This window comes from Lissotriton helveticus, chromosome 3_2 (assembly GCF_964261635.1).
Source record: "Lissotriton helveticus chromosome 3_2, aLisHel1.1, whole genome shotgun sequence".
In the NCBI taxonomy this organism is placed as follows: domain Eukaryota; kingdom Metazoa; phylum Chordata; class Amphibia; order Caudata; family Salamandridae; genus Lissotriton; species Lissotriton helveticus.
Genome location: NC_136062.1, coordinates 420,037,285 through 420,109,373, shown reverse-complemented (window position 1 = coordinate 420,109,373; position 72,089 = coordinate 420,037,285).

Below are 72,089 nucleotides of genomic sequence, written 5' to 3'. Positions count from 1 at the left end.
AGGGTGAGATATTACTAGTACATGATTGTGAAAGTGATCTTGAACGTTTTCTTTCTAAAAGTTGCGGAAAAAGAAAATGACGGGATTTGCTTAGAAGAATTCCAAGTGTTATAAATGGCTCTTACAGGATTTGGCCTTGAGGAAATGTGCGGTAGAGAGCGAGAAGTCATTTATTGTATGTAACATATTTGTCAAAATGATGGAGCTTTTCTTTCAGAAAGTGGCGGGCAGAAAATAATAGCAGCACAACAGAGTATAAGCTGTTCATAGGACATCCTTCGACGTCATGGAAAGTAAGTTACTTTTGAGGAGTTCTAATTTCTGATTGGATATGTTATATGGGTTTTTTAAACACAATCATTTCGATTGTGTTTTTTTTCCCCGCTGTTATATGATGAATACCTTCAACTCACTGTTTTTAGTGAAATTTGATACATTCTGAGAACAGCAAAAATAAACTATTTAACATGTATAATATTTCTGTGCCTTTTTGTATTTATGATATTCATTTAGAACTGTGTAGGAGGCATGGAGAAACTGAGGCTTCTGTAAGTGTCAAGGGAGGTGAGTAATGTACATTGCTCTGTTGCATACAGTTCTCACCTTCTCCATACTCTTGGATATGCTAGAGTAAACCTGCACAATGACATACCTAAGCTGAGGAAATACAGGTGATGTGATTGTGAAATCAGCAAAAAAAATTGCACGTTTTTCAATTACATTACCTGTGTTTCCTAACATTATGAATCACATTGTGCAGATGAGGTTTAGGCCTGTCCAGGGATACAGAAGAGGTCTGGCCTTTGTTCAAGAGTGAAGTGGACATTACTCACTTCATTGGTAGGCGTGCACATGTATTATCACCTCTGTGCTCTTCAACAAGCTTAAATTTCATCTGCAACCCTGAGTAGGCCTCACCTCAAACAAAGCTCTAGATAGTCCACACCTTGTCGTCATCCTGAATCAATCATTTAAAGTGTTAGGGTCAGATTTATGATGGCCGTGCGCCTCTTTTGTGCTGCTGTTCCGTCACTTTTATAATGCAGCAGTGATTTACAAGATGTACTATGTTGCAAGATAGGCCTCACTTCATCTGCAACAAGATACCGTCAGTTTAAAATGTATATATTTAGGACTGTGTAGGGGGCATGGAGAAGCTGAAGCTTCTGTAAGTGTCAAAGTTGTTGCATACAATACTCACCTTTTGCGTAGTCTTTCATATGCTAGACTACATCTGTACAATGAGATACCTAAGCAAAGGAAAAACACAAGTGATGTGATTGTGGAATGAGCAAAAAAAATTGCACGTTTTTTAATTACATTACCTGTGTTTCATAACATTACGAATCACATTGTGTAGATGAGATTTAGGCCTGTTCAAGGAGATAGAGGAGGTCTGATGTTTGTTCAAGAGTGCATTGGACATGACTCACTTCGTTGGTAGGCCTGCTCATGTATTATCTCATCTGTACTCTTCAATAACTTAAATTTCATCTGTAAATCTGAGTTGGACTCACCTGAAACAAATCTGTGGATAGGCCACAACTTATCAGCATTTAGAAACAATCATTTAAAATGTTAGGGGTAGTTTTATGATGACCGTGCGCCTCTTTTGCGTCGCTGTTCTGTCACTTTTGTGACGCAGCAGCAGTGCAAAAGATGCACCATGTTGCAAGATAGGCCTCACTTCATCTTCAACAATATACCCTCAGTTTAAACTGTATACATTTAGGACTGTGTAGGGGGCATGGAGAAGCGGAGGCCTCTAACTTTATTTCTTTGTAAAATTGGATGATTGTCAATCTTTTCCCTTGTCTTTTTTAATTTTTAAATACATGTTTTAATATTTTTCAAATTTTTGTTCTTTCTTTCACTGATTGAAAGTATAAAAATAACAAGTGACTAAGTTAACGAAAATTATAAGGTAAATGTTTTGTACTCTTTACGATACGTTTCTATCACATTTAACTTCTATTAGTTCCACTGGTTCATTTCTTTAACCCTCAGTTTTCTGCCTTTGCTACTTACCTCATTCCTTTCTCTATTACTTACTTACTCTACTCCTTCCACTCCTTTTCTCAGTCCCTCTGTTCTCATAGTTACTCACTCTTGTTCACTCACTCCGTCTCTATTACTCTCACTGTCTCTGACTCATCACTCTTTCACTACTTCTTCATTATGCTTTCTCCCTGTAGTTCAAGCATACTAAGGGGCATATTATCAACACAGGTGTTGGACCCGGCCTCGTGGCGTGGTCCTACCCCTCCCGGGTGGCGGGCCCCGGACATCTTCTGCCTCCCCCGGGGTCGCCTTTCTAACATTGGTGGCAGCGGTGGGATCCGAGCCGACGCAGATCATACAGAGAGTAATTCACTCACTACCGAGAAAAACACACCGCGACCATGACTACTCAGGAAACCAGACAGACGGCGGAATTCCAGAAAGAAAAGATGGAAGATTACAGCCACAAGGAATTAAAACAATTCCGCAAGGACCTAGGCATCGCTACCACGGGCCTCAACACCAAAGAGGACTTTAAATCAGCCCTGCAAGCCTGGGCGGACGCCGATAACGCGCCACCCCAGAATGAAGACAACCCGGGCCCGAACGGACGCCCGGAGACCGACGCGACCCCAGCGGGGGAAAGACCCGCAAACCGAGACACGGGCCTCCCCCACGGAGACGCCCGAGAACGAGAGAGGAACCGGCTCCACGAGTTGTAGCTCGCCAGACTCCGACAAGAAGGAGAGATACAGCTGGCATAAAGGAAATTAGCCCTCGAGCAACTACGGCTGGAAGGAGACCTAGAGGAAAGGCGTAGACAACGAGACCTCAAAGAAAAGAAACTCGTGCTCGAGCATGAGCGCGGCCTCAAAGAACTGGAAATCAAGGCCAAAACAAACGAAACCGGCACCGCCGGGGGCAAGACCTCACCCCCGCCGGTGGACACGAAGGTGCACATACCCAAGGAAGTCGTCAAAGAATACTATAAGAACGACGACATCCAACAGTGGTTCAAAGCCTACGAGGTCGCCATGACCGCCCATCGAGTACCCCTCAAAGACTGGGGCGCCGGCTTATGGGGAAAGTTCATCAACGAGGGGAGAGACGCCCTGCTAGAGCTCCCCGACGCCGAGATGACCTCGTACGAGCACATGAAAACCGCTCTCCTCACTCGCTACGGACTCACCCCCGAAATGTACCGGCAGCGATTCCGAGACTGTAAAAAAATCCCCGGTACCACTTGGGTGGAGTACGTGAACTTTTATAGCAGAGCCTTCGAAGGGTGTATCAGAGGCTGCCAGGTCACCACCTACCAGCAGTTGGTCGACCTCATCCTATGGGAACATCTTTCCAATAACTGCTTCATCGAACTCCGGCAGCACCTCCTCGACAGCAAATTGACAGAGCCACGAAAACTTGCTGTCGAGGCGGATAGATGGGTGAGCACCCGAGTTCCCCGGAGTCCGATGGGAGACTACGGCCGGGGATCCCCGGGGAACCACTGACCACGAGGCGGCAGAGGAGGCCAGAGCAGGGGCCGAGACACCCCCACGGGGTCATCCCCTACCTCCCTGTCGCCATCCCTGGGTTGGAGGGGGGGCCCCCCAGCAAGACCCGGGCCCCGCCCGAATGTTACGTGCCACAGATGCCAGCGACAGGGCCATTATGCGAATGACCCTCTCTGCCCGATGAACCAGCGACCCGGCACCACCGGTCCCCCGAGCCGCCAGATCGCGGCCGCCTCCCTGAGTGCAGAGGGGGGCGAAGAAGAAGGCGACGACACCGAGCAGGCCGAGTGGGAGCCCGCCGCCATGATCTTAGCATGCCTGGGTGATCGAGACATGATCCCCCGAGACCCGATCCCAGGTAACACCCAGAAATACCATCAATGGGTCACCATCAATGAACGCCGGGCCGAAGCCCTCCGGGACACTGGAGCCAGCGTGACGGCGGTCCGCTGCCACTTGGTGACCTCCGAACAAATTCTTCCCAACGTCTTGTGCCCAGTACGGTCGGCGGACAACTCTGAGAGTTTGTGCCAGATGGCCCGCATCCCCTTCGAGTGGGGAGGGATGTCGGGCATGCTGAAAGTGACTGTCCGAGACGATTCCCCCGTGGACTGCCTCCTCGGGAACGACCTGGAAAGTTCCCTCTGGGCCGGCGTAGAGCGGAGAGAGCATCTGGGGATGCTAGGCCTTCCCGAGTGGGTCTGTGCGACCACCCGCTCCATGTCTGCCCGAGCATCCACCCCAACGGAGGAAGACCCGATCGAGGAGCCGGAGTGGCCCGCACCTCCACCGCCCGCCGTCCCCGAGGACGCCGACCCTGAACCCGGCCCCCAGGGGCCCAGCCATGAAGAAATCACCGAGCTCGGCCACCTTCCAGAACTAGCTCAGTGGCGCCAAGAAGGTGGCCCCACCCGCGAACAATTCCGACAAGAACAGAGCACCTGTCCCTCCCTCGAGGGAATTCGACGACAAGCCGCCACTCACGCCGCTGGAGACCCGGCGGGGTCCCACTGGATCTATTGGGACAACGACCTTCTCTACAGCGAGCAGAAGATCGCCGAACTAGGGGCCAGCCGGGTGCTGGTCGTTCCCCTCCGATTTAGAGACTTCCTCTTGAAATTAGCACATGATGTGCCCCTCGCCGGGCACCTGGGGCAGGACAAAACTTACAGCCGCCTGGTGACTCATTTCTACTGGCCGAAAATGCGCAACGATGTGCATAATCACTGCAGAACCTGCCCGACCTGTCAAGCCAGCGGAAAGAGCGGGGGAAAGTCAAAGCCCCGCTCCAGCCTTTTCCCGTGGTCACCACCCCCTTCGAGCGAGTGGGGATAGACATCGTGGGGCCCCTGGACCCCCGCACCTCTCAAGGGCACCGCTTCATCCTCGTTCTGGTGGACCATGCCACCCGCTATCCGGAAGCCATCCCCCTCCGAACCATCACGGCCCCAGTAGTAGGTCGAGCCCTAATGGGGATCTTCTCCAGAGTCGGCTTCCCCCGAGAAGTCGTGAGTGATCGGGGCACAAACTTTATCTCCAAGTATATGCGATCCCTGTGGCAACAGTGCGGGTCACCTATAAGTTCACCACCCCGTATCACCACCAAGGGAATGGACTTGTGGAGCGGTTTAACCGAACACTGAAGGGAATGATCAAGGGCCTAGAGGAGCCACTACGACGCAAATGGGATGTTCTGCTGCCTTGCCTCCTGTTTGCGTATCGCGAATTACCCCAGAAGTCCCTGGGGTTCAGCCCCTTCGAGCTATTGTATGGGCACCCGGTCCGAGGCCCCCTCAGCCTGGTCAAAGAAGGCTGGGAGACGGCTGTCCGAGGTGCTCCACCAGATGTCTACCAGTACCTCCTGACCCTCCGCAACCAAACTCAGAAGTTCCGGGAACTGGCCGAAGCCAACCTGGAGGCTAGTCAGGAGGAGATGAAACGCTGGTATGACCGGAACGCCTCGTCCATCGAATTCGAGCCGGGCCAGCAGGTCTGGGTCATGTCCCCGGTTGAACCTTGCGCCCTCCATGACCAATGGACGGGGCCCTTCAAGGTGGTGGAGCGCAAGAGCCCCGTCACTTACTTGGTGGACATGGAGTCCCCCAGGAACCCCCTCCGGCTTCTACACGCTAACCGGCTCAAGCCACACTTTGCCCGCACTGAACTAAGTCTGCTGTTAGCGACCGATAACGGAGCTGAAGACGACTCCGAACCTTTGCCAGATCTCATGAGCACCACTGAGAAGGACGGCTCCATCGAAGGGGTCATGCTCTCCTCCACCCTGACCCCCGAACAGCACCAGGACTGCCGGCAGCTGCTGGGGCAGTTTGCAGATCTGTTTTCCCTCACCCCTGGAGTCACCCGGTGGTGTGTCCACGATGTAGACACCGGAGACAGCCCGCCTGTAAGACACCGTGCTTTCCGAGTGCCCGACCGAGTACGGGCCTGCATCCAGTCCGAGGTGGCCAAGATGCTAGCGCTGGGGGTAGTCGAACCCTCCGACAGTCCGTGGGCCAGCCCAGTTGTCCTGGTCCCTAAAGCCACCGTACCCGGTACGCCCCCGGAGCTCCGGTTCTGTGTTGACTACCGGGGGCTGAATGCCGTCACCAGGACCGACGCCCATCCCATCCCCCGGGCGGATGAACTGATCGATCGCCTGGGGGCTGCGAAGTATCTCAGCACCTTCGACCTCACGGCCGGGTATTGGCAGATCGGCCTCACACCTGGAGCGCAAGAGCGATCAGCCTTCTCGACCCCTGATGGGCACTACCATTTCAAGGTGATGCCCTTCGGCATGGAAAACGCCCCGGCCACCTTCCAGAGACTCGTGAATAGAGTGCTGGCCGGGCTAGAAGAGTTCAGCGCCGCCTACCTAGACGACATTGCGGTGTACAGCCTCCACTGGGAGGCGCACCTGACCCACCTCCGGGAGGTCCTGACGGCCCTCCGTCGGGCCGGACTGACCATAAAGGCCAGCAAGTGCCAGATAGGACAAGGGTCCGTGACGTATCTGGGACACCAAGTAGGGAGCGGCCAGGTGGCTCCCCTCCAGCCAAAGATTGACGCTATCCAGGCCTGGGAGCCCCCGGTCACCCAGACCGCCGTCCGAGCCTTCCTGTGACTCACTGGATACTATTGGCGATTAATCAAAAACTATGGGAGCATTGTGGGGCCCCTCACAGAGCTGACCTCAAAGAGACTACCACAAAGGGTGCACTGGACCCCCGAGTGCCAGGTAGCCTTCGACACCCTAAAGACCGCTATGTGCACCGCTCCTGTGCTCCAAGCCCCCGACTACAGCCGGGAGTTTGTGGTCCAAACCGACGCCACGGAGCACGGCATTGGGGCGGTCCTCTCCCAAGTGAACCCTGAAGGGGCCGACCTCCCCGTTGCCTTCATCAGCCGGCGGCTGCTGGCCAGAGAGCAGCGATGGAGCACTATCGAGAGGGAAGCCTTCTCCGTCGTGTGGGCCCTAAAGAAGCTCCGGCCCTACCTCTTCGGCACCCACTTCCGGGTCCAGACCGACCACCGACCCCTACGGTGGTTGATGCAGATGCGGGGAGAAAACCCGAAACTGTTGCGATGGTCAATCTCCCTCCAAGGGATGGACTTCACTGTGGAGCATCGCCCCGGCAACGACCACACCAATGCTGACGGCCTGTCCCGATTCTTCCGCCTCGGCGAGGAGAATCCCCAAGAAGATGGGTGACTCTCCCCTGCCTTCAGCTGGGGGGGACGCGTGTTGGACCCGGCCTCGTGGCGTGGTCCTACCCCTCCCGCGTGGCGGGCCCCGGACGACATCGGCCCTCCACAGAGCCCCGGGCGGCCCCTTCCGCCCGATCCTGCACGCACCAACACTACCGGTCCGGTTACCACCACGGGCCACCGCACCGGCCTGGCTCCACCATGGGCCCATCACGTCCTGAGCACGAGGCCTCGCCCGACTCCATCTTGGGACCTCCACGTCACGAACACGTGGCCTCGGCCCCGGCCCAGGCCCCAGCGAAGCCCCGACATCGAGGCGCCCAGATCTACCCAGGTGGTCGAGTGGCCACTCGACAGATCCCAGAGGAAGGGGAGTTTCGATGGGCCTCCAACCGTCCCCAGACGCCTGGTATCGATCACCCCCGGCATCCCTGGGTGCTGGCTCCACCCCCCTGCTGGGTGTCTGGACACCATCTTCCCGGCCCCTCTGGCCCCCAGGCGCGAGGGTCCGGACATCAAAGGACTCCAGTCCTATATCTGGGCCAGCCCCGGAGTAGGACAGCAGTTGTATCCTGGACTGGAAGCCCTGCTGACGCTGTCACGGCCGACACCAGAAAAACTCCTTGCCTGTAACCTGAAGAGACCCTGAGAGCCTGCTGGCGCTGCCGCGGCTGAACCATCTTGAGAGCCTGCTGGCGCTGCCGCGGCTGAACCATCTTGAGAGCCTGCTGGCGCTGCCGCGGCTGAACCATCTTGAGAGCCTGCTGGCGCTGCCGCGGCCTCCTCACTGTTAAGACCACCTATCGAGACCTGCTGGCGCTGCCGCGGCTCGACCTCTCGGAACCCCCGGCTCGAGGATTGAGAGCTGTGCGCAGGGTATCCCTTCTTGTATCCATACCGAGACTGTCCCGCTACCCTGTCCCTTTTACGAGACTCTACAGATCCCTCGATCTGCCTACATATACCGCTGAGGCCCAGCAACCTTTATTCTTGATAAAGCCTAAGAACTTAACCTCTTGTGTGGTGTCCGTTTGTAGTGTTGTGGTTACCCTGCTGTACGATCCTAGGAGAGGACCCTCACCCAGGAGGCCTCTCGATAACGCTCGGCTAATTCTCGACGGAGGGGTGGACCTAGGGGTGGTCAGTCAGACATCTTCTGCCTCCCCCGGGGTCGCCTTTCTAACAACAGGCAATAAAATTATCGCTGCTTTTATCGACAGAAAACTGCCGCAAAAGCAGCTTTAGCGGCAGTTTTCTGCCGCAAAAGCGGATTTAGCGGCAGATTTCTGCCGATAAAAGCAGCGATAATTTTATCGCCTATGTTGATAATATGCCCCTATGTTATTTACATTTCTTTGCTGTTTCAATCATTCCTTTTCTGTTACTTCTTCTTTTCTGCTTTCTGTTTTTTCTCTATGTTATTCCACATGTTTTAATCCTATTTTGAACATTCACTCACATTCCCAAAAAACTCTTGTTTATTATTCTTCTCCTCTCCTTTTTTTCTTTCATTTCCTTATCTATTTTGTTTTTCACAATTATACCCTCTTCCATCTTTTCTTTGGTAAATAGATCTATTAAACAGTATCTCTGTGTTACTCCCTCTAGCTGTCTTTCTTTTAACATTACTCTCTGTTTCCTTCCATTATACTTACTCTTCTTCTTTTTTTTGTTTTTTTTGGTTCGCTCCCGGTTCGCGTACCGGCGAGCGAACCGGGAAGCGAACCAAAAGAAATAGAGGTTTCCAGAGTGCAAACATTCTAGCAATTTTTTTATAAAGGGGAGGTAGTTATGAAAAGAACTTTTTTTTAATTATTTTTGTTGTTTTATATTTTTTTTATTTTTTTCTGAACATTTTTTTACTTTTTTTGTATTTTTTGAACTGTTTTTTATTTTTTTTGGTTTTTTTGGGGGGGGGGAACGAAAACGATTCATTGTAAAGGGCTCAACAGGAGCAACAAAAAAAAAAAGATAATTTATTATCTGAATCGTTTTGTACAAACATGATTGTCAATTGCTAAGTTGATTAGATTGATGCTACTTTCTCTGTAGCAAATCAACTGACCGCAACGCACGCACACTTGTTTGACTGCCCCGAACCTCATCTGTATATTTGGGACCATGTCCCTCGCCTCTGGTCCCGTCACTTCCTGTACATTTGATCTACTGGCCACGGGAGGAGGGTTATCCTGCAGGTGACGTACCTGCGCAGTACTGTAGTTGATAGGGTGCCACCTGTCCATATGGCGATGCATTGTATAATTGCCATAACTGTATTTTTTATCTGTCCCTCTGGACAGATCTTTCTTGCAAATAAGGCAAGTTACATACCGGGCATTCACTTTTTTTTGGCCCCAAATATAATTTTCTTTGACATGAGACCTCCTGGGTTTCTCAGGCAAAAACTGCCTCTCTTGCTGCTCTTCCTCTTCTTCCTCTTCTTCCTCTTCTTCCTCCTCTTGCTGAATGATAACTTCAGCAGGTGGTCCTCTCTTCCTAGGAGGTGGTGGTGGTGGTGGGACTGCACTAGCTGAAGCTACAACACTTGCCATTGCTAAGTGATGAAAAAAGGTCTTCCTCTCACAAAGATGAAAGTCAGAGTGAGGAAACAAGGAGGGGTTTTCATCATTTGGGAAAAAAAATAGTTCTAAACCAATGAAAAGTGATTTTTTTAGGTCACATGACCTAGCATTACATCATTAGGAAACCAAAAGTGAAATGAACCAATACAAAGTGTTATTAACAAGTCACATGACCTGTTATGCTTACGTTACGCGCTCCGCGCGGCGGCCCGAATTGCTTCCGGAAGCTGCGCTTCGCGCCTCGCTTCGCGTACCGGAGCACTTCCGGGTGCGCTAACGCGACGCGTCAAATCACGCATTACGCAACAACGCGATTCGTCGCGCTTACGCGACGCGTCACGATGTTGTTTTCTAACGCGACAGTTGCGTAAACGGAACGTTTACTGGTTCGCGGACCGGGTCGCGGCAGCAATTTGAGCTAACGGAAAGCTAACCGGTTCGCGGACTGGGAGCCAAACAAAAAAAAATTTTTTTTTAAAAATGTATTAATAAACATATAAAATATATTTTTCCTTTAAAAGAATAATACATTTTACAGCTATTTGATATTTGCTATTAAAAAACCATTGAAATTCACTGAAAAAACCATAGGTTATAGACCATATATAGTTAGGAATTAGCATTTACAAAACCTTGAAAATTCACTGAAAAAACCATAGGTTATAGACCATATATAGTTAGGAATTAGCATTTACAAAAACTTTATTTTACTCACACAAAACCATTGAAATTCCATATATAGTTAGTTGCACTAACTATATATCGCGCACCCGCAATCCACTGCTGATGATGTCACATATTACATCATTCATGACATGGTCAGTGACATCACTGATGACATCTCAAATGACATCACTGATGACATCACTGATGACATCTCAAATGACATCACTGATGACATCACTGATGACATCTCAAATGACATCACTGATGACATCACTGATGACATCTCATTTGACATTACTGATCACATCACTGATGACATCATTCATGTGATGATACGATGAACCTCTTCAGACTCTAATATAACCTTAGATACACTCAGTGTAAACAGACACTCACAGACTGTCACTCATCCATGGAGTTACTCACACACCTACTCAGTCTTGCAAAGAATCAATCACACCTCCATTTCCTCAACTATATAGTTATACACACCTTACTTATTCAAACATATACTAACACATATTTACTCTCTTATACAATCCCTGATACAAGTTCACAATGATCCATACAGCCACTCACACATTCACTGGCTCTTATGCACAGTTATTTATATATGTCAACTCTCACATGTACTGTGTTTTACATATGTACTTACTTTGACATGTAGCACTGAGATATCCATTCACTCACCAATACACTCATGCACACAGTCAACCGCCCATACAGCTGTTTCCACATGCACTTTTGAACCCATACATCTAGTGAATCAACTGCTCACACATCTATGCACAGAGTCATACACCTCCCAACCACCCACACACACACTCAGTCTCTTTTTTTTTTTTTTTTTTATAAAGTATATTTTTATTGTGGAATTACGAACAAAACATCGAGAAAAGCAACCATTAGCACCCCCTCCATACAAGGTACCACATGTTTCCTGGAATGTACACAGCCCATCAGCCCACATCCCGGAGGCCGGGCGGCGCCAGTTCAATGTCCAACAAGGTTCCTAGTATGTTACGTAGGGATGACTGGTCACAAACATAATCCTGTTTCCGCATTTTATGTCCCCACAACAACAACTTTCCCCCCCCCCTAGACATCCCCCTGAGGGGACGTGCTTACCGTACAAGTCACACTGAAGCTGACTGAGTTTACAGAGCATAGTCCCGCCGATGTATCAGCGTGACGACTCACCCGGTTCATACTCTGGGTGCCTGCATCCCAACTCTAACGGGGCAATTCACGAACTCCTCAACTCCCTCCCCCCTCTAATTGCTGCTGATGTGGGTGGCGGTGATGTGTGTTGGACAAATGGACGCGTCAGCAAAAATGATTAAATGTTCGTGTTTCTAGTCTCCTGGAACTCAGTTTCCGAAGATCCCTCCTCTGTATCGTCCGTCAAATAATCACACAAGGCCTGCACAATCGTCTCCCAGGCCCTAGCTGCCTCTATGCCCCTCTCATTCCCCAATCTGGTGGCCTGCCGCATCCTCAGTACACTCTCGCATCTCGACCACTTCAACAGCTCATTCGTCCATCTCCCCATCACAGGTCCTTCCTTGGTTTTCCAACGCCACGTGATCTCCCTCTGTGCTAACATAAGCCCCAAATCAATGAACTTGCTCGTGATTTTCGTTTTCGCTGTGTGGGGAAACCATAGTAAGAGGCACGCCGCCATGTCAAATTCCACCTCCCTATCCTTGACCGCGTTCAGAAGGGCGCCCACCTCGGGCCAATACGTATCCAGCTTCGGGCAACCCCACATCATGTGGTCCAGTTCAACCTCCGGTGCCGAGCACCTCGGGCATGCCGCGTCCTGCACTTGGAAGTGCCGGCGGAGCTTCCCCGGGGTCAGATATGCTCTATGTAAAAGGAAGAAATGTATTTGTTGGAACCTAGCATTCCTGCTACCCTTCCACGTCCATTTCAGGATGTGGCCCCATTCTGCATCCGGAATAGGCTTGCCTACACTGTCCTCCCATCTGGCTTTCAACGCCGTGAGCGGTTCCAGCCCGTCGTGCAACATCCGTGATTTAAGACATGTCACCGCCTTGATCGTACCCGCGGCCATCATCACGTACTGACAGGCCATGGTCGTGTCCGGCTCCGCCAATCCCACCTTCCAGTGTTTCTGCATTGCAGCAGATATCGCCGCATGCAGGAGATAATCCCCATCTGGGAGGCCAAATTGCTCCAGAAGCACCGCAAACGGGGCCAACACTCCTTCCATAAACAGATCACCCACAACATGCAATCCCAACTCCTCCCATTCCGCCAGCGGAGACCAATCTCCCCCATGCGGCAGCGCCGTCAGCATCCCTATAGGGATCTCCGGGGCATATGGTCTCACTGCCCGCACCCGCCTCAGGCTCCTGTTCCAGTATAGCCGGAGGGTTTTTTCCTCTAGGGTGAGCTCCCTCAACGCCAACCTCTGCTGCATAACAATATAGGAAAGGACGTGTCTCTGGATACCCATCCCTCGGAGCCGATCAGGACCTCTAAACTCCCTGGCCACGTTCTGTGTCAGAACCTGAAGTTGGGCTGCCAGGTAGTATAGTTCAAAATCCGGCACCGCCATCCCCCCTCAAGTTTGGGTCGAATCATGGTGTATGAACTCAATAACCATCGACCGCAGGTCCTGAAAGATCCGCTGCGGGATCCAAATAGGCAGAGTTCTGAAGTAATACAGCAGTCGAGGGAGTGCCACCATTTTCAGCAACGCCACTCGCCCTTGCACCGACAAAGGGAGAGATGCCCAAAAGGACATACAGCCACGTAATGCCCTGATACACCGCCCGATATTTCCCTCCAGGAGGCTCGCCGCATCATGGTAGATCCGGACTCCCAGGTACGTAAAGCACCTGTCCGCCCAGAGCACATCTACTGTAAGAGGAGGGCGCTGGGCATCCGCTCGCAGCGGTAAGACACAGGTCTTATCTCAATTCACCCTAAGTCCCGACAATTCGCCGAAGGAGGAGAGCAGCCCCACGGCCCCACTTAAGGCCTCCTCCGTATCCTCCAAATACAGCAACAGGTCGTCGGCATACAATGAGATGTAGTGAGTACTCTCTCCGCAGCGGACTCCCATAAAGGAGTCCCCTGCCCTGGCCAGTGCCGCCAGCGGTTCCATCGCGAGAGCGAACAGAAGGGGAGAGAGCGAGCAACCCTGCCTAGTCCCTCTGCGTAACGGATAAGCGGATGATATGAGTGACCCCACTCGCACTCTAGCTGTGGCCAATGAATAGAGGACCTTCGTCCAGCACGCAAACCCCTCACCTAGTCCGAACCTCTCCAGTACCCCATCTAAGTAACACTATTCAAGGCTGTCAAAAGCCTTTTCAATATCCACCGACAAAACAGCCGACGCACCGTCCGATCCCAAGGCACCCTGCAGTATACCGATCAGCCTGCGTGTGTTAATGGCCGTGTTCCTAGTAGGGATGAACCCTGCTTGGTCATCATGCACCAACCTGGTCATATGAGGGAGCAGTCTGGTGGCCAAAATGCGGCTCAAGATCTTGTAGTCCACCGTTAGCATTGAGAGGGGTCTGTACGACGTCACCTCCAGCGCATCCCTACCTGGCTTCAGAAGCGGGACCACCAGCGCCTCCCTCATGGAAACGGGAAGGCTCCCCAGCGTCATCCCCTCCGAGTACACTGCCAGCAATCTGGGTGCCAGTACATCCACATACTTCGCATAAAACTCGATAGGCAGGCCATCCACCCCCGGCGTCTTATTCCTGGCCATCCGCTTAATAGCCCCTCGGATCTCCATTAGTGAGATCGGGCCGCCCAAATCCTTTGCTGGCTCCTCGTCTAGTACCGGGAGTTGCACCGCGCGTAAGTATTCACTTATGGTCGAAGGCCCCGCCTCCAGCTGAGTATCATAAAGGTCCGTATAGTACGACTGAAAACGCTCCAAAATGGCCATTTGAGAATGGACCACCTCCCCTGTGTCGGTTCTAATGCACATAATCGGGCCACTCTTCGGTACCGTGTCAGCCAGCCTCACCAGCAGGGTGCCCACCTTATCCCTCTCCGCATGGACTTTCATGAGGTACAGTTTATAATCATAACATCTCAGTCTCTCCGTCTCTCTCGCCACCACTTCCCTCGCTTCCACCAGTCGTCCCTGCAAATCCGGGCATTCAGGCCTACTCCGCTCAATCTCTCTCAACACACCTTCCGCTTTCTCTAAATCCGCCAGGACAGTCGTCCGGACATTCGAGAAGTTACCCATGCATACCCCCCGCACCACCACCTTCATCGCGTCCCACTACATCGATCTAGTGGCAGTCGAGCCCTCATTCGCTTCAAAATAAAGCGTTATACCCTGGCTAACCCTGTCCCCAAACACCGAGTCCTCTAGAGTGTCTGGCCGCAGCCTCCAGGTCGGGATCGCAGATCTCGCTCTCTGCCATCTGACCGCCATCAACAAGGGATTATGGTCCGAGATGGTCCTAGCAAGGTATTCAGTGTGTGTTACCATGGTAGCTATGGGGGCGCTACACAGTATGGAATCTATTCTGACATGTAGAGCGTGCAGTGTCGAGTGTCACACACTCAGTCTCCCATACAAATACTTGGGCAACCAATCAATAACCCATATAGTTAGTCATATAGCTACTGATCAACACATGCAGCAGTTTACAGAACAACAGACATAATGATTAAAACAGTTTAGTCACTAACCCATGCACTCAGTGAGACACATTTAATCACTCACTCATACAGTCAGTCATGCACCTACTAAATCCTTCATCCAGACACTTATACATCCACTCATTCTTCAATATGTAAGACATATTTTAGCTTTACAGAAACATACAGTCACTGGATGCTAATTCCTAACTATATATGGTCTATAACCTATGTTTTTTTCAGTGAATATATATATAGATACGTTACTCTTGATGGGAATAATGTCCTTTGGTTCTGGGGTGTGTTCAGGTGGTTGACGCCATGGCCGTCGTCGGGACCATGACTCGGTCGACTCGAGGGATCGAACAGACGTGCTTTCTGAATCAGAGAGTCTTTTGTCGATTTCCTATGATATCGTTCCTTTGAGTGTGTCTTGAATGGAGGATTTCTGAAACAGGTAGGCCGTGACGAGCTGCTCCTAGAGTCGGAGTTCTCTGTGGGATGTTTCTCCGGGTACCTTTCTCGAAGTGACTTCGGTGTCATCTTGTTGGAGAGGTTGTCTGATAACCGCATATTTATTTCTTGTGTTTGACCACTTGGTATTGTATCTCTGCCTCTCTCGTGTGATGATAATGGCCTCCTCTCAGTTTCTTCATTGTCTCGGATGTCGTGGATGCGTTCGTCATCCTCTTCCCGGTGTCTGAGTGGATCAGTCCGTCTTATCCGGTTTGCTTCTTCTTCCCGCTTGTTTTGTGCACTGACATCTGTGTTACGGGTGTGATCATGTACCGATTTCCAGTGTTGACGTGACTGGTCCAGTCTTCTATAGTTTGCCTTTCTTGCACATTTGTTGGGCAGGCTGTCATCTGGTCCATTGGTGCGATCTGTCCCACTTGACACTTCATCTGTTTCATAATCGCTTGCACCATATGTTGAATGACTCCTTGAGGTTGGATAACTCCTTGAGGTCGTGTCAGTGACGCTGTCGCACTCTTGGATCGTCCCGGTCTTTTGTATTGTTGACTCAGAGTACTTCATGTTACTTTGTCTCGCCCGTTGTCTTATCTCTGATCTGTCTTCACCCTCCCCGTTTCTGGTTTTGTTTATTTCTTGGGCTTTATTCACAGACTTTAGAGATGTCTCTTTCCTGGAATCTTGGTGTCTTGCACTTAGGTGCAATTCATTTGATAGTTCTCTTGCTTTGACCCGCTCTCCAATTACGGCCTTCCTGATTATTTCCTTTAGCGACAAATGCCCTCGAAGAATCTTGTGCTTTGTATTAGACCTTGAACAGCCTTCGATTACCCGGAGTCGAACTGCGTCCTCATTTGTAAATGTGTTGAAGTGGCAGCATTGTACCAGACTTTGCAGCCGGGTGATGAAGTTTGGCAATGATTCTCCCGGTTCCTGCCGTGCTGTGTTGAAGGCAATGCGTTCATGATCCACGTCGTCCTTTGCGTTGAAATGGGCACGTAGCGTCTCTTGGAGTCTTTCATAAGTCTCTGTGTCCTCTTCAGAAAATGTTCTGATTAAAAGTCGGCCCTCATGACCCACCAACTGGAGGAGTAGTATCTGGCATTTTCCATCTCTTCGCTCACCGGTGGCGTAAAAAAAATCATCCAGTGATTCCAGCCACCGGTTCCATTTAGGACCCAAGCTCTGGGTGTCACTCTGTGTCACTGGGGGTGGCACTTCAATGCAGGGATTGGATCGCTGTGTTGCTTTTCCCACCGCCATGAGAGAGGAAGATTTCAATCTGCTACAGTCACAGGACTGTTTCCTTTGCTTCCCGTGTTATCCAATGACTTGGTTGATGATAGACGGCTTCCTTGATATTTTTTCTACTCCTGCTACTGGATCATTTATTTTCTCAGCTTCTTTATATATATATATATACATATATATATATTTTTTTTTTGTAATTATTATTTCTCTTCACGCAGTGTTGAAAGTTTATTTTCGTATTTGTCTTTACTCGTGCTTGTTGTGCTTCCTTATTGCTTGCTTGTCGTTATTTACTGTTGCTTTCATTTAGGTATTGTATTTGCTTGCGCTTGTTTGTTGTTTTTGTTGCACTCGCCAGTGCTTGTTTGTTGGTTTCGTTGCACTCGCCAGTGCTTGTTTGCTATCTACGTTGCACTCGCCAGTGCTTGTTTGCTATGTCCGTTGCACTCGCAAGTGCTTGTTTGTTGTCTTCGTTGCACTCGCCAGTGCTTGTTTGTTATGTCCGTTGCACTCGCCAGTGCTTGTTTGCTGTCTTCGTTGCACTCGCCAGTGCTTGTTTGCTATTCAGGTCTTCTGCCTGACTTCAAAATGGCCGCCGTTGGTTCCTCGCAGTGGATTGGACAAATCTGCCTGACTCCAAGATGGCCGCGCGTGAATCTCGTGTTCAACGAGATTTCGGCCGTTTTTGTCTTTCTTTTCACCAGATTTACTCTATTGCTCAGCGCTTGCCGGTTTCAGCCACGATTTACAGTCTGAGTCACTCTTTCAGGTAGGGGAGTTTCTTCGCTTTTTTTCTTCGTGTTTCCTTCGGTTTTTTTGGTCACTTTTGCCGCCGAGGTGAGCTCTCGGTGGGCATAGTAGATAAAACGTTCAAGCCTCCACACGCGGGGCGAGCTTGGTTTTCTTTGCCGCCGGAGTGGGCTCCCGGTGGGCAGGCGCAGTGACACGATCCAACCCCCACACGTGGGGCGAGCTCTGGGGCTAGTCGATCGCTGCCATGTGTTATGTTATGTTATGTTAACTATTTGGTTAAGCGCAAACAGCTGCCCCAGCAACGAGGCGTCCCGGCGCTGAATAGCCACAGAAGCTATCCTAAGGAGGGAAAGGGAGGGGGAGGGAGTACTAGGAGGGGGGAACAGATAGGTCTTAATAGCCTTCCGGAAGGCAGACAGATTTTCCAAGGAACGAATGTTTGGCGGCACGGAGTTCCCGAGCTTAGCTACTAGAACCCTAAAGGAGCGGCCACCCAAACGGCAGAGCCTAGTACGGGGTACAGTCACTAGGTGCTGGCCTAATGAGCGCAAGTTGCGCTGTGGTGCATAAGGTGTAAAGAGCGGGCGCAAGAGTTCTGGGCATCCGGATTTGAGAATCTTGAAGGCCATAGTCAGGGTTTTGAATTGAATCCGAGATTCGATGGGCAGCCAATGTAGTTTCTGAATGGTAGCTCTGACTGAGCACCTACGGGGGAGACCCACCAAGGCTCTAGCCGCTGAGTTCTGTACTCGTTGAAATCAAGCTATCTCCGCTTTATTGGCGTCCAGGAGTAGAACACTAGCTTAGTCCAGTCGTGAAAGGATGATGGATTGAACAATGAGCTGGCGGATTTTTGAGTTAAAAAAAACGAGTATTGAGTTAAGGCTCCTCAGCAGGCCCACACAGGTAGCAGCCACTTTTTTCGTGTGGGTCTGGAAACTAAGCGAGGAGTCCATCCAGACGGCCAGATTTTTGACCAAGGATTTGGGTGACGGGATGGCGCCCAATATAGAGGGCCACCAGTGCTCATTCCAATAGCTGGTATTCCTCCCGAGGAGCAGCACCTCCGTTTTGCCAGCATTTAGCTGCAGGCAGTTGTCCGTCATCCACTGGGCTACTGCAGCCAGGCCATCCCTAAATTTCGAGGCCGAGATCGAAGGGCCTTCAGTGAGAGAGTGTGCACCTAGTTAGCCATCCTCACACACGTGTGTGTTCGAGATCCCACCTTCGTCGCCAGATGTAGTGTCTAGCGTCGTACAAATACACGCAGACACGGGTTGCAGGTGACAGCTCCTTAATTTCTCATGCTTCTTCCTCGTGGGCTAACGGCTAACTGCCGTTCCTAGCCCCCAGCTCCTCCCTTTCTGCCCGCCCTCGTCCCACCTCGGCTGGTCCTAGTGCCCTGCTACTGTGGTCACTGTGGACATCATCACACAGTGGTAAGTGTAATGTTTGATAATTCAACAAGTGCTACCAGTATTCCAACTAGCAGCCTATTTAATCACAACCTAACATCAGAGAATTATTCAAAACCCTGTAGAAGCTCATGAAGGCAGAGCAGTCTAAGTGGTGGGAGCACCGGTCCCTCACAAGATATCAGGAAGTGGGAAGGATGCCAACTGGGCTACGGATCATGCTTGCCCCCAGCTATTAGAACCCTGACCCTCGTATGTTAGCTGATTGGGCAGATTGCAATCTTGAGTCCTCGCACAGATTAGTGGAAATCCTTGTAAAATTCACTGAGAGCGATCGTGAAGCATTGCAAATTAGAAATCAATGCCTGAAATGCCGACATTAAGAAATTAGAAGTCACGACCTGTGACCAACAAATATCGAGAGGATATGATTGCACGTTTGCAGCGTGAGAAGGAGGTCATCAAAAAAAGAAAGGCATTCAAGTTCCAAAGAGATAAGTTGGACTACGAACACTGCCAAGTTTTCAGCTTTTCTAAGAAATATGATAATGTAAAAGCAATAAGAAAGGTGGATCCTCTTCCTATGTTACCACTGGTTGCAAGCAATAATGTACCAGCAGCCACGTCAGCCTCTGCCCTCAGTCCAGCAATTGACAGTGAATCTGACAATGAACAAATGTGGACTCAGCATTTGGGTGTTTCAAAAATTCTTCCAGGCCCAGGAGGTCGATAGCCTGCACCAGGGCAGTAGGCAGACACTGCGTCCCCGTGTTCCTGGTGCAAACACCAGCAACAATGCAACAAGAAGCGATGGGAGAGACGACAATGCAGCAACAAATGGAAAGCAAACCAACAGAAAACCCCAAAAACTATGGAAGAGCAAATAGAATTGCCAGGTAACAATAGTAACTCACAAACTGTTATCAATTTGACAAATGCATCTCTAACAGAAACTGCATATACTGTCTCTTGGATTATCCTTCAGTCCTAAACGTGACTCTAATTATGCACAATCTCGTATCAACATGTACAAATTTGTGCGCAAACTCAAACTGCGCAAATTTCATTTGCTGCAAGTGTCACCAAAGGTTAAACAAATTGAAGCATCAATAAATGAAAACACTAGCCTCTCCGTACTAACAGCTGGTGATGTGGGATTACTGTGAGACCTCCAACAATTGCAGCATGAAAATGACAGTGCTAAGCTAGCTGAAAGTCAAGATCTATCATTATATGGGGTTGCTACAGTGACTCATTTTAATCCCAAATCAACTTTTCGTCTGATCATGTTATGTGACAATATAGTTGTTTTTAATGACAAAGTATCACAGGAATTGAAATCACTATGCAGAAAACAAGCAGGCAAAAAAAAAACAGTATACAAAACAAGACAATGTATACTATCACTTGATGAAGAAGTTGCAAGCAAATGATAATATAATTATCCGCCAATCAGACAAAGATGACAATGTGACGTTGTGGCCACGGGAGCTGTACATGGACGAGGCAATGAAACAACTCAACGATAGGGGCTGCTCCAGGTGAAGCACCATGTTTGCTGTCAGGGCATCGTAGAATACTTTCTATACTAGTCTCCTGGCATGGAAAAGCGTAGGGTTGCTAACAACTGAAGAATTCAAGTTTCTTAAGAATGACCACCATGTGATGCCAGTAGTGTATTTTATACCAAAGATACACAAAGACATAGTTAAACGACCTGGAAGGCCAATAACATCAGCCTGTAATAGTCTAATGGAGAAGGCATTCAAATATGTAGATTTCTACTTACAGGAACATGTAAAGGGACTTCCTTCTTTCATTCAGGACACAGGTGACCTAATGAGAAAACTATCTGACATTGATTGGAATCCAGATTATTTGCTCATCTCGTTAGATGTCTCGCTCTTATATACGAGTATTTATCACAGGGATGGTTTGAAGGCAATAGAGCATCTATTAAATACAAGACCGTTTTGCTTTTTCCAGCAAAACCAAATGTTATTGGCTATGATCACTATGTGCCTTGAAAACTACTTCTTTTTCTAGAACCAGGTGTTCCAGCAGGTCAGGGCCGTGGCGATGGGGTCTTGTTTCTCCCCCAGCTATGACTGTCTGCACATGGCATTGTGGGAGAAACAAGTTCTCAGGCCCACGTATGGTGAAATATTATCTACCCATATAATAAGGTGGTACGGGTATATTGATGACTTGCTGATAATTTGGAAAAGCATCGAAGAAGGAGCTCTCCATTTTATTCAGCAGATCAGTGAAAACAATCTAAACTTAAACTTTGCAGGCCAGATCAGCAATGAGTCTATTTGCTTTCTTGATGTTGAAATCATCACCAAACACAACCAGTTACGTACAAGGTTGTATAGAAAACCCACGGCTGGGAATACCTTGCTACATGCCGCCACTCACCACCCGGCGTATCTGATCCTCAGCATCCCCTGTGGGGAAATGCTGGTGATTAGGAGGATTTGCAGCTCTGACCTTGATTGTCAAATCGCACAAAATGAGTGCTGTGAAAGGTTCTTGCTTAGGGACTATTCTCCAGGAGAGATTGACAAGCCATTGTCAAAGCAAACCAAAAGGGTTGATTACAGGCTCTGACCAGAAAATCCAACATTGATCAAAAAATGCTTTCGGAGTCAACACAACCGTCTAGTTTGATTCTCACTTACAGTATTCAACACAAAACAATACGCAGGATTGTTAATAATAATTGTGCATTGGTAAAAAATGATCTAGCTTTGGGTGCCCTGCTGACCAAATTGCCCAACATTATGTCTAGAAAGGCCCGCTCTGAACAATTCCCTAGTCAAAAGCAAGTGAGAACCAACACATCCTGACTAGACACCAGTAAAGGGTACATTAAATGTGCCTTGTGCAAAGCCTGCAAACATGGAGTCAGCAAAACCATTCAAGACCAAGCCCACTCGTATTGACAAACAAATTGACCTTGAAAACCGAATATGCAGTATATTTGCTGAAGTGTCCCTGTGGCTAGCGATATATGGGTAGTACTAAGCTGCAGGTCTACAAGAAGATACTCCAGAACATCAGGGCAATCAACAATGGTGATGTGTCGTACCCCGTTGCAAGACACTTTAAAGAGCTCTACACAAAGAAATCACAAGAGCTCTACTACTTTGTTGTGGATTCAGTCCCCCCTCTGAGAAGAGGAGGTGACCATGAAGCTCTTCTAAGGAGGCTTGAGACCAAATATTTTTTAGAGATGGATTGTAAAACACCTCAGGGTCTCAATTCTAGTAAGGACTTTTACACGTGTCTACAACATTCTGGTTTTAAGCACATATGAAATTGTTCAAACTTGCCTCTGCCTCTGCAATGTTTTTAAATTTCAAATGTTATGTGTTATTCATGCACATTTGCACATTAGAACCTTTTTTCGGTTCTTTAGGTGACCATTTGTATGCACTGCCAGTTTATAATTAGACATTGAGTTACTCTACATTTCTATATGAGACATCATTGGTAATGAGATAAGTCTTACTTTCATTAAACCTAAAGTACATTCACAGTGCTTGCATACTCTGGGTATACAGTATTATTGTTACGCAAGTTTGCCTTTTTGGAGAACTTCTCGGTGCATGATGGTGTTGTGGAGTTATACAAGAGTATATTTATATTTTTCTCACAAATATTTGCGTGGCAGTAAGTTAGGATAATTGCAGAAAACAGCAGTTCACGATTGCAAGCACAAAATCCAGAGGCAAACAAATTGGCCAACTCTGCAAAGTTTATGAATATAAAACTTCAGAGCTTGGTACATCCATTTCTGCCCCTTTCATTTTTGGATGATTCATTTAAACGTTTGGATATAAAGCTTGGGGTCATTTTTACAACTTTTTGAGACTTCTGGTTTTTAAATGGTGGAGTTAAGCTACTTAACATGGCACTGCCACCTTGTAAATAATGCCCCTATTCATGCAGCCCTTATTGTGAAAGGTGTGGGCAATAGTTGTTACAGTGGGCGTCTGCCACAATACCCACTTTTTGAAGCTGCCCCAGATTTACAAGGTATGGGACAGCGCCAAAAATAAGACAAGGAAAAAGCTGACCTTAAACAGCTGATATGAGGGGATATAGTTTATTTTTTCCCGTGTATTGCTCTTTACATGTGTGCTGCATTCTGCATCACATATGCATAGACCTAATTGCCTGTTAATATTGTTTATGTGCAGGAAGCTGTGTCTTCCTGTACATAAACACTCGGCCCTGCGGCAAATGCACCCTAGCAAAATGGCACCTGGGGGCCTGCGCTGGCGCTAGGCAGTGTCTTTACCACAGCGCTATGGGAAATGCAGGGGTCGGCCATATTTTTGTAAATACAGCACATTCCTGCATTTTCAAACTGATGGAGAGTGGCGTTACCAATGAGTTGAGTTCTGCCAACTGGTGGAAAGAGCATATTGCAGTACTCCCATCCCGATTTTTTGTGCCAGTTCGCGTTTTGTGCTGAATAATTAGTGCAAACTGCACCGCATTATTTCGAGTTGAATCTGCTTACGCAAGAGTAGAAAATCTACCCATGAAAAAGCCATGTGATGGTAACCGTTCATTACCGCCTGTGTCCTCCCAGTGACTGGAAATTGTACTAGGGAATGCCAAATTTAGGTACATATTATCAACGATCCGTGATAAAGTTATCGCTAATTTAGCGTCCGTTTTTGGGCAAAAAGCTGCGATAATTTTATTGCAATATCATCAAGGACATGCTAGCGCGTGATTCCATGCCTCAGCGTCCGTTTTCTAAACGCCCAGCAGTGCAAAGGTAGCGTGCCTGACCAATCACACAGGAGAATATCGCTAACTGGGCTTCGCAATATGTACAACAATGCCCCGGCCGCCGTAGTGATACAGAAAATCGCGCGAACTGTCCATTAATGCTGGATTTTAACGTCTGCTAAAATCCACACATTGGAAGACTTTGCATGGGAGGTGGATTCTTTGGTTATGACAACAGGGTCGTGTCAGCAAGGTTTTCGCCGTTTTTCCCATTGCTGGAATTCTTATCGCCAATGCACTGAGCGTTGTTAATACAGCACTAGGTTGGCAATAAGTACCAGCAAAAAAAAATGCGCTAAGCACAGCCAGCGATAATTATCGCTGCCTCTTGTTAATATGCCCTTTAGCTCGTGCTTACCAGGTCACGTTCTGAAGCTTTGCGTTGTTTCCATTGTCATCGCATTGCTCTAACAGTCACCAAAATTCTCCAATTTTTGCTTACACAATTAGAATTCTGCCTGGGTCTTTATAAAACACCAGAACTGCTTTAAAGTAAGGAAGAATTTAATTGAAAAAAATGAACTCTCTCCCCTTCTTTAAAAAGCTCATACAGTGTAATCCTGACAAAGAAACACCTTTCCTCTTGTTTCTGTTCAAAGTCCCTTGTAAACTCACAGATTGTCCCAACCTGCACATCAGCAAGATACTAAGAGTTGCGCCAAATACCTATGAAGCAGCCGGGTGAAATCCTATCTTTACACCTAGACTTCCATCCCTAGCTACAAGTTGGCACCGATCACTTTGTCAAGAGAAACGGCTGTGAAAGAGCCCTTGCTGTTCAAAAAGAGAGAGTACTACTGAGATGACACTGGCAGCTGGGTAATGATGCATTCCTTGGATGTTACTCAGAACCGAAAAATTACTTCTCCCCTCAGAAGAACCCGCACCATTATTTTCTTTTGCATTTCCTTTGATTATATGTGGAAATGAGTCCGGACCAACTTTTAGCATAGGCAGTTTTTTTTAAAGGACCTTGGGCCCATATTTATTATTTTTTTGCACATTGCAAAGAAGAAAGGCACCTTACTGAAAAGACAGGAATATGCTGTATTTAACATTATGCGGTGCATTCCAGGCCTTTCCTAGCGCTAGCACACTTTTGACCTAGCACCAATATAGGCACTCTTGCGTCATGGTGCAAGAGTGTCTGGATTATAGGCATGATTGTTTTATGCAGGAAAGGATAACTTTTCATCTTGCTTTTAAGGCTTATAATTTCATATGAAACAGAATATTTTGATATACTGCCTTGCAGTTTGTGGGGAGTAGCTGCAAATTAAGTGTTGGAAGCCTCTTTGAATGTTGTGACCAGGTTCTCTGTATAACTTTTGGCGATATTTTCATCAACTGAGTGTGGCGATTCGTGTATCTTTATTTATCAACTTCCACATACATATTTATTTTAGATTACTTTTGGAATCCTCATCATTGTTGCATTTTGCTTCATTCTTTCGCTCTCATTTGGTGCTATTTTGCTGGTCACTCTCTTTTTGGCTATTCCTCTTCACTTCAACAACACTATCTCCTTGACTGTTTCTGCTATACCAGTGACGGCTGCTTTTTCTTCCCTTTTGTCACCATTATGGACTCTCATCACTCCAATAAGGCACAGAGGGGGCTTCTTCTGGTGCGTGGAAAGATGCACATAGGGGCCCTGATAAACGCATTAAGAAGGAGCCCCTCTCTCCTTCTAAATCACCATTAACCCTTACGCTGGAAGATATAATGGAGGAATTACGCCTAATTCGCCCATTCATGTCTGACACAGCCCCTACTCTACAAAGGTTGGATGAGAAGTGGTTTGGTTTGGATGCGAGGCTATCAGATGCTGAACAAAAGGTGAACGATGCTCAAGGTGTTCTTGCTAAAGTAGATTGCCTCTCTAAAGTAGTCTGTTTACTCAAAAAGTCCACTGAGGATTTGGAAAATCGAATTCGGGGTAATAATCTACAATGTTAAGGTATTCCTGAAGGTTCTGAAGGGTCAGATATGATTGCCTTCTTGAAAACTCAGGTTCTCCAGATAGTTGGTCTCCCAAAATCCACAGACTTTATCATTCAAAGAGCTCATAGATTGGGACCACGGAGTGCTTCCTCCTCGTCTAAACAAAGAGGCGTAATTGCCTGTTTTCTTCTCTATTCGGATCTCACGGAAATTCTGCATGCAGCCAAACAATATAAACAGATGCTCTGGTCCGGCCAAAAAATCTTCTTTAGCCAAGATGTCTCAAGCCAACTGCTAACCGACGTAAGGAATTCCTTGATCTTCAGCCTGCCCTGAGATCCATGAATGCTCGATATGGCCTCATGCATCCTTGCTTCTTCAAAGTAATGTATAAAGAAATAACTTTTAGCTTTGAAGATCCTGACGACCTCTGGAAGTTCATCCATGAACATAATGAGAACTAATGGAACTGAGCAAGCCTTAATTACTATTTGTTGTATCTGGTTTTATCTGATCTATTGTACCTAGTATGTAATTTGTTATTCCTAGCTAATTGCTATATGTTGTTTTCTGTTTTAGTTTGTGCTACTGTTCCTAATATGTAATTTTCTTATCCTTCACTTCTTTTATGTTTGTTGTTTCCCACATTTTCCAGACCGTTCCTCCATGGAAGTGCTGTTGATGTTCCTCACCTTTGCCACCCCATTGTTTGCTTTGTGTGACTCATTTGCTGCAGTTTCTCTCCATTGTTTGGTAAGTTTCCTTCTTTCTGTTCCATTGTTTGCCTTTGTCTTTGTTTCTTCTCTTTCTTGTATTTTTATCCTCCAAAGACAATCTTGTTTTTTTCTTCTCAGTGTCTCTTCTTCGCGTGGTTGTCTTGTTCTTCGCCGACCCCCCTCACACGTCATTGTACTTCTACACAGTGTTTCCTCTGACTAAAGCCTTCGGTCTTTTTGTCATCTTTTAGCTGCTATCTTTTTTTGGGAGACCAGGGGGCATATTATCAAGGGATTTATCTCCGCTTTTTTGGTTTTAAAAGCCAAGAAAACAGAGATAAAATTATCTCCCTATTACCTAGCTGTCGCTAACACCAGTTAGCGACAGCTAGTAGGAGATAGCGACCATCTTGGGCGCCGCTTTGCATATCAGAGAAATGTATCACTAATGACATGCAAAGTGGGCGTGCCAAGATGTTAGCGACTGGAAATAGTCCCTAACATCGCTATCTCCTATTACCAACTTTTGGAGATATTCGCGCTAAGCGTGAATATCTCCATAAGCTAACACCTGCCCTGACCAGATTTTAGCCATGTTATCCAATGGGAGGTGGATAACATGGCTAAGAGCATTAGCTCAGTAATGCATGAATATCGCTGACTTTTCAGCGATATTCATGCATTTCGGCCGATTTTTATCTCTTAGGAGATAAACCTTGATAATATCAAGGCTCCTAAGCGATAAAAATCGTCGCTACACGGCGATAAAATTATTGCCGCTAAGCCAACCTAGCGATAATTATCGCTAGTTGTTGGTAATATGCCCCCGTGTGATCTTCCCTCCCTGTCTTTTCCTTCTCTCATTTGGCGAATGTCCTTTTTCTCCTACATTCATTTATTCTATCTTTCTTTTCCCTTCCCTCTTTTTCTTCTTGGGTCTTTTTCTGTATTGATTTTTGTTGTCGTTTCCTTACTCTTTTATTATGGTGATTCTTTACACTCACTTTTACTCACTTCTTTTATTAAACCTTGTATTTTCATATGCTCTTCTTTCCTTTTGCTACTCCTTTTTTTTACTTCCTTTCTTTTTTTACACTGGTATCCTCTTTGGTTTCTCAATACTTTAATATACGTCTCTCTTCTACCTGTTTTATTTAGAAATTGTTTACCCTTTTTTTCATCTTATCTATGACAAACCTTCACATTATTTCATGGAATATAAAAGGTATGAGTAACCCTGTTAAGAAGCAGAGAGTGTTGTCCCATCTTGCTAAATTGAAATGTTAAATTGCTTTGTTACAAGAATCACACCTCAGGTTACAAGATTTGCCTTCTTTGCGTAAACATTAGGTTGGTGAAATTTTTTGCTTCCCAGCTGATAGTAATAAGAATGGTGTTGTTATTCTTTTCCATAAGTCATTGACTATTCATTTACAACATGAATCCAAAGACACCAATGGTAGATGGCTTTTGTTATATGTTACTGTGAATAATACTCCTCTGTCTGTTTGTAATGTTTATGGCCCTAATGGTACAGACTCATCCTTTTGGTCTGATTTTTCCACTCTTCTCTCCTCACATTTTTCTGACAATTTGATTGTGGGTGGAGATTGTAACCAGCTTATGGATCCTTTTATGGATCGAAAATCTTAAGTCAAATATGTTCCCAACAAAATGCAGAAAACATTTCACAAAGCAATCACTACAAGGGGTTTAGTTAATGCATGGAGAACCTCACATCCGTTTGTTCTGGAATACTCCCGATTAGACTATATTTTCCTCACTCAACATGCTCTACAATTCTTGAATAATATTGAGATTGGCTCCATTCTCATCTTCGACCATGCCCCTATCATTCTGGACATAGACCATCCTTCCCCTACGCCCTCATCTAGGCGATGGTGCTTTAACAATTCTCTTCTCTTGGACTCTCAATTTTTGAAAAAGTTTTCACTCTTTGCTCAAGAATTCTTTCTCCAGAATATCTCTTCTGTCTCTCAATTTCACTTAATTTCGGATGCTTTTAAGGCCCCCGCCAGAGGTTTTATTATTGATTTTGTCTCCCGGAAAAAGAAGAAAGCTCTCTCAGAATCTACTTCACTTCTTAAACAAATTAAATTGTTGGAACATCAATATTTCTCCGCTAATTGCCGGACACATTATCCAAACTTATTGCAGCAAAAATGCAAAATAACAAGCAATCTTTGGATTCGGCCTGTAACGACCTTCTTAAATTCAATGCAAAAATGTATGGTGGGCAGAATAAAGCTGGAAGACCTCTCGCTAATTATCTTAAAATTAAAAAACAAAACACTAAAATTGCTGCTATTAGGGACCCTTCGGGTGTTTTACATCTCTCTTATTCTAAAATTCTCGACTGCTTTAGTGTTTTATATACCTCTTTGTACACCCCAGAGTCTTCTCCTTCTCCCGATCTTATTGATTCCTTTTTTCAAAGAATTCCTAAGTCTCCTGAACATCAAGTTGACCTTTCTTCTTTGAACTCCCCCCATCTCCGAACAAGAAGTTATTGATGCTATCTCCATACTGCCTAAAGATAAGACCCCAGGCCCTGATGGTTTCTCTGTCCGTTTTTTTCTCCAATTTAAATCTCTATTGACCCCTCACCTTCTCTCTTTAATCAAGCACTTTCTTATCACCGGTGAAGCGCATGGTACTTTTACTCAGGCTATGCTTTGCTTGATTCCTAAAAAAGATAAAGATCCGTCCCTTTGCAAAAATTATAGGCCGATCTCGTTGATTAATACAGACTGTAAAATCTTTGCAAAATTACTTGCCATATGTATCAATAAAGTTATCCCTGATCTTGTTAATATATACCAATCTGGATTTGTAAAAGGTTGTTCCATTACAGACAATTCACCTACCTTTCTTAACATCCTCCATCTGGCCTCTAAATTAGACTCTCCTTTGGCTGTCGTAACATTAGATGCTGAAAAAGCGTTCAATAGAGTTAATTGGGAGTTTGTCTTTAGTGCTTTGAAATGGCCTGGTTTTGGCCCTCCTATCCTCCTTTATTCAGCTCCGACAACCTCTGTTTGGCTAAATGGTTGTCAGTCCAGTTATTTTCCTCTTCTTAGAGGGACTAGACAGGGGTGCCACCTTTCCCCCCTTCTTTTTGTCCTCGCATTAGAACCCTTCTTAGAATCAATCAGACGCTCTCCCCATTATTCGGGTTTTCAATTTCAGTCACTTGACATTAAATTTACTGCCTATGCAGACAACATTCTTTTGTACATTCCTACCCCATCCACTTCCTTTCCATCCTTCCTCTCAACAAATGTGGTCTTCCTTCCATGTTTTCTAATACGGGTTTTGAATGGAATTTTAAACGTATCAAATGTCTCGGTATCTTCTATGCCAACACCCTCAAGGAAACAATCAAAATGAATCTTGCTGACATCCGTATGAAAATATCCGCTCCTGACTGAAGGTTGGTCTCCTCTTTTTCTTTCATGGTGGGATAGGCTAGCTACCATCAAGACGATTCTCCTCCCTATTATTAATTTTTCCTCTCTATGCTTCCTATTTCTCCTACCAACTCCTTTTTTCATGTTATCAACAGTTCTCTCTCTGAGTTTCTTTGGAACAATGGTAAACCCAGAATCTCTTTGGCTCGCCTTCAGTCTTCCAAAGACTTGAGTGGGGTCAATTTTCCCAACATCCACCGCCATCATTCTGCTTTCACTCTAAAACAAATTTGGACTTTGCTATATGAGACCTCAGATCCACCTTTAACATCATGGAGCGTATTGGAACAAGCTCAATACTCTCCTTTTTCTTTTCTTTCTGCTGTCTGTTTGTCCCAACCTCCCCAACACTTCTCATTGCCTATCTTTACCCACTCCAAAGCAATAACTACCTCTCAGTTGCCCTCTCACCTACCTTCTGCTGATCCTTTTTACATACCCCAATTTGGTATCATAAAATAATTGATTGACAAAGGTATTATTACTCTTCAGCATTTAATAAAAGGTGGTTCTTTTATGGATTTTTAAGATCTCCAAACCTCCTACAACATCTCCTTTTCTCATGCCCTCCATTATTCTCTTCTCAAAGAATCTCTTATTCGTCTTTCTCTTCAGGATTCTCCCTCTACCAAACCTGACCAAACTCTTCCTTCCTCTATCGACTTCTCCACTCAATTCAAAGCTTCTACCATTTATAAAAGACTTTCCCGTCCTTTGCAGGTTACGACCAAATCCAAACTAGAACTTATATGGGAAAAGGATCTAGCCCTAACAATCCCTTTAAGACATGGGATTCCCTTTGGACAAAAATTCACACCTCCTCACGTTCTGCTAGCACTACGCAGACTTTATATTATTTCTTCAATAGACTATTTCTCACCCCTTGTGCAATGTATAAATATAAGTCAATAGATTCCCCGAAGTGTTGGTCTTGTCCTAACAATAATAGTCATTACCTCCATATGTTTTTCTTTTGCCCTCTAGTTAAAGCTTTTTGGTCTCAAGTTTGGTCAAAATTAAATGATATTTTATCAACTAATGTTACTATTGAGATTTCTCATGTTTTTTGGGTAGTTGTTCTGCTGTTTGGAATGTTGATTGTATGGTGGGTAAATTAATTGATTTATTTTTTACCGTTACTCTCCAAATTATAACTACTAATTGGAAAGACACTTCAAAGATCTTCTTCCAAGCCTGGTGGAATTTACTATGCCATCATCACAGACTTGATCGTGCGTTTGCTAATTCCACTGCTTTGTTAATCAAAAAGGATTTGTTATTGTTGCCTTTAACTTCGTTTCTTTCTAGGTAAAACTGCTAATGTTTATATATGCATATTTGAATGGTTTTCTTTTTCTCTGTCCTTTTTTCTTTCATCATTATATTTTCATATTTTCTTCTTGTATTAGACCCTCTTTTTCTCTTTTCTTTTTTCTCTTTTCCTCTCTCCCCTTTCTTCCCCCTTTTCTTTTTCCTTTTCTTTTTCCTTTTCTTTTGTACTTCTTTTTCTTCTTAAAATCTAAAATGCATTTAACTTTGTATAGTTTCTATTTTTTTTCCGAGCTGTGATTCTTTTCTTTTTATTAAGGGCGTTTAGCTCACTGTTAATTTATTTGAGAATTGTTACCTCTCATCATATATCTTGTACTGATGTTTTACTATGTTTATCACTTCAATAAAGCTTTCTAAACTTGAAGAAAATGCAGACCATCCATAACGCCGCCACCCAACTCATCCTCAACATCCCCGCCACACCCACATCACCTGCCACCTAGGAAAGCTCCACTAGCTTCCAGACAACAAAAGAGTCACCTTCAAGCTCCTCACACACGCCTACAAAGCCCTACATGATGCTGGACCTGCATACCTCAACCACCATCTCATATACCCATCTGAGACCTCCGCTCCGCCCAACCGGCCCTGGCTACTGTCCCACGTATCCGCCGGAGCCGGAGGGAGATCCTTCTCCTACCTCCCAGCAGAGAACTGGAACGCCCTGGCCCTCCACCGCAGGTAGTCACAATCATTGTCTCAATTCAGGAAGGACCTCAAGACCTGGCTCTTCGGCAGAACCACCACGCTTCTATGAGCCTGCAGTCCCCACCCTCCCAGCGCCTTGAGACCCTTACGTGTGAGTAGTCATGCTCTACAAGACACTGACTAATTGATTGATTTTTTTGTCACTTGTTTCCCCAGAAGTGGCCTGATTTAGAGATTGGTGGATGAGTTACTCCATCACTGACATGATCAATATTTTATCCGCCTTTATTTCAAGCCCATTACATCTTATAGCACTTGTAATAAGGTGGGATAGCCGTTATGTTTGTCATGGAGTACCTGTAACTCTAACTCAGGTCCTATGTTCTTTGCTGGGGTCACATTCTTCATCCAAGTGCTCTGACCCAGGCTTACTCCTCTTGCCCATCCTTCCGCTCACATTCCGTTCTAAAAATTCTAATGGACCCAACCCTATTAATGTAGCCCTGGTCTTAAACAGAATACATCTGTCATACCTTGAACTCACTGACCAATGTGCACACAGTGCAATCCTGAGGAATGAAGGCAGTTGAAAGGATCATTGATTCCCAACTATTTATTAATGGCCCAATTCGCAAAGGGCCAAGATACAGAGTTGGAAATATGTTCCACATATATATCTTGTTAGGGAGTCTTTTGTAAAAAAAGGGAAGGTTTTGTTTCCACTAGGCGACTCAGTGCCTTGGAGTTCTGCTCAGGATTAAAGTTACACTTTACCACAATATGACATACATTATCACACGCAATTGTTTTATCTCATGCAAGAAATTATTTTGATCTATGCAGACCACTTCACATGTACTTACAATAAATGTTGGGGTATTTCCTCAACTTTTCCACCCTGAAAAATGTCTTAGTCCCATAATTGACAGTAGCACACTGTTGTGCGTGAACTTTTATAAAGTATGTAAATGCACACAGACCCTTGAGTTTTTAGATGTCCAAACAGTTCTGGATAGAGCCCACCATGAGACACCCACAATTCTGCCTTAAATATGGCAATGCCGTTAGGCCATCACAAAAGCTATACAATTATATATGTGAACATAAAACTTCACCTAACCTTTTTCTGTGGATTAAGAAAATAAAGTATAATATGATCATTTCTTCATTTTTTTGGGGTCACAATTTTTCTAATACTTGTGTGATAAGCAACGTCAGCCTCAACGGTGGGAATTCAGGCTCACCATCATCAAGCCATTAGAAAAATGTGACAAATTGTTTTCCATCAATATAAATAGAAATGGACTAAAATGCTACAGATATTAATAAATAATCCTTCTTCAAGCTTTTCATCTTGCCTGGTAGTCTCAGTCATACATTTTTAAATGAACACAGTGGAGAAATCAAACGTTGTACTAATCTCAATATCACAGATAAAAGACAGCTGGCTAGATAAAGCCTATAGGTCATACAGTAATGATTCAGCTCCATTACACATAAATTACAGGACCAGACAGGTTATAATAACGTTGATCCCTCTCATACAGCAGTAGTGGTAGCATAAAAAGTAGTATAAATATAGATGATATAGTACCTCCACACAATTCATTAAATAACGTCTAAGCAAAAGTTCAACCTCGTACCAAGCAATTAAAATCAGCAATAAGGTCTCCGAACTAAGCTTGACATTTCCCTCAAACACCAGCCTCTAGAAATCTTTCATAAATAGTCTCTTATTATCCGAAACTTCAGCTTCCCACTTTCTGAACATGACCATGTTTTACCTGATAACCAGTGTTTTCATTTTGAATTAATAGTTTTAATTCCCCCAAGAGCTCACACTGTCACATTTTAATCCTATTTCCCTTTCAGGCCATTTTTTCATCATCAAATACCAGGATTCTTAAGAATTGGCAAGAAAGCCACAATATATGAATAACGGGTACTATTATACTGGGACTACCATGAGAAATGTCCACGATATTTCATGGAGTAGCCAAGTATGCAAGGTGGAACCAGTTTGGTGTAAAAAATCCCACATTATGCCAAGGATGACCCAATACAAAACACCCTCCTATGTCAAAGCTCTGCATAAAAATACCACATTCCCACACTCCCAAAAGACAAACACATTTGTATCCGATTTCATTCAGACAGACAGACTCACAAATGTAGAGTTATAAAGCTTGGTGATGACAAAATACGTTGCCCTGCATTTTTCTTCCTTGCAAATAGATCAAATGGTGGAGGCATCACCTAGCTACAACGCCTTCTGCATTTGGTAGGTTTTATTCTAACTATCATTTTAAAACATCACTACAAAATGTGCTGGATGGTTAAAGCATGTACCTTCTAGCGTGAATGTTTAAACTGAGGTGTACAATACCACTGTAAATAGTTTACATAACCCTTTTGCAAAACTGCTCTAGGAGAACACAGTGGTAGTCAACTTTATGAACTATTATTATATTTATTGATTTTGCAATGTTCGTATTTCCACCTATTTTCATGATGCATTCTTCAGGGAGGATGCAACTAAACAGCTTTATAGGAGTGCATAAGAGTAAGTCAAACACACGGAAATGATGGACGGAGTGCTGAAACTTTTCTGACACTCACCCCCAGTCACAGATCTGGGTTGAATCCATCATCATTATTTAGCTCACTGCGGACCCCAGTTCAGACACAGCTATATGCAAATTAGTCTTGACTCTGTGCCTCATGGAGCAGTCTAGACCGAACTGCAAAGCCATGTCTTCCCTGGACCGTAAGCAAGCATCCTGGCCCTGGTTTCAGTGTAACACCCCTCATCAACAAGGCTAGCTTGAACCCAGTGGCAAAGTGAGCAAGGGACCCACGTCTGGGCATACCCTGCCAACTTAGAGCGAACAAAGCAAATGCAAGGAAATGATGCATGGAGCGCTGAAACTTTTCAGATACTCACGCCCAGTTACAGATCTGGGTTGAATTCATCATCATACTTTAGCTCACTTCGCCCCCCCCACCAGTTCAGACACAGCTGTATGTAAATCAGTCTTCACCCTGTGCCTCTAATGTTTTTTCTGATATTGTTTGTGGTGTTGTAAGATATGTAAATTTATTGAACAATTGTTTTGTGTTCTCCTGTGCTGTGTTAATCTTTTGTGTGTTTTTGCTCTTTAATAGTTTGTGTAAAATTGCATTTCTTTTTTTATTAAATGATATGAGGCAGTCAAGTAGAATAAAACATATATGGTCATATCAAGTGTCATGTGTGATCATGCTGAATGATGACAAAATGCTATCAATACTGGTGCGAGTGGTGTTGTGTGACTGTTAAGTAGGCCACGCCTTACTGATTGTGGGCCAAACCCTTTGTAGTTGAAGGGGATCTTTTTGTTAGAGGTATTTTCAAAATTGTAATGATAAATTCGACTTTACCTTTAAAGTGGATTTATCATTCACCTACTGCTGACCCAGGACCACCTCTCCTTCAGGAAACAACTCAAGACCTGGCTTTTCGAACAGTAACGAACCCCTCCCCCCAGCGCCTTGAGACCCTACTGGGTGAGTAGCGCGCTATACGAATTGATTGATTGATTGATTGATTGATCATTACAACTCCATAGGTTCTAAACATGACAGCTCAACCTCCTTCCAATTGGGAATTGCACTTACTATATGTAACAAGAAATCCCCAGTGTTAACCTAAGGGAGGACTAGGCCTCACAGTATTGAAAAATGAATTTGGGAGTTTTTCACTACCAAGACACAAACAACGTAAAAGTATATGTCCTGCTTTTTAATTACACAACACCTATCCTATGGGCTACCTAGGGCCTACCTTATGGGTGACTTATATGTTAGGCTTCCAGTTTTCCATTCTTACAGATTTTTACAGATAAATACAGACATTAAACATTATACTTTCTGTCTGTATTTATTTTTAAAAGCAGAAAAATACAGACAATTGTGATTGTTGTCAGTGACACTTCTTGTTGTCCTTCATGCATGATTTCCAGACAAATGGCTAAGCAGATAGACACCTTGGGGTTCAAAAACAGGATTCAATTCCTTTAAATACAGGTATATGTTAAAATATATTTGTGTGTAATGCTAATATTTACCTGTCAGAGTAGTGTTTTGTTATATTTGGCTGTTTAATTTGCTCAAATGTGACAGGCATCACAGTATGATGTTAATTGGTGAAATAAAGATAGAAAAATACAATTTTATGACTCCATTCATTCTCAAAACATAAAACAAATATGGATAAATTCTAATAAAATGGCCAAAAATTAAATATATAAAAAAAATAAAATCCATAAAACCGGGAGCCCTAATTAAATGTAATAAAAGGAGAGCTTAACATTTGGAAAGGGTTTTTAAGTGCCAAGTTGTCATGGTAGTTGTGAGAGTCCGGCTTGGTATATGATGTCCACTAATGTAAGTTGGCACCTTGCACCAGACCAGATAAACCTTATGGTGATTTAAGAGGTCTTAGTCTTAAAGGAGTGTAAAGCAGCTTGTTTTACCAAAATACAATCTTATAGTTGAGATTAAGTGAAAAGAACTATACCAAGTATTTATAAAAATATGTATTGATTATATAATACTCTCCAGTATGTTCAAATATCCCCAACTCAGAGATAAACATAATGCACACAATATGTTAGCAAAGAAACACAGTAAATAGCATGCACGAAATACACAGTGGTCCGGGGGGCGGACCAAATCATATACTCAAAAAGTGGTATAAGAACCACGACTCGAGTCAAGACAGTGTCGAGAGGATGTAGAAGTGCTGGTACCCTAAGGAAGCACCCGAGGTGAGGAGATAGGCACCTCCCCCGGGAGAGTGTGCAGTTTGGAAACACGACTGTGCGCTCCGTACAACTCTTTGTGCAAGTTGTGGTTGGATTTTTAAAGATTAAGGATCCTTCCTAGTGGACCCTGATAAAACCCCATTGAACACAGAAGATTCAGGAGCCACCCCACCCTTGGATACCCTAGTACCCACGTGACCTACACCAGGGAAGCTGGGTGCATACATTTGTAGTGGTGTTGGAAACCACCATCAAACCCAATGGAGGAATTCAAGAAAGTGCCGCTGCTGGACGAGGAGAAAGTGTCCATGGGAAGTCAAATGTGGATTCTTGAAGAGAAGTACCTGAAAACACAGGTACAGATTCTATGTCACTCAAGGGTGATCATGAGACTTGGAAGAAAAATTCCCTCCGATATCGTGTGCTTCAGGATGGATGACGAGGATCTTGATTTTGCAGTTGTTAGGACCAGGAGATGAGGAGGAAGACCAGAAGCTGTCTATGAGCTGTCCCATGAAGGCTGTCGAGTGCTGAGGGGTTGGTGCCCAGCGAGAGCACCAACTAGCTTTGTCAAAAGCAAGCCATGCAGGAATTGAATAAGGAGCAAAGCCAGGACCAGCAAGGTCCAGGGGTCACACTAAAGGCAGGGGAGTCAGGGCATGCCCTGAGCAATCAAGGGATCCCAAAAGAAGTAAGTTTGACCCTCAAATAGACCGACAGGCTGAAGGAACTGGAGGTGCAAGAGGACCTCAAGCAGCTCACCAAAAGATGCTGGCCATGGTGCGCACGATGTGGTGAGGCTGAATATTCTGGTCACAGGAGATGCTTGAGGATGGAGCTACTTGGAGCCCAAAGATCTATTTGCAAAGAATCCAACAAGCATTTGCATATGCAAGTTGGGCATGGTACACAAGGGTTCAGTTATTGCAAACCCCACAAGGGTTACTGGCCTCAAACTTGGTGAGAGGGTAGAGCAGGCCTCAGAAGCTGTGGAAAGCCACCACCTGTGTTGCAGAGCCTAAGGAGTCGAGAGTACACTGGATTTGCACAGCGGTCAACTTAGTTGTGATGCCTGCAAATGCAGGGGAGTGACGCTTTGACTCTAAGGGCGATTACTTTAGTTGTTTTTGATGCTTCACAGGCCTCAGAGGTTCCTATATGATGCACAGGAACAGACAATGCAGCAGACTGGAAGGGAAACAAAGACAGGCTCAAACAAAGTTCAGCAAAGTCTAGAGTGCCCAGACAGTAGAAGTGCAGTAGTGTCTGATCTGAATCTTATTCCAAAACGGATCTAGGGACCTACACCCACGTAAAGGGTTGGGAAGATTCAGCGGACCATCCCAGGGGAGGGTCTGGATAGGGGGAGGGTGATCCCATTCCCTTTGTCCAGTTTCACGCCAGAGCGGGATCCAACGGGCTCCCAGGACTGCATGGCTTGCTTTTGCCAAGGCTTGTTGGTTCTCCCTCTGGACTATGCACAGAGACACTTAATGTGCCCCTCATGCAAACTTTCCGGCACTGAGAAGCACATCCACCCAGCCCTAACACACGAAATCCTGTCTGGGAGGTGCTCACACCTCCCTGTGACAGGATGCCTATTGTTCCACTGTGCTCTGTTCGAGCTTGGTTCAGCAGCAGTAGGGCAGAATTGAGTCTCTGGTCAGCAGCAATCATTTTGTGCTGTCCGAGTCTGGAAAATTGGTACCAGGAAATCTGAGATCCTACGGTGGGCACTTCCAGTCCGTGGAATCATACCTCCCACACCGTCTACAGGCTTTGAGTTGCACAATATCCTTTCCAATGATGTCGTTGTTATGAAACTTAAAAATAATAGCATTTTTTCATTGCAGATGGTTTGCAAGACTTTTCCTGTTGAACCACTGAGAGTCTCATAGAATTTAGAGGACAGTGAGGCTTATTGGCTAATATTGCTTAATAGTGCCTCACTTTACTGACTATTAAATACGCCCACAGACGCAGCACAAAACTAGCAATGCTGTGTGTGTGCCAGCTCAGACATTTCAAAATCTAGGAAATTGTGTTGTAACCTGTTGTAACCTGTGGTCTCCTTACCTGCTGTCTCTTTAACTATAGGGTGACAACAGGTTGAATTGTGTGTATCAGGGATTCCATTTCCTATAAGGCCTGTTGGAGATGAATTGTAACTTAAAGGCTCTGTACGATGTTGGCTGGAGGTGGATTTGTGTTATGGAGCCTATTATTTTTTTCCGTCTTTTATTTCACCTGTTACCGAAGCAAACAGCTCATCAGTAATCTTGATATGGTGCAAGGAAGCCTGAGTTGTAAGAAGAACTGTTTTTTGCAGGAATTGGCGCCTTCCTGCACAAAAACAATCCTATGAGGATTTTTCCTCTTTCTTTGTGAGCTGCAGAATAATGAAAGAGGAAAAAACGAGGAGAAATAAATATGTTTATCTCCCTCACACCTCACCTGGGTAGGCATAGGTTTTCGGTGCATTCCTTTGTCTGGGAATGTGTCCAAACCCTTGGATGTTGTGAGGGAAAACCCATGCAACTCCCATGTAAATACCTCCCTGGCAGAGAGTAATGCGTCACCGCGATTTGCGCTCCATTGCATTACTCGAGATTAATGAAGCCATTGAGAGCCACACAAGGTGGCTTTGCGTGGCTTCATAGATCTCATTTTTGATTTGTGTCACTCTTGCACCACGTTGGGTGGTGTAAGAGCGGTGCAAAGGGGCTCATGAATATGCTCATTTGGGGAATACTTATAAGAAGGATGAATTGCGTTTGCACCACGCAACCTGGAACATGCGCAACGCAAACCTCTTGGACAGGTTTATGCAGCACGCAAAGCCACTTTGCATGACTCTTAGTGACTCCATAAATCTAGAGTAGCGCAGCGCGAATGACTGAGTTGCACTATTCTGCCCTTCGTAGACGTTCCATGCTCAAAACCAATCCTGTATGCAACACAGGCACCCTTGCAGCATGGAATAAGGGTGCCTGCTTTGGCGCGTGGCTGCCTAAAGTGCGTCAGTGCAGGAAAAAGACAGCAATGCCCTTATTCCCTTAAATACGGTGCATTTCTGTCCTTTCCCTTTGGTTCAACGCATCAAAATGTCTTTATGAGCTATAGTTTCATACATATGCTCCTTGGTGTTTTGTTTAAACGAGGACTGCAAAGATTTCAGCACAGCATTCAAATACTGAGGAAATGAGAACCACCGTGAATAGTAGAGTGCGCCCAACCCGGATTAATAAATTCCACATAACTCATGCTTGGCAATTTTGCACCAGTTTTACACAGACATTTGAACTGTCCATGTGATGAGAAAAGTCATTTTGCGCTTGTCAGCCTCATCCCTGCAAGCATCATACACAGTTGCACAGCACCATTGTTAAAGTTAACTAAACCAGCCCAGAATTGCCTGTAGCTAATCTGGTCCCCGGTTAAAACATTGAATGAAAATGATTTCTGAAGTCAACGCTGAAAAACAGGAAACACCAACGCCCCAAGAGGACTCCGCCAGAGAACACTTTGCATATGTGTTTCTGATTCGTATTAACTACATGCCAGAGTGCAAATCATTTTTGCTGTGTATAATAAAACAGCCTGCACGCCAGAAACCACTTCTGTAGGCATAATGTTCTGTGCTTGGATGCAAAAAAAAAAAAAAGAGATATCAGTCATTTCATTCCCCGCCTCCAAAACTGTTATTGATTGATGTTGTCATCAAAATGAAAGGCAGGAGGAGGCCGAGCCTCCTATGCTGGAAATCAGTAAATCATGTTCTTTTCCAAACCATTGCGGTTCATATAGACCCGCTCAACGCAGCAGGCCGAGCAGACGGTTGGTGCTGTTTTTTTGTGTTTTATTGTGCATGTATTACCAGTCCAGCAGAAGAGATTACGGCAGGCGCAGTAGGCCAACAGACTGGCAGCACATGAAAGCATTGTCTGCTGCCCAGGACATGATGAACAATGGCAGCCGAGGGAGCAGCGTGCAGGAGGCGGCGTCTGATTGGCTGGAGGGGCGGGCTCGTGGCGCGCGGACCCAGCCTGGGCCTGACGCGCCTGGCAGAGGAAGCGCAACCTGGGCTCCGCAGGGCAAGATTACTTTTGCATGACATTTCAGGGAGGAGGGGAATACCACTTTGTCAACAGCCGCCGCAGACCTGTTTCAAGCTGGTATTAAACAGAAATTGACCCTATTTTTCTTGTCTGCCACCTCTCCTTATGGCTCAGTGTGGTCATTGCTGGCTGGGGTTTTGGAGCCATTGTAGAGGCCGCCCAATAACGCTGCATTTGTGTTAGTTGGCATTTCTTCATGGTACGGCCCAGCAGTATGCTGCGGAAATCTGGAATCACTGCTGCGCTCATGGACGCAGAGAAGATGGAATTTTAAAACAATTGCAAAGTTGGTCCTGTCACTCAGTGAACGGATGTGTGGAGGGCCGGACTGGGAACCAAAACCGGCCCTGGCAAAGTGCTCAACTGGCCCCCCCACCCCCGGGGAGGGGGGGGGGAGTTGTGGGTGCCGCCGAGCTCTTTGCCAGAGCCGGTTTCGGCCGATTTTGTTACAGGCCCGATTTTGCAGCTATGCTGCATAAACGGCCCTGTAACCAAAACGGCCCCCAGGGGCCCCAAACCGGCCCCCCACCCGTGCGGTGCACTGGGGGATTGCCCGGTGCCCTCTACAGCCAGTCCGGCCCTGGATGTGTGACCCCACAACACAGGTATACACATCTGTGACGTTTTTCAGGTAAATGAAGACTACTTTGAGATTGTCGCTTTGGGTTCAGGCCTAAATTATGAGTGGAGCAGAGCGGGTGTGATACCACTCTGCCTGTTTACAAATGACCTGTGTTCCTGCACCCGGAATCCTACCTTGATGGTACAGCCAGATAATCTGGGGGCATATTAGCAAGAACCTCGTTTAAATCATCGCCGTTTTAGCGGCAGGAAACTGCCGCTAAAACGGCAGAAGTCAGGCAGCGTCATGCCTGTCGTGGGGCGGGACCTCTGCCTTCTGCAGGAAGCCCACGGAGCTGCCGAGAGGAGAAGTAGTTGGCTCAGGCCCCAACGGGGCACCCTGGAGCTGCTGGGAGCTCCGGGTGAAGAGGGAAGGTACCAAAGGCCGAGAGGTGGTCCCATGAGAGGAGGGAAGCCCCGCAGGCCTTCCCCAGATGCCGGAGATCCTTGCCAGAGAAGAACCCAGGTGAGTGGGGCTCGCGTTAAATGGTGCCTGACAGAGGCACCCGGTCAGAGCGGCCCCGTCTGGCAGCAGGCCACTCCAACGCTTTGGGGGCACAGATCCTGAGCTGCCCCGTTTTGCAGCGGGCAGATCCAACATGGAGATATTTGTTTAAAGGGCCCCTGTGGAGGTCCCGTGGGCCCGTGCTACACCATATTGGTCATTATTCTCCAGTTGCCCGGCTTTGCAGGGGTGAGCTGCAACGATGGGGCAATATTTCTTTTCAGAGCCTGTGCAAGGCTCCAACGCTTGGGCATAAATATTTTAGAACCCTGTGTGGCTCCAACCGGGGGCAATATTGTGTTAAGAGCCCCAGCAAGGCCCAGAGGGCACAGTTGTGCCAGGGCCCATTTGTTCTATTCCAGGCTGCGCCGCACCAGCGCAGGCAGCTGCAACGTTTCTACTTTTCTGTTTAAAGGGCATTGAGTGTCCGGGCCTTTCCCTCATTTACAGCTGCGCAGCAATAAGTGCCAGCTGCACCGTTTAAGCCATTTAATCCTTGGGGGCAGTTCTGATTGAGTTAGGAGTGAGATGCACTCCTTTGCCCCATCCCTTCACAGCTGCACAGCACCTAGTGCCAACTGCAACGTTTAGGTTTGCGCCAGTGCGCAATCTTAACTTTCGCTGCATTGGCAGCACGCCCTGACTCTTGGGACATTTTGAGATGGCCAGTTGACCAGAGGGACTGTTAGAATTGTAGGGCGCCAGGCCCTAATGTGATTGTGGTGCTAGGAAATGTAATGTATGTAGTATGATTACGCACCCTGTTTTATACCTCTAAATGTGGTCTTTTATGATTATGAGGTTGTTTTGCATATCATGGTTTATGCTAGTGAGATTATGTTTCTCTGTGTGATTTATCCACCTAATGTGAGATATGCTTAGGAGGTTAGGGTCTAATGCGTTTAGACTTGTGAGATGATTACATAATGTGTTTATGCTGGTGAGGTTGGCGCAGAGTGTAATTCACGCCTGATGGGCTACTGTGCATAATGTAGTTAATGTTATAGGCTGATGCTAAGCACAGTGATTACCAGTGGTTACTGGTTGTACGTTTATGATCAGTTTCCCTTTTACTAAGTTCGCTTTGTGATGGTTCTGACAGTGATCCAGTGGGCCCTGTGATGTTTAAATAATTCCCTTGTAGGTATGATCCAGTGCAAGGTGGCACCATGTACATTATGTGTTTACTATTCTAATGTGTTTTGAGAATACAAAGGCTATTTTTGTGTGGAGTACTTTTTGTAGTGTGCCTGGGATGTTGTTGATGTGTGCGTGCGCAAATGCTTTACACATGGCCTCCGGGATAAGACTGACTGCTCGTGCCAAGCTACCAAGGGGGTGAGCAGGGGTTATCTTTGGTGTGTAATTCCCTTGCCCTGACTAGAGTGGTGGTCTCTGCCTGGCTTTGGCGCCTGGCTTTGGCGCCTGGCTTTGGCGCAAGCCTTAGCCAACAAGAGATACCATTGCTAACACCCTTCATCTGTTTTAGCCATAAGAAGGGCTTATGGTCTGTCTGAACAATGAAGGGAGTGCCAAACAAGTATGGCCTCAGCTTCTTCAGAGCCCAAACCACAGCAAGGGCCTGCCTCTCAATAGCTGATCAACGTTTCTCTCTGGGGATCAGCCTTCTGCTAATAAAAGCTACTGGTTGTTCCTGACCTTCATCATTCATTTGTGATAACACAGCCCCTACCCCCAACTAGAATGCATCTGTTTGGACAATGAATTGTTTGGAGTAGTCTGGACTTTGCAGAATGGGAGCAGTGCACATGGCCTGCTACAGCTCATCAAATGTCTTTCGACAGCTAACTGTCCACTGAACTTTTTTTGGCATTCTCGTGGAAGTTAAGTCAAAGGGGTCACTATGGATTCATATCCTTTGACAAACCTCCTATAGTACCCAGTCAAGCCCAGGAAAGCTCTGACCTGAGTCTGAGTGGTTGGAGCAACCCAGTCCATGATGGTCTGGATTTTGCTCTGTAATTTTTTAACCTGACCTCCACCAACAAGGTTGCCCATACTTTATTTTTATTTATTTTTTTATTTTGGAAGTTTTCTATAGCGCTGGCCAGACCCGAGGGTATCGGAGCGCTTTACAACAAGATGAGGAGGAGACAAAAATACATGATAAAGGCAAGGAAAGAGAGATACAGAAAACGTTCAAATGGAAGCATTACAGAGTTCAGCTGAGTGTCAGAGGGAGGCCGATTGAAGGAGAAAAAATTCAAAAATAGGCTTTACAGTTCTCTTGGGTCTTCGCGGTGAGCCGATCGAGGTAGAGGAGACGAGGGAGCCTCAGGCGAGGCATAGAGGAGGAGGGGTAAGGAGGTAGTATCAAAGTCCTAGGAAGGCACCACTGGTGGTGGAGAAGTTCGCTTCGTGGTGTCAGCCGGGGGGCTGAGGATGGAAGAGGTAGGAAGTGGCTGTGCGATGACTGGTGGCTACCCGTTGAGGGAGCGCTGACGCGAGCCAGCCAGGAGGAGGCCAGAGCATCATGTAATTGCGTTCGGGAAGGCGCGGTTGAGGTAGAGAGTTTTAAGGAGGCTTTTGAATTTTGGAAATGATGTTGATTGGGATGGCGTTCCAGATTTTTGCGGCGTTTCCTGCAAAAGAGCGGGCAGCAGTCTTTTGTTTACGCGTTTTTAAGGGGATGAGGAGGAGAGAGTTGGAACTCCTGAGGTTTCTTGCTTGGCCGGCTTTCTTGAGTTTGGAGGCTAAGTATTCTGGTTTCCCTGTGTGCAGGGCTTTGTGTCTGAGGCAGGCCGTTCTGAAACTGGCTCGCATTTCAACTAGTAACCATTTTAGATCTCTAAGCGCAGGAGAAATGTGGTCAAATTTCTTAATTCCGGTGACCTTCTGGCTGCAGCATTGAGGGTGGTTTTGAGCGGGGCTAGGCGAGAGCAAGCAGTCCCAGAGAGAACTGCGTTCCCATAGTCCAGTCTGGACAACACCAGGGCTTGGGTTGCTTGCTTGAGGTCGGAGGAGGGGATGTGGGGTTTGATTTTGTTAAGGAGCTTCAGATTGAGGAAGGTGCTCTTGGCGGAGTTCTTGATGTGATGGGACATGGAGAGTTTGTGGTCAAGGGTGATTCCCAGTGATTTGACCGAGGGAGCCAGGGTGAGATTTCCGTTGAGGGCATCAATAGCTTTCAACCATTCGACGATTTGCGGGTTTTCTTCTTTGTTAAAGATGAGGAGGATCTCAGTTTTGCCCTGATACAACGTCACATTTCCATATCTGGCACTTGGCCTTTATAGTGAAGTCTGCTTTCTGCAGGGCCTCCAAAACATTTCTCAAGTGGACCAGGTGATCCTCCCAGGTGGAGCAAATGACAGCAATATCACCTACATAAGCCTGTAAGGACTTTATTCCCCAACCTTTGAATAGTGGCAGGTGCATTCTTCAAACCAATGGGCATCACCACAAATTGGTAGTCCCCTCTAGGGGTAAAGAATGCTGTTTTTGACATTGTATCCTCAGCTAGTCTGATTTGCCAGTAGCCAGTATCCTCAGCTAGTCTGATTTGCCAGTAGCCAGCTGTTAGGTCAAATGTGATAAAAAAAACTTGGCTGAGGCCAACGTATCTATAAGCTCATCTGCCCTGGGTATTGGATGGGCATCAGTCCTAGTGACTGCATTGAGACCCCTGTAGTCAACACAAAACCTCATCTCTCTCTTACCATTCTGGGTGTGAGGTTTGGGTACCAAGACTACTAGACTAGGTCAAGGGCTATCTGAGGGTTCAATCACTCCCAAATCCAACATCTTTTGGACTTCAGTCCTGATACAGTCCCTGACATGGTCAGGTTGCCTGTAAATCCTTTTTTCAACAGGCAGACTGTCCCCTGTGTCCACTTTATGAGTGTACCGGGTAGTCTGACTTGGAGTCAGTGAGAACATATGTCTAAAGCGATTGAGAACTTTTCTGCAATCAGTTTACTGCTGGACAGTAAGGCTGCGAGCCAAGGATACGCAATCAACTGAACCATCATCAGAGCAGGTCATGGAGTATGTCATTCTCTTTCTCCTGTCCTTTATCAGTAGCTATGAGCAAGCCCATATCTGCCCTGTCAACATATGGTTTGAGCCTGTTGACATGGAGCACTCTATGGGGGCTCCTGCAGGAGCGACAAAACTCCTTGGTGTCTTCAGACATGTGAGGCCAATGAAAGTGAGGGACAATCCTGTCCCTAGCATTGTTTTGGCCTAAGTGACCTGCTAATGGGATGTCATGTGCCAGTGTCAATAGGAAGCCTCTAAACTTCAGAGGTATAACCAACCTCCTGGTAGCACCAGGCTTGGGGTCTCTACTCTCTGAGTACAGAAGTCGATCTTCCCAGTAGATCCTATGGGACCCACTGGCACTCCCAGCAGCCTCAGCAACAGCTTGCTGTCTGAGGGGTTCAAGAGAGGGGCAGCTCAGCTGTTCCTGGCGCAGGTCTGACCTCAAAGGGCCTCCTGGCCCCAAGAACTCAACCTCATCAGGCTCAGGCTCCTCTCTGACAGTTCCTTCTTCTGGACTGAGATCATCTCCCTCAAGACACTGATCTGTACTCTGAGTCAGGGGGTAAGACACTGCTGTACCCACGACTGCTCCTTCTCTTGGATGGTGTTAGAAATATATTGATCCTGATATACAGTGAGAATTGTGCCAGAACTATCACTGGATGCCGAGGAAATGTCATTTAGTGTTAAAAATAATAATCATGAACTCTTCCAGGGCCTACTGATTTATAGACAGACACAGTTTAGATCCTCTTTTATCACCTCCCTTCAGATCCATCTGGAATCCTGATTAGATACTGACTCCTTTACGGTGTCAAATGATTTTAACTTACACTTGGAAGTGGATAATAACTCTGACACAATCGGCCTGACTGACAATTTAGCCAGCTTCGGGCTGACTCAGATTGTTCTGGAGCCAACACATCTAGCAGGTCACACATTGGACGGTATTTATACAAATAATGAACTTATTGAAGTGAAGAGTATACGACCTCTACTTTGGTCAGTTCACCATGCAGTTCACTTCACTGTTAAGATCTTAGACACCAACTATTGTCGAAGGAATAGACCCCCTTGATCAAATTACGTTCTTGGAAAAAAATACAACCAAAAGAATTGATCACAGCTCTGAAGGAGAAGCCCCCAACCGTTACAGACTCCAATGAGTCAGCAACTAAGTTTCACAACTGGCTCAACCAGGCAGTAAATAAGCTGACACCAAAAGTGACTAAGCATGCTAGGAGAACTCAAGTGTCATCTCCCTGGTATTTGGCTGGACTTAACCACTTGGATGCTAAGGTGTTTTATGGCTTCCCATGTAATTTCCATTGAAGTCAATGGAAACTCCATGACGAGCTGGGCTCGTCATGAGCGTCGAAGGGGTTAATCAATTAAAAATCCAATGCAGACATAAGGAACGCATTTGTAGAGCCGAATACAGTACCGTACATAAGAAAGACTACTGCTTAGCCTTAGAGGAATATAAGATGGCCATAAAACAAGCTAAAATAGCAAATTGTACTTCAAAAATTCAGGAGGCCACAAATTCCTCAAAAGAACTATTTAAAAGACTAACTGCTTTTTCAAGCTGTCAGGGGTCTTCCCTTTGTTGGAAAAAGGCCTGTATTTGACCTATTTTACAAAAAACCCACTCTCTATCCAAAAGAGGCTAAAAACTACCGCCCCATCTCCTGCCTACCTCAACCCTCCAAAATTTTGGCGAAAGGTATGAATTCTGAGTTGACGGCCTATCTGGATCTACATAACATCCTTGATTCAACTCAGCATGGCTTCAGATCTCGGCACTCCACAGAGTCAGCCCTGATCATGGCAACAGAGGAGATTTGTAAGGTGAAGGATGAAGGTGGTAGTGCCGCCCTGATACTGCTTGACCTTACCGCAGCCTTCAACACCGTAAACAATGCGGTATTAGCACAAAGGCTGCAGACCTTCGGTATTAGTGGTAAAGTTCTGGCCCTTCTAACATCATTCTTGTCATCTAGGGATCAAATAATTCACTGGGAGGGACGCCGGTCAGAATTGTTAACTCTCCCAGGTGGAGTCCCCCAGGACTTGGCCCTGTCCCCGACCATGTTTAACATATACGTTGCCCCTCTAGCCAAATTAATAAAAAGTCATGGTCTGTTGCACGTGTCGTACGTGAATGACACACAGCTAGTGGTGTCTGTAATGCAAAGTATGGACACAACAGCCGAACGATTTGCAACTGTCTTACTTCGTTGATGTCTTGGATGAATACCAATTTCTTAAAACTCAATACTGAAAAAACTGATATCATAGAATTTGGTCAGAAACCATCGATCTGGAGCCAATTATGGTGGCTCGCCGAGACCGGAACATGCCCAGTTCCGGTTTCAAGGCTCGGAACCTTGGCTTCCTGATTGACAAAGATCTAACGCTTGCCTCTCAGACAAACCAAGTGGCTTCAGCCTGCTTCTTCATGCTGAGGGTTCTACAGAAGATCCTCCCTTTCATTCCTTTCTCTCTGAGGAAAACGGTGGTTGGAGCCTTAGTTCTATCGAGAATAGACTATTGTAATGGTCTCTACATAGGTGCTGGCGTAAGTCAGCTCACTAAACTCCAATCACTTCAAAATGCAGCAGCTCGAGTTAAGTACTGATTAGTCTACTCAAACACCATTCCACTTCTGCCAGTATAAAGCAACTTCATTGGCTTCCAGTGAGACGGTGGGTGGAGTTTAAGGTTCTTTGCTAGTTCAAAAAGTCCTTTATGGAGGATGAGCGAATGAGTTACAATCTCTCTTCCCTCGGTATGCTCCACCGCTCTGCATAAGATATACTGACACTGGACTGGTACACCTCCAGAGGATAAAAAGAGTAAGATGGGGAGGAAAACAATTCTCATTCCAAGCAGCTACATTATGGAACTTTCTCCCCGTCCAATCACGACTTCAGTCCTGCCGGTCGCTTTTTAGGAAAAACATAAAAACATGGCTCTTTACTCAACTCTAATTTTGCTTGTTGTTCTGGTTTGCACATTCCTCAGCCCCAAGACGCCTCTGCAGTAGTGCTCTTCACAAATATTCACTCAGTCAGTCAGAAATGGTATTTCCGGTTGGCTAGGGTTTGCACCTAAGCCAGGCAGAAACCACCACTCCAGTCAGGGCAAGGGAGTTACACGCTGGCACAAGCAGTCAGGCTTATCTCAGAGGCAATGTGTAAAGCGTTTGAGCAACACACACACACACACATCAGCAACACATTAGGCACACTACAAAAGAAACTCCACACAAGGTTATATCAAAAAATAGCCTTTGTATTATCAAAAACACATTAGAAACATAATCACACATTTACACTGTGCTAACTGGCACTAGGCAATATTCATAGGGATTATATACAGGACCAGGCCAATCGGGCCACAGTCAGAATCATCAGAATAGGTAACTGCAAAACACAACCAGTAACAACTGGTACAATAATGACCTCAGCATTATTACGTCAAGCATAAAACACATTAGGCCCAAACCTCCTAAGCATAAACACACTACGCAATAGGCTTCATAACCATAAATGCATTATGCAATCCTCTCATAAGCAGAAATCACATTAGGCATAAATCAGGGTGTATAAATCACATTAGAGGATAAGCATCCCCAGCATGAACCCAGTATACCCCAATGACACCCCACCATGATCCCCAGGCCAACCAGCCTTTTCTAGGGTTTCAATGCCCTATATCCAGCAAAGTCAGGGCTCAGCTGCCAATGGAGCAAACTCCAAAGTGCGCAATTGCGCTGACACCACTGTGCCTTCTGGGTCCCCACTGGGACTCCTCCAAACGATGCAGCTGCTGCTAACGGCGGTGCAGCTGAAGGAAAACTGTGGGCACTGGCACTACTGTACACGTAGGAACCCCACTCTGGAGTTCTGCGGTAAAAAGATGCCCAACATTGCATTGGTCCACATCTGCGGCACTGCACTGTGGACACACACAGGCACTTCTGGTGCCACTCCTGGCACCCTCGATACCTCGAAGAGCCCCTCACTCACGGGACCCTTCGGGTTGCAGTCATCGGGACTCTGCGAGGCACCCGTCTTCTCCATCAGTGCCTCCTTTTCTGAGCTGCAGGCTATTCACTGCGGGGTAGGCTCCCGCCTGCAGGTGGGCTTCTTCTGGGTGCCAGATGATGGGGTGGGCTCCCGCCTGATGGTGATACGCCTGCGTCTCTCCTTCCTGCACGGGGCTCTCACCACTCATGAGAGCCACGCTCGCTGCAGCACTTCTGGATTCAACCCGCCCACATCCAGGTAACTTGCTTGCCTTCCGGGTCACCGCGGGCAGCGCAGCGACTCTCAGGGATCTTCAGCGGTGGTGTCACCCAACTGCAGGGTCACGGACTGGTGGGGAGGGCTCCCGCGAAGGATGGCAATACAGGGTAGGCTCCCGTTCCGTTAAAGCATAAAGCGGGGTGGGCACCCGCTGATCTCACGAAAGCAGGGTGGAATCCCCCACCCTGGGATTCCCTCAAAGCAAGTCGTAGTCTAAGTGCTGCAGGATCCATGCTCCTACCTCCTGGCAATCTAAATGTAGCGTTTTATCAAGAGATTGACAGGGACACGAGTTAAGAGGTCCTGCATACTGGCTCCCAAAGAAGCTAAGTCTGATGGGGCTGTACAGTTCCTGGCTGGGTGTAGGGGACAGGTAGGTCTTTCTTCGTGATGCCCTCACACACCCCAGAGTATGTCATGCTTCATCATTGGGCATTTGCCCCTCATCAGGCCGGTGCTGCAATGCCTGACAGGCTCCCATAAACGGGGCTCTTTCTCTGAGATCTTTTTGAAGAAGCCTTTAGGTGCGTGTGGGTATGAGGGCTGGGTAATGCACAGGAGAGGGAAATAAAATAAGTCTGAAGTAGTCCTACTTAGGTCAAGTTTAATGGTTTAGGTAGCTCAAGCCTGGTTAAAAGCGGTGCGAGTGCCCCTATGTGGGAATAATGTTCCTAAAGGGCTATCAAGATGAGGTTGGTCAACATTTTTCGTGCCTAAGTTTCCCTTAATGGGTCAGTTGGCACTTCATCAGGACTGAAGTAACTAAATGTGAATGGTGCACTACCATCTGGTATTGTAATTCTGTGAGCTAATTACCAGATGCGGTAGGGAGTACCCTAGTAGACTTGTGCTGGGGAATACTGTAGAACTGTGGGAAAAGGGGAGAAGAAGGGGGAAGGTACAACCAAGGAAATTAAAAACAATAGCCAGAGGAGTGGCAACATTTTCAAGTAGAAATTCAATGCCTTGCGCTGAGGCGTCATGTCGTACAATTAGTCTTCTACACCTAAGGGAGCTATGAACATGCTGCACGTTCGGAGGCTAGGGTCCTCAGTGGAAACAGTTTAGCCCAGACCTACGTGCTAGGCTGAGACAGTAGAACCCCATAAGGGTAGGTTCTGCGTGCCTCAATCAGGTGCGAGCGTGGTTAAAACGGCAATGGTGTGAAAGAGGAAATCACGTATGGGTTGTACAACATAATATTAGGAAGAAAACGTTTGAGATACACAGGAGGTATTAGATTTACCTTTCGTGCTCCTGTCTAAACAACAGTTGGTAAATTGTTAGTCTTCAGAGCAATCGGACTTACTCCTAATTGTTTTTTTAATAAAACATTTAAATATAGACCAAAAAAGTAAAATGTAAAAATATCTTTAAAACAATCATATTATTAGCTATAAAATAAATGACATCACATTTAAAAATACAACTATTATATTACAATTAAAAACAATTATTGAAAATTATTTTTAATAAAACCCCTTTTAGCCTACTTCTCTAAAAAACAAACAGCTATTAAAATTAATAAAACAATACATTTTATACATATAAGTTATTAATATAACATTCATAATTAAATACAAAAAAAGATTCATTCAATTAATAAATATGAAAATTAATTAATGCTGATAAACAAAAATGAATACATTGATTAGCCAATTCAGAATGTATTCACAATCAACAAATTAAAATAACAATCAAATAAATAATTCACATAATTAATTATCAACAAAATGCATAAATTCCTTATAAAATTAATTATAAATAATATTTTATTCATTAAAAGCCATCAAACCTTCTTCAACCCGCTATTAAATTAAAACAAACAATTTATAATGTAATTTAAAATTGTACATTTCATAAAAAAATTACCACATATTCTCTAACAAAATAAACACATATAATATTACAATAATAATAACTCGTAATACAAAAATATTACAAATTTGTTAAAAGAATGTATTTAACCGATTTTATATACAACTATATTTTTATTAAACTGTATTAAATACTAGGCCTGGGTGGTAAATTCCGTTCCACTTGTGGAATTTGGGTAATTTCGCGTTCCGCGGAGAAAGCAAATTTGCCCAAAATTCTGTGTACCGCGACTTCGCAAAATTTTTTGCTTGTACGCTTTCTCAAAATGCATGTTCATGAGATATTTCCCCCCAAGCACACAAACCGTGATTAAGAACAGGAAAAAAGCATCGCGAACAAGCAATTCCGTGTGTTCGCGTAATTTCTGCGTGTTCGCAGAGATTTTTTACCGTTTTGCTCAGATTTGCGTAACGCAATTACGCAAATTCTTACCTGCAATATTAGGCCCCCCAATATTCTTGACGTATTCATATTCTGCCACAATATTTGTGACTCACGATATTTTTGGTTAAACACTGATGACATCACTGATGGCATCATGCAGTCATTGTGACAGTATCCTGTAGTGTTTGTGGACTTGAAGTAATTCAATAAGTAACACCAGTGTCCAATATTTATCACTAATCAAGTATTAACAGTCTTAAATTTAAACCGCATGCTGGACACATAACATATCTGTCAAGACCCCCAGATGTGGTGGATGATACCCTCTTTTCACTGATATTCTCCCACCTCAGAAACAAAATGTCTCTATAGATCTTCATGGGGTCATCCCCTCTTTAAATCCTCCATAAATCACTCTTCTGTTTTCACATTCCTATGAAAAAGGAGATTAGAAAAATTAACATAGGCCATAAAAATATCACTAGACAGTGGCTGAAAATTGCCCCTGATTCCATGGCTAAGTTGCTGAAGGTCTCTGTTCCCTCAGAGGATCTGGAGATACAGTAAGCACTTTCTGACTATAACAGAGCACTGGAGGAGGCTTTTGACTAAATAGCCCCTCTAAAACCATATGATATTAAAGCACACAGACCCCACAACACTTGGTATTCAGCAGATTTAAACATAGAGAAAGCTTCCTGTAAGAGACTAGAAAGACGATGGCGCCACACTTATAATTCAACTGATAAGTATGTTAATAGAATCTTCTTAAATCTATACCACTGTAGCATCAAGTCTGCCCAAAACGTATTTATATTAAAATAATAGCTGAGGCCAAACACTATTCCAAAGTTCTGTACAATGTGCTTAACACTCTAATTAATCCGCAAGCATACTCCCAAGAAATAAATGCATACCAAATTCTTTGTGAATCCTTGGTCAATCATTTTGAAGAGAAAATCAAAACGATTTATCAGCATTTTTCCAGTCCACTCAAGCAGGCTTGCAAAGACCTCTTCTTTGGTGCACCTCTCTCTGATTGTACTGCTAGTCTAATTAGATTTGAAGGTCCTTCTCCGGAGTCTATTCAAAAGATCCTTGTTGCCACTCAGTCAGGCCCCCCTTAGATGTCTGCCCACCGAGAATAGTGACTGACCTCTTCAATTTGCTTGCGCCTTCAATCTGTTCCTGTTTCAACACATATATAAGAAATCTAGAACATATCCAGAGACTGATAGCATCTTAGTCCCATCACTGTCTGGTTTCAGAACATCACATAGCACAGAGACAGCTATGATAGAGGTCACTGACCACATTAGATGCTCTCTCAATGCCAATTGACCATCCATACTGGTGCTGTTGTACTTGTCCACAGCTGTTGTCCCCTTCTTTCACCCAAGACTACTAGGATAGGCATTTATGGAACAGCGATAAAATGGCTTTTAGATTTTCTTCCCAATAAGACCCCAACAGTTATTCTGGGTTCCAATAAGTCTTGTACCATGACATTGGATAGGAGAGTATCTCAGGGCTTATATCTTGGCCCAACGCTTTTTAACATCTACGTGGCCCCACTAACCAAAATTGTCAGAGGCTTTGGTTTTGAGATCATATTTTATGCAGACAACTTGGCCAGAACCAAAGAATCCTTTTCTGTTGGGATGAAGGCTATCTCCATATGTTTGGGAAAGTCCAACAGCCTTTGAACCTGGATTGGGGATCCACAGAACTTGGCACAGCCCCTCCACCTAAACTATTAGTTAAAAACTTGGGAGTCTGGTTAGATCAAGCTCTCCCAATGTAAGATCAGGTTGTATCCATTGTAAGCTCATGCTTCCATTTGATACGGCTTTTGAGAAGAGCCTTCCCTCCACTACCACTTACAGCAAGGAAAACGTCCAAATGCTGATGATGAGCCATTTGGATTATGTGAAAACTCTCTTTGCCTCAGCAAATGAGTCTCTATTATCAAAACTTCACATGCAGTTGCATTTAAACAAATTGAGATGAAGTAGCACTTTGATCTGGAAACATCATGTCTATGACAATGATTTAGGAATAGCAGATTTGGTTATGGTTAGAAATCCAAAAAAAGTTAATAACGGTGATTTGAAATTTTCTCTGCCAGTGCAATTTGTGAGAGTTACAAAAGGTTCCATCTAATTGGAAAGTAAAGGTTGGAGGAATAGAAGGCAAATTATCAAAACTTCCCCTGCACAGGCATTAAAGTTACCAACCATTTTGCTGTCCTTTTCTCCAAAGGCTTGTAGGCTCACATCGGTCGGGATACGTTTTAAATCATAACATCAAATACCATAAAATGTAGACTCCCTCAAGTTTGTTATGGCAGATCCCGAATCTGCCATAACTTGCAGAGAAATCTCATCCTCGTCACCAATATGTAATGAGTCTCTTCACACGAAGAAGATATGAAACATAGGTTTTATTTCAACATGTATCACCCACAACATGGCAAATCCAACTCTCCTGATGTCCTTGCAGTAACTTACATACCGGTCACTGCCAGAACCTCAAAAAGAGTATGTTGTCAATGAATTATTATACATTCTACATTACAATTCCAAATGACATTTTCCCACAACACTCGTAAAGTCTTCATATGACCCTCCGTTTTTAGTCAAAAGGTTAGCAGGCCACTGATAAGAGACCTTCTACCAAGCCCTATGGACAACTATCCAGAGATGTGTTAAATACACTAAACACATTCCTAAGAAGAGCACAATGGCATACAACATTTAGGCCATACTTACTTGTGAGTTAAACCACCTCCATGTGGGTCAGCCCTAAATTCTAAATTATTAAACAATCTACTATGATGAAAATCTTCGGCAAAGTTCTGGAAATAAACATCCACAGCTGATAAACAACATATATGTATATATACAAAACAATGGAGAACATGATTTTATAGTTAGGTGAAAATGTCAGTGAAAAAATTACATTTTAAATTAAAAACACTGAAATCCACTATTTATAGTTAATTAAAGTAGCTATAACTAGTGTCCCGCCCTACACAATGTTGTCATCAATGATGTTCTTTCGAATGTTACATTTATGTTATCAATGTTGCCATTAAACTCATCATTAGCAATATTATATGTGAGGAATAAAGTAGTGCATGGTAAGGGTGTGAATAATTGTTACTTTAGTTAACTACAACTGGTGAATGTCAGAGTTTTTTAGCTTAAAATGTAACGCTTTAAGTGACATTTTCAACTAACTATTACATCATTTTAACATTTGTTTTTTTGCGAAAATTTTTCAGGTTTCTTAATTTAAAGTAAGATCTTATACCGATATCTAAATATAATGTCCCTTTAAAATGTGTGTTTTTTTAATGAATTTCCAGAGGTTTTTAATGTAAAGTAATATTTTATTACCACGTCTAACTAGGCCTACCACACACAGTGCATGACCTAAATCCAGGCCCTGTACCCAACCACCACATGCGACAACCTCCTGTGGTTGCCCCACCCCCTGCTGCACTTGGCCTTTGGCTGTACGCAGCACGGAGTATGGTGCAGGGCCTGTTCTCTGGCAGCCAACCCTCTCCTTGCATGGCCTTTGGTGCGTGCAGCATGGAGTCGGCCACAGGGTCAGGCCTGCAGTCAGGTCCTGCACCCAACGCCCCACAGGTAGCTGAGACCTCGTTTCTGGCCAACCCCCTAGGCCCCCCCTTTTTTCCCGTGGTGATACTGCTAAATTACTTGGGGGCTACTCGGAGCCATGCAGTAGTACAGCAGTACTGCAGAGGCATAAAACACAAGATTTCTTAATGTTTTTGACCATGTGGATGTTCCACTTGGACCTTCCCTCAAGGATCAAGGGGCCAGTGTACCCCTACTCTTTAGTCCTAATTTTGATCTGTTTTCTTTGACTTGGGGACTGAGTTCCCAAGTAATAAAATGAAGGTCCCCACTTTCTCTTCAAGTTGTGTCCAGTGAATCAGAGTTCTAAGCCCATGGTACTACGTATTTTCTGCTGTGGTACGTTTCAGAAACTGGATCACAGATTTACACCAAGTCACAAAAAACATGATTTTTGGGTAAAGATCAAGTTTTCTTACAAATTTAGTGTAATTTCGTTAAGCTGACTTGACTGTAGAGTTGCATGGGGAAATGTGTTTTAGAACCCCCTTTTTCTTGGCCCCTTATTGACGGGCCACCCTGAAACTTTTCAAGAAGGAGCTGAGTTGTCAATAAAGTTAAGTCCATTAGATCTGTCTTTAAGACATGTTGAATAGGTAAAATTTTAAAATGGTCCACAAGGTTAAAATGATTGGCTAGTGGTTGGTCAAAGTTCTACCAATTGATGCTGATATGTGAATTCTGAGGCGTGTAAGGGGATCATTTGCTATTTAGCCTACTCATTGCTTTATACAGCTTTGGCATTTGCAAAAGATTACATAAATGACATAGATGACATAAATGAGGCACATTGATCAGCATGTAAAGTGCTGTGTCATGCCTAGGTTCTTCATGCACAAGAACTTGTTACAGATAAAGATAAACACACTCATATGTAATGCACCTCTTTTAGAGTTACAGTGATGTACCTCATTTATGACAGCTTTTTTAATTTCAGCTCCCACAATAACAGCTGTACAAATCTTTCCAATAAAAGGTCCATTCGATTTGGGTTCAGCATAGCAAGTTTCATGCGGCTCTGTCAGAAGGGACAAAAGAAGGTTGTCAAAAAACTACAACTTTCCATTTCATTCTCTGAGATTTACTTGCTCTGTGATACAGAATAAATAGCTGAATGGAATGACATCAGATTTAGCATGAGTTTTGCACACCCCTTTTTAACTCCATTAAAAATCTTTAGTTTCAACCCTTACCGGAAGTACACCAAATTTGAAAATCTTGCTTTTCCAGTGAAAATATCTTTGCTTGAATTGACACAAATCTGTTCTGAACTTTTCAAGGATTTAACATTATAAAAAGTGTCAATGAAACGTGGAGAGTTCTTGAACCTACAATTGCGTACTTTCCATGGACCAAAACTTAAAAAGGATACTCCTCCCATTACACAGGGGAGCATTTTGCATATGCAAGATATGATGGCAATCCCTCACTGTGACTGGCATTGGCATTGCGACTAGCATCTAACAGCAGTGGCAGGTTGGCCATGAATCTGTCAGAGACCATACTATGCTGATAACCCCCTCTGCACATGATTAGAGGTTGTGGAAAGAGTTGGTTGGCCATCTCAACAGGCTTGTTAAAGGGCCTGGCTGTCCACAGCTGCAATTGGTCACCAGTGCCAGGTTATCAGCAGGGCTTAGCCACCACCCGGACATGTGACAAACGCTTCTGCACACTGCACACTGCTGAACACAGTAGGCTGCTAATGGAGGCTCGTTCTCAGGGACTGGCCATATGGGGACCTTAAGAGCTGACGGCCCTGCATAGCAGTGTTTGGCCAGCCATAGTGCTTCAATGGTAGGGTTGGGCCTACTGTGCATTGTCAAAGTCAATGTGCCGTGGGGGTCGGATAACCAACTGCACACAAAGGACCTGATTCACAGAACTAACTTACGACAAAATCCTAAACGTACTACTTTTGGTATTCACAGAAGGCATTTAGTAGTCTTAAGTTAGGATTTTGTCTTAAATTAGGATTTTGTCCTTAATTAGGATTTTGTCTTAAATTAGGATTTTGTCCTGAATTCGGATTTTGTTTTAAATTACGATTTTCTCCTAAATTACGATTTTGTCCTAAATTAGGATTTAATCTTAATTTAGGATTTTTGTCTTAACTCAAGACAAAATCCTAATTTTTGACAAAATCCTAATTTAAGACAAAATACTAATTTTGGACAAAATCCTAATTTAGGAAAAAATCCTAATTTAAGACAAAATCCTAACTTCAGACATAATCCTAACTTAAGACAAATTCCTAAATAAGACAAAATCCAAATTTAGGACAAAATCCTAACTTAACCCCATCCGCGCTAAGCATTTTACCGCTGTGTGCTAAAGATTCGCAATTACCGCATTACATGACGAGCTCAGCTTGTCATGAGCGTACGACAGGCGTATCTCATGACGAGCTGAGCTCCTCATGAGCGTGGAAGGGGTTAAGAAAAAATCCTAATTTAAGACAAAATCCTAATTTAAGACAAAATCCTAATTTAAGACTACTAAATGCCTTCTGTGAATGCAAAAAGTTGTAAGTTTAGGATTTTGTCGTAAGTTAGCTCTGTGAATCGGCCCCAAAGTATCTGTGGTGCGGAGGTTGGGTTATCATGTTGGTAAGACACGATTGTAGATGTAGGTCAGGCCCTGTTCCAAATCCCAACTGCATGCAGTAAAAGGCTATTTTCAGGAAGAGGAGTAACTCTCTCCTGCAGCTTGGTCACCCTCCCCTGATGCGCATACCCATAGGCACTGCACAGCGAGGTATGACATCCATGGTAACTTGATCACTGGCCCTGTATCAACCCCTTGCTGCACACGATAAAGCCCATGCAAAATGGGTGCTGGGCAATCATGATGGTTTGCTCTCAGTGCCTAGACCTAGCTGTTGAATGAAATATATGATAATACATTCCTAAATATTCATTAAAAAAACAAGGTTAAAGGAATTTATGGTTCGCTTTGGCTGTACTACCTTTTTAATGTGTGTTTAAACTACCTCCGAAATTCACCTATAACACAGTTGTCACACAGTTCTGGCAATAATGCATAATATAGTATGACTTGGAGTTAAAAAACATGAGAAATTCACTGAAAAATCACAAATAAAATACAGTGAATAAAACATAAAAACACTAACATTTACAAGTTATTATAGGGTAAACCAACCCAATCTCACATATATAATCAGTGATGACATCTCTAAAGACATAATTGATGACATCACTGATGACATCCCAAATGAAAATACTGATGACTCATACGCGATTCTATCTTCATTAACAGACAACTTACACAATGTCCACCTAAAGGGTCAGTGGGCCTCAATGGATTTAAAAGCGTGGATCCCTCTATTATGTTACCTGTATGACTAAGTATATTTTTTATTACATGACTTAATATTGTGTGAAACATAATTTTTTCGATCACTATTGTATGCACAATTTCCTGCTTTTCCTACACCTGTAGATTACTTCATGTTTCTTTACATATGACCTATTTGAATCAGAAAAGGACTTGCGGGATCAGATAATCCAGATGTGTGCTATATGTCTTGCTCTAGCAACCTTCACTGCAAAACTTGAAACCAGAATGTCATACCGATATGCCATTAGTATGGTAGGTATCTTCTCAAGAAAAATCCCCCAACTCTACTGAACAATAGTTACATGTGAGTGGTACCAAGTAAAAGGTGAGGAAAAAACCTGGCAACAGTAGAGACGAGTGCACTAAATAGATTACTAGATACAATCCTATTGTTCTGCTAATGTTATACTGATATAGTGGAGTATCTCTCCAAATGTCTATCCCAAATGGAATACTATAACTCAACAGATCTTACCTCCAAGAGCAGCAACAAGCCTGAGCTTGGCAGCTTCTTTAATTTTTTGCTGCCCTAATTGCCTTGAAAAAGTCCCAGTCCTTCCCCTAAGGGGGGAAACAGATGTTGGCTGTCTTTGTTTAACTTTTGTTGAAAATAGCATCAATGTTGATATAGGAGAGGTTTCTGTAATAAAACCTTGGAATAAAATAACATAGCATCTGTCTTTATTTCAAGATTAAACATAAAGAGTTTCAGCTTGAATATTCTGCACATTTATACATTGTCTACACTCTCATACTCAAACTATCAAACAATGTACTTAGGGGCAGATCTATAAGAAAGTGCTGCAGCGCTGCACTGCAAGTCCTTTGGCTGCGCTACGCTGCAGCACTTTCAGAGTACAGGAGTGCAACATATCTACAATGATATGTCGCATTCCTGTGCTCTCCCCTGCGCTGGCGCCCAAACAGCTGCCATTGGCCGGCGCAGGCACCCTTGCACATGGTGCAAGGATGCCTGCGCTATGGGGAGATTGATTTTATGCAGGAAAGGGCACTTTCCTGCATAAAATCAATCACTACGGGCATTTTCCTCATTTAATGCTTGCTGCACGCACTTAAAAAGGAAAAAATGGGGAGAAATGAAAACATTTCTCCTCTTGAGCCTCTTTGCGCCTGGCTAGGATACCCCTAGGGTGTCGTAGCAAACTGAAGCGTTTTCAGATTTGCGATTTCTTGTAAATCAAGAAATGTGTCTTGTTTCATGGGTGTTGCATGGGAACACCCACAACACCCATGGAACGCACCTTTCACACAAATTGCTGCATGTAAAGTGTCAATATTTACAAGGACAGAAAAAGCCATGCAGGGTGGCTTTTCCTGTCCTTGTAAATATGGGGCAAAGAAATGCGCTGCTAGTGCGACACAAAAAGTGTGTATACTGGCAGCGCAAGGGGATTGTCAATCTGCCCCTCATTGACTAGTGTGAAACCTGAACCAATAAGTGCTGACGTCAAAGTAGGAGAACCTGCGCTTTTTGTGTCCCATGGCCTGGAGCACATTCATTCGCCCTGGTTTTTGCATTAGCTGCTGTTCCTCTGTTCCATTTTAATGTTTACATTCCTTCCCTGACATTATTATTTATTCCTCCTCGGTGGAAAAGCAGCTCATATTTATTAAAGATAAATGTATTAGAAAATTCAGGAAGATGGCTTGGGGAGTACAAGCATCAATTTATAATGCATGGATTCTATGGAAATTAATAATACAGGCAGCAGCCAGTGTCCGACTTGGAAAGTGTTAAGGATAGAAATGAATGCAGACATAGAAAAAAGATGCATTGAGCTGCTAGAACATTCCGGCTCAGGTCACTTCAGTCTCAGAGGGCCTACCTACCACTATGATTCGTAGTACACATTTAACTGCCCATTTCAAGCCAGCATTTCTTGGTAGGGGGGAGTTTGTGGAGATGGAGAGTGCTAACATTTCTTGTCATTGCCATTATGTATATGTACAGTAAAGAGATACTGCTCGACAGTCTTAACCTGTTAAAGACTATCAGGCACATTTATAAGCCTCTTGTGCAACTTTTGCGTCACTTTTCCTATATTAAAGGTGACAAATGTGGCGCAAGGGGCTTGTAAATCTGCCCCTATTTATTTGTGGTATATGTGTAGTACTTTTGTTGAACTACCATAAACTCATCTCTGCCTAGCTTCCCCTGCTGAGCAAAGTAAATACAAATTTCCGGATATATTTATTTCTGCTTACTTTACTCATGCACTCAGTTATAAGGTCTTTCCTCCTCTTCCTTCTTTCCACCCTATCTTTCCTTCTTGTTCAGTCTGAGAACACTTAGAATGTTCATTGATGTCATAGAATGTGGTGTGACTGATGTGTGACAGTAGACTCCTGGCTATGCTCAAGGAAACAGCTCCTGGTGGGGCCTTCATACCATCTCATCTTGGCCTACCTACTATCCTTACCTACCTACCTACCACCCCTGTACTTCAACTTCAATAAAGATACTCACTTGGAACAACTACCTGTACTACTGTGAGTTATTTACTTCCAACATTCTCCTTGGGGGCTTGTAGTTATCTTTTCCCCTTTTCTGCTTATTACTGTTTGTTCATGTTTAACAGTGATTAAGGGAAGTGAGCGGCACAGTGATCATTTTTCACATGAGGAGTTTACTGTGACCCCCACAGTGGTAAAACGTCATTTTCTTTCCCGCCATGCTGCTTGATGAGACGTTCATGCACTTCTTTCTCATGCACTGTGGACTCACCTCGAGTTTCTTGCACCTCTCTCGTGCATCACTCAGAGTGCTTTTCGCTGCTGCCTTGAGTCTTGGTGCATAGAGCCTTCACGAGGAAACTTTCCTACTTGTAATGGTGCCATCTTGTTTATGGCACGCTCTTCTACGCTGTTCCAAAGATGTCTGGGCATGGTTAAGTCACTCACGTTTTTTCTAGTCCCATGATGCTTTTGGTGATTCTGGCCATAATGGATTGGGGGGAATGGCAGTGATAGTGCAAGAGATGGGTTCAGGAGCTATGTGAAGAATTTATTTGGAGAATTGACCCGGCGTCTTCTAGGACTGCTTGGGGAACTCTTCTAAGCTGGATGTTATTTCAAAACCTTTCAACTGGATTATTGTTTTGGTAAAATGTAGTTTGACATGCCTTTACTTGCTTTTGATTCTTATTTTGTCTTACAGATTGGAGATCGGGTATTAGGTCAAATACCGGTGCAGAGACATTACCTATTACACATACCAATCTTATCATATTGGAAATTTTACTTATATCAGTCATATATTACTTTAGTGGTCAATAAACAGAATGGTAATCCACCCCCATTTTTAGGTCGAAACTAGAGTCAGCTCGCAAGCGCTGCTCTGGTGTAGATCTGCTGTAGTTCAGTACGTGAGGGAAGCCCTTCCCTATTCCGCCTATATTTTAAATTGGCTTGTGTCTTTGGCATAGATTCATCAACCTAAATTGCGCTCGCAATAGCTGCAAAACAGCTATTGCGATCGCAATTACGGCTCACGCAATTCATCAAGCAAAAAACCAGTAAATTGCGAATTCGCAAACATAAATTCGCAGGATCAATGTGGAACCCCCTTAGCGAATCTGTAACAGCGATCTTCCACTTATTCTGCGAATTAATTTGTGAATTCACAAATAAATCGCAAATTCAATTCATCAAACATCGCATATTGCGGAAAAAAACTGAATCGCTAAATGCGAGTCGCAATTAAAGGAGAAGTCAAACCAGGTGGTAACCATGACGTTCAATAGGGAAAAAAAAATCCAACAAGAAAAATGGGTGAGGCAAAACAAACACACTTAAGGAGACACAGTAGGAGCATGAGGACATTCACAATGCCAGGTCTCTACATGGCGGAAAGGCAGCTGTGGCTCCAGGCTGCAGCCCGGAACCAACAAAGGATCCAGGAGCGCATCTTCCGGCTGCGGATAACACTCCTGGGCCAGACTGAAGAGGAGATATACTCCAAATACAGGCAGAATGGGGCAATGATAACCAAGCTCATCCGAGACCTTGACCCCCTGTTGTAGCACCCAACAAGGAGGACCAATGCCGTGCCCACCCATGTCAAGATCCTGTGCTGCCTGCACCTCCTGGTCTCCGGAAGCTTCCAGGGGATAGTAGTAGTTGCAGGAGGGATCTCCCAGAGCATACTGTCACGCTGCCTACGGAGCTTCCTGCACGCCATGCTGACCAGGATACACCATTACATAACCTTCTCAACCACCCAACAGGACTTAAATCAAACAATGCTTCACTTCTATAACATTGCGCAATTCACCCATGTAATTGGATGCATTGACTGTACCCACATCCACATCTGCCCACCCGCTGAGACAGAATACATGTACCTGAACCGCAAGTCCTACCACTCACTCCACATCCAGATGGTCTTCAATGGAAAGACAATCATCACCGACATAGTGGCCCAATACCCGGGGAGCACGGATGATTCTTTCATATTCAGGCACAGCGGCATACACACCCACTTGGCCAGGGGTGACTTTGGCGAAGGACACCTCCTAGGTAAGTACACATGCCCACATACAGTACGTCAAGCCCATCTAGCTGCGCATGACAGGCACTGACCCTCTGCTCCTTTCCTTCAGGTGACAGCGCCTATGGCCTCTGTGAGTACCTCCTCACCCCATATATCAACCCCGCCTTACCACAGGAACGGCGTTACAATGCTGCGCACATTCACACCAGGAATGTCATTGAACGGACATTTGGGATGTTAAAGAGCCGATTCTGCATCCTACATAAGACTGGTGAGGCCCTCAAATACCAGTCTGAGGTCTGCTGCCGCATCGTGGCCGTGTGTGCCATACTCCACATATTGCTATCAAGCGGAGGATACATGTGGAGATCTCTGGCAGTAAGTCGGAGGGGGACAACTGCCCGCCTGCACATGTGCTTCATGCACGCGGGGAGAATCCTGCTGAAGGACACAGGCGCCGCAACAACATCACACTGAATTATTTCTAGTGCACCCAAACCCCTCACACAACACTGCACTCATGCATGCCAAATGAAATAATGACATGAGTAGGATTTGCGTTTGAAATAAATTCTTATACTTATGTAAACAGGATCTTTCATTTACTTTTTGTGTTCAGAAAACATGAAAACTGTATAACGTCATATAGCCCCATGATTGCGAAGCAGGCGTGCTTGTTACTTCAGCATGGCACTGCTGCTAATGGTCAGTCAATCACTGGCACCTCCGGCTGGACGCACCCTGTCGCCTCCCCACATCCACCTTGCCAGTATCGGGCCGTGATGCTGTACTGGGCCTGGTACTGCGGCGTCGTTCTTGTACCACCGGCAGGGACAGGCTGCTCAGACTGGATGTGCCCTCACTGGCATCATCACCCCCCTCTTGCATGGGCATGCCAACACACCTGCTGGTTTTGGACAGCGGTTGTGACCTGTTCCAATGCCCTAGCAACATCCTGGCAGCATTGCACCATTTGGATCTGCATTGCCAGGGACCGGCGTGACAGTTGGGATGTAGCATTCCCGATCAGGTGGTTAGACCTGGTATATGCTGACAGCCGTGTCAGCAGCTGGCGGTGGCGGCAGCAGGTGATGTCCTGCTGTGATACCATGATTTGGCTGTTCTCTCTCACTGCAGCCACTAACACCTGCAGGCTTTCGGTGAGCTGGCTCATATTGCGCGCAGTCTTGTAAAGCTGCAGCTGCATGGCTGTCATGTGCCGTGCCTGCTCTTACATTCCCTGACTGGCTTTAGGGACATGTTTCACTTGACAGGTCTGCCTGTGTGTGGCTATCAGGGAACTATTATCACACTACAGGTCCCACAATGCAATATGGCGTTTCTGATGTGCATGGCCTGCATTACTGGGGTTATCAAATGGCTAGCTCTGGGGGCATGGGCATTGTTAGGGGACGGGGTCGCAGTTGCATGGCTCTTACCTTGGGATTGTTGGGTGGGTCGGGAGGTGTCCAGCCGAGTGACCCCATGCAGGCTGCAGAGTTGATGGTGTCCTCAACCAGGTCTTCAAGTGGTGTGTTGGCCGCAACTGTGGGGTCTCCTCCTCCCGTGGCATGTTGCTCCCCCAGCCTCTCTGCTATGCGCTCTTTGGCACGGCCTTTGAGGTCGTACCACCTCTTCTTCAGCTCATCAATTGAGCGCTGGGTCACTCCTACAGAGTTTACCTTCGCCCTGATGCACTGCCAAATGCGCCTCTTGTCTGCTTCAGGCACCTTCCTGGATTGCTTCCCAAAAAGCCTATCATGGTCCCTGCTGACTCCCTCAATAAGGAACTCCAGCTCCTGTTCTGAAAATTAAATTTTTCTTTTTCTGCCACTTGCACTGCTTCCTGCTGCATCCTGCGATATTCTGGAGATGGATGTGTGTCCTGTTGTGGGGCTGCAGGGTGTGTCTGATAGAGCTCAGTGCTGTGCCTCCTCCTCTCTCAAGCTCTGTGTCCAGAATGAGTGAGGGAACTGCCTATTTCCTGGTTGTGATGTCATCATTGTGCTCGAAATGCGACTTCCCGTTTTTGCGATCTCGCAATTTGCGAGATCACAATTTGCGATTTTAGTAATTGCGAAATCGCAATTTCAACATGGGAAACAGGCGATTCTGCGATTTTTGAAGGATTTAGCGAAATTCTCATTCGGCGATTGCGGCCGACTACAAAACGCATTTTTGTATCGCTTTTATTGATGCATCCCATTCTGCGATTTCTAATTTGCGATTCGGTATTTTTCCCAAATTAGAATTCGCAAAATCAGGGCTTGACGCATCTGGGGGTTTGTCCTTCATAAATGCTGCCTTCAGATTCGTTTATAGGCTTGTTAGTCCCTACTTATTACAACCATGTTGACATTTGTATCCTCCCATGACTACTGGCCCCTTTACTTTGAGTGTTACACAGTATGTGTTATTTAGACTGTGAGCACTATTTTCTTTAATGAGGTTCTCCAACTGCCTTCTCTACTCCCCCCCTCCTGTTGTCTGTTTCTTCTCACCCACTCTCCTCACCCGCACTCTCGTTGTCCATGCCTTCTCCCCCCTCACTCCCGTTGTCCGTGCCACTGATAAACATTTTCGCATTAAAAATATTAGCATGTTTTTGAAGGATTAAGCAGGAATGGTCTATTTATGCAGCATTGGTCAACGAGCGCACGGCTGATTGAGTGCCTCCCACTGCTGCCCTCCTTGCTCTGCCAATGGAAAGCCTGAGGGGGCTCTGCGTAGTCGCTGTGCCATTTGCACCCTCCGAATTTACCACCAAGAGAGAGTTTAGCCCTGGTGCGCATTTTCCTCACAGTCTGTGACTCTTGCGTTTGCACTTTTTCGGATCTGAGCTGGCCGAAGCCTCGAGAAAAAGAAAAGAGAGAGCGTGGATGCTGGAGCATGGAAATACAGTGAGGAGTTGTGGGGCTGCTGCTCTGATGCAACTGCACCTCACACTGTCTGTGACTTCCGAATATGAGCAGTAGCACTCGCCCACACCAGTCATTACTTACCCCCACCCTTAGCGGCTTCACAGTAGAGCTGCTATAGTGGAAACGCGGCCTGCAGTGCTGAGCTAATGACCAGAGTCTAGCTGCTGCTCGAGGCATGGAGAACAGGGCTGCCATTTGCATACATTTACGTTGTGATAGCCCCTCATGCAATATTATTTTTGCCAACTGTCCACAGTGTATTTGGGTAATTTATTTGCCTGTTTTCATGGTTTTAATGCTGTCAATTGGCCAATTAGTACTGGACTCCTAGCATAGTGTAGAGAGGCTGTTTCTTCACGGCCAGAGCTGCAGACTTTAGAGCAGGCGACCTGGTTTGAGTCCTGGTGTTGTGCAGTGATTCCAGGCAAATCACGTAATCTTCCCGTGCATACCAAAAATGAATGTGGTCCTGTGTAATGTTACTGGTACTCAGGTAAAAATGCACACCAAGTGAGTTGTATCACCTTCAGTTATTCACTAAGTTACAGGTGGAGGGTAGTATAGTTCTTGTTTAGTTGTATTTGATTCCTTCCTCAACTCCCTTTGTACGTTGCAGTGAGCCAGCATTTTTTTTACTATTTTCTAGTAATTCATTTACTTGCTCCGACAAGGAATTTTTTGGCCTCAATCGCCTCAATCACCTTAATAAATCGCAGATGCACTCTTTGTAAACACTCCTCTGTGCTTTTATATTGCTTAGTTGTTAATGCCCTCCACCCAACCTAGCATTTTCCAGAAAAGCCCTGTTCTTTAAAACTGCTTGTTCACCTGCTCATTTGTAAGAACAGGATTCTCAGAAAGGCCTATAGCTGCATACCTGGGTTTACCTCCTGGCTTGGGCGCCGAGCTATAAACTATGAGCTGCTCACAACTTTACCTGGTTACCTAGAACCTATTACAGCTTTCCAGGCTAAATTCAGATTTGTTTTACAGTTTCATTTAAGATACCAAAACACGCACACACGTGGATTTTCACACAAGGAATAAAAAGTCCAATATCAGAGGCAAGATGGCTGCCGTGAGGATGGCTGTCTAAGCAGCCAGCTCCCTGGTCCCTGGCGTCCGGGAGAGAAGGAGAGGAAAAAATTCAGTTTTTTGCCATGATATCTACATGGGAATTGGCCGTAACCTCACTTTTACATCTCCGCTGCACCAAAAGTGATTATATAGTCGTATATGTCGGATAATCTCATTCTACCTGACCGTATCGGCTGGAATTGGTCGGCCGCTTAAGGCTGCCTGTGAGCGTGGTCGATCTACGTGCCGGACCGTTGGGAGTGAGGGACACAGAGCTACACGGAGCCACACGGTGCTACACGGAGGCGTTGGCCATTTCCGGAAGGTGCCGAGGAGAGCGGCCTGAGGCGGGCACTAACAGAGCAGAACGGAGCCAACTGCGCTACAGTATCGTACTGTGGTGTTAATTGGATACTAACTATTTTCGTGACGGAATGCACGAATGTTGCTGAATCTCTTCGAGTTCAATCGGCGGGTCCCGCTGTGGCGTGCTACACTCTGTTTGTTCCGGTCACAGAGTAGCGTTTTCCCTGGTAGAGGCGGCTCTCGGAGGAAGTAGGGGACGCCGCTCCCCCCCCCCATTTGCACGCGCAGAAATAAGAGAAACGGTGTTGGAAGTGATTTGGGAGGAGTGGAGCTGGACAACGAGAACGAGATGGCAGAGGCAGCTCCATCGACCCTTGGTAAAACTGTCACAAAACAGGGTAAGAATTCTAACAAGGGGGCTGTATTGAAATCTAATTAAGCTTCAAGTAAGAAGAATACAACACTACAAACATTACCAGATTTGTTTGGGAAGCATGCTGCTAGGAAGAAAATAACTGACAATAACAGCCAAAACACAGATTTGGCCACTAATCAACCGCTTAATCAATCGGCTAAAAATGTTGATAGTCAGAATAATCCCATAACTCCTGAGACAATTGATCACCTGAAGAAGAAGGGTATTATGGGAGATGTAGTTTCTGGCGGGACTATAATCAATCGAGCATGCTCTCTTCCCTCACTATCATTATCATCAATAACTGATCTACAGAGCGCAGAAAAAGTTATGCTGCAGCCACATGATCAGGAGCTTCTTGAAAATTTCTATTCCCTATCAGAACTATCATCTGATGAAGTAACGGGCTTGAATAAAGACTGGGCAGATGACAGTCGTGAAAGTATATCTTCTGATGGCGAGGCTAGCATGAGCCCTGACAGCGCTAACGCGGCCACTATCATTAAGAAGAAGCTGAGGAAGAAAAGATCTTTACGTGCGACGAGCAAAGAGACCGCTCCCAATCTACCAAGTGGGGCGAACCCCTCATCTCCTACTCAAGTATTTACCGCTACTATTGCCACTGCTACTCTTGGGTCCAGTCATAATTCTGTAACTGATTCGGCCCCGCCACAAGAAAACAATGAAGAAATTACATTGAAAACAATCTATGATACCATGATGAATCACAGGGCAGAAAGTAAGGCTGAAAACCAACGTACGCAGATGACTTGTGCCAAAGTCAAAAATGCAGTACGACGTGCGATTAAGATATGTTCAGAGACCGCCGACAGGGTTACCGAGGCAGAAGCTAGGATATCTGTCTTAGAAGAAGAATGTATGGCACAAAGACAAGAAGTGGGTGACTTCAAAGCTCAAAAGGAGGATTTATCCGATAAGCTAGCAAATTTGGAGAATCAGGCCCGTAGAAGTAATCTGCGCTTTTTGGGGGTCCCTGAAAATAAAGAAGGGTCTGATCCAAGGAGGTTCATCATTAATTTATTAAATGATGCTTTTCCTGAGTTAACAGATTGGGACTGGGCACGGGAGATACAGCGTGCACATAGATTTCCCTTTACAACGAGGAAACCACGACAAGGCCGAGAAAACTATCCTAGGGCCATTCTGGTTTCGTTCAATAATTTCCTTGCCCGTGAAGCTATTTATCTAAATGCAAGACCGGATAAGAAAGCGGATGGATTGGGCTGTCAGTTTTTTGTGCGACCAGATTATTGCCAAGCTACTGTGGCTCAACGATGGCAATTAAGGCAATTGATCCCTGATTTTCAAAGGAAAGAAGTAACAGTGTTCCTCCAAGGTCCTGCAAAATTGAAGACTATATTCAAAGGCCAAGTAAAATACTTTATATCCACAATCAAAGCCAAGGAATACTTGGATTCTCTTTGAATAATTATGTATGATGAAGAACATTTTTTTTTAATAATCTTGTATGATGAAGAACATTTTGAAAGTACTAATGCGTAGTCTGATAATATTAGATTGTAAGCTTAGAAATTGAATTGTCTCACAGTTGTTTAAATATGCAGGATCGCTCTTTTTTTTCTCATTTTTCACTTTATCTATTTTTTCTTCTTTCTTTTTTCTTCTCTCTTTCATTCTTTCCTTTGTTTCTTCTCTTCTCTCTTTTCTCTTCGTCAGGATGCTAGGCCAGGGACACGGCGCCCATACGTTTCAGGAACTGATGGTTCCTGTGCCTCCTATAGTGGGGAGGGTGGGGGGAGGGGTTCTGGGAAAAAGGGTGGGGGTGGGTAAGGGTAAGGGTTGGTGGTGGGGGTGTAAGGCAGAGGTGTTTAACACGAGGATGAATACAAGGATGAATACAAGGCAGTCTAACGATAATATTGAAGAGCACGTAGTGATGATAATTGCTAAATATTTTTTTTTCTCATCATTTTCAATATGGATAAAAAGGTGAAAATATGTACTATTAATATTAATGGTCTTAATGATTTAAAAAAGATCGGAATGCTTCGAACAATGCTTCAGACTTTATATATTGATTTACTATGTATTCAGGAAACGCACATTTCATGGGACAAGCGCTCTCTTTTGAATAATTTGGGATTAGAAGTCTTGCTCACGTCTAAACAAATGGGTATAAAAAGAGGCGTTGCAATATGTATGCAAAAGGGAGTCGGGAAGTGTTTGAAAACATCAGCTGATAAATGGGGCAGATGGGGGCTTGCTGAATTAATAATTGGAAGTTGCAAATTTACTATATGCTGTATTTATGGCCCTAATCTTGATGATGGTGAGGTGTTCAACACTATGAATGCAGAGCTAGCTACGTGGACACAGCCAATAATAGTGTGTGGGGACTTAAATATCCATTTGGCAGCTGATTGGAATATCAAATCAGGGATGAGATACACGGGCCGCAAGACTAGAACTTACAGCGCACTTAGAGATCTGGTGTTAAACAATGGGCTAACTGATGTGTGGAACAAACTTTATTGGAAAGATCCAGGATATACCTTTTTCTCCATTCCTCATCGGAAATTCGTCCGTTTAGATTATTTCCTTGTTTCTTCTTTGTTTTTGGAGAAAATCCATATTGAAATATTACCCCAAGTTATCTCAGATCATAATCCTATGATTGCTGAGATTCAGTTTCCCACTGTTTGTCAAAATCCAACTAGTCTATGGTCATTTCAGAGAAACCTGCTACTAGATGAAGACTATCTCCAATTTATGGCCATAATTATTAAAGACTATTTTTCAATAAACAATGATACCGCCTCTCCACAAGTAGTGTGGGACTCTTTTAAATCCATTGTACGGGGTGAGACAATTAGCTTTGCAAATTATAAAAGGAAGAAAATCCAAACAGATTTTAAGGAGAGGCTAAATAAGATTAGGATAGCCGAGATGGATCTATCTACTGCTTGCAAAAATAATGTAGGAATAGAGGATGCACAATTACGCCTAGTTACTGAACGCTCTGGTTTGCGTATCCATATTGCTGACGAAGTAGCGGTAAAATTCAAGCAATATAAAACTGAACGTTATGAATACAGTGAACGCACCGGAAAAGTCTTAGCCCAGCGCCTGCGACAAAAAGCCTCAATTAACGAAATACAGTGTATTAAAGATATGAATGGTGTTTTTCACGAACGTAGGGAAGAAGTATTAGAAGCATTTCACGATTTCTATAAGACATTGTATAATGATCTTAGCAATGAAGTTGATAAG